We start from the raw sequence: 72,089 nt of genomic DNA on the forward strand, positions 1-72,089 counted from the left end.
CAGTGGGGAGAGAGTAGAATGAAAGAGTCGAAGAGAGAGAATGAGAGGGGAGAGAGGAGAGAGAGGTGGGAAAGAGTGGGGAGAGAGGGATGAGAGAGTGAGTGCTGACAAAGAGGAGAGAGAGAATAGGAAGAGGGAAGTGATAGTGTAGGGGAAATAGGGAGAGGAGAGAGGAGGGACAGAGAGAGTGGGGAGTAAGAGATGACAGAATGGGGAGAGAGAGGGAGGGTGGGAATGAGAGGAAAAAGTGAGAAGAGAGGGGGTTGGAGAGAAAGTTGGGGGAGGCCAGATACAATGGAGAGAAGGGAGAGTGTGGAGGAGAAAAGGAAGAGAAGTGGGGAGAGTGGAAGGGGAGAGCAAGAGAGGGAGACAGAGTGTAGAGAGAGAGAGAGAATAAGGAAAGTGAGAGTTGAGGAGGGAGAACGAGGGGAAAGAGGAAGACAGAGAGAATGGGGAGAGAGGGATTGGAGAGAATGGGGAAAGAGAGTCGAGAGAGGGAGAGTAAGGAGAAAGGGAATAGGAAGAGAGAGGTTGAGGAAAGAGTAAGGAAAGAGAGAGAGAAAGTGGGCAAGGAGAGCAAGAGTGGGGAGAAAGAGAGGAGAATACGGAGAGAGGTGGAAGAGTAGAAAGAGTGATGAGAGAGAGAGGAGGGAGAAAGAGAAAGTGGAGAAAGATATGAGGGAGGGAGTGAGTGCTGAGAGAGAAGGGAGAGAGTCAGGAAAGAGGTAGGGAGAGAGAGAGAAGAAAAGGAAGATGGAAAGGAGGGAGAGTGTGGAGAGGAGGGGAGGGAGAGAGTGGGGAAAAGGAGAGGTAGAGAGTAAAGAGAGAGTAAGGAGAGAAGAGAGAGTTGAAAGAAGAGAATGAGGAGCAAGGGACGGAAAGTTAGTGAGTGCTCGGAGAGTGGGGAGAGAGGGAATGCGGACAGAGAGAGAGGAGTGGAGGAGGGAGAACGAGAGAAAGTGAGATAATGTGGAGAGAATGGAGTGAATATGGAGGGTTAGGAGAGAGAGACGAGAGAGAGAGGGTGTGGAGAAAGAGAATAGGGAGAGGGATGAGAGAGAAAGTGGGGAAAGAGAGCTACAGTGGGGAGAGAGGGAGGAGCTAGAGAGGAGGGAGAAAGAGAGAAGAGAGTGGGAGAGGGAGGGGAAAGAGAGTAGGGAGAGAGTGCTGAGAGTGAGGAGGGAAAGAGTTGGAAAAGAGTGAAGAGAGAGAGAGAGAGCGGGGAGAGGAGAGTTTGAGAGAGAGAGAGAGAGAGAGAGAGAGAGAGAGAGAGAGAGAGAGAGAGAGAGAGAGAGAGAGAGAGAGAGAGAGAGAGAGAGAGGAGGCCGGGAGTGGAGGAGGGAATTAGTGGAAGAGGGAGAGCTAGAGAGTGGAGAGAGAGTGAGAGAGAGTGTAAAGAAAGAGGAGGGAGATAATAGTTAGAGGAGACGGAGAGAGAGAGTGGGGAGAGAGGGGGGAGAGAGGAGAAAGGGAGTAGAGATAGAGGGAATGTGGATAGAGTGTGGAGAAAGAGGAGAGAGTAGGAAGAGAATGGGGGAAAGGGATGGGAGAGAGAGTGTGGAGAGAGAGAGATGGAAGATAAAGCGGACATAAGGAGAATATGGTGAGTGTGGAGTGAGAAAAGTCAGATAGAGTGGAGGAGGGAGAACCAAAATGGGGAGATAGGAAGGAGAGAGAGGGAGGGGAGAGAGAATTGGGAGGGAGTGTGGGAAGAGTGGGAGGGAAGAGTGGAGATTGAGAGAATATGGAGAGCGTGTGGAGAAAGTAGACATAGAGACGGTGGGCAGAAAGGGGATAGGGAGATAGAGAGGGTTCGGGAGAAAGGGATGGGAGAGAAAGAGAGTGGGGAGAGAGGAAGGAGGGTGGGGAGAGGAGAGGGACGGAAAGGGAGAAGTGAAGGAAGGGGAGAAGGGTGGCCGACACCAGGGAAGGGAGAGAAGGAAGAACGAGGATGTGTGGGATAAGAATAGGGGAGTAAACGAAGTGTGGGATAAGAATAGGGGAGTAAACGAAGGGGAGAGGGATTTGGAAGGCTGGGAAGAGATTAAAGAGGAAGGAAAGGGGAGAGGGACGGGGAAGGGAAGAGGGATGTGTGAGAGAGGGGATGGGAAGAAAAGAGGGATGACTGGGAAAAGGGAACAGGGATAAGGATGGGCGAGTAGAGGGAAGGGGAGTGAAATGGGCGAGGGGAATGACAGGGAAGGGAAAAGGGATAGGCGAGGAGAGAAAGGTCAGGGATTGGCGAGTGTAGAAAAAAAAGCAGAATGGGTGAGGGCATGTAAGGAAAGGTTGAAGGTCGTGGAAGGGAAGAGGGATGAGCGAGGAGAGGGAGTGAAGTGTGTAGATTTTGGCGGGGGAGAGGAATTGGATAGAAGGGACGAGGAAGAGAGATTGGAGAGATGAAGGTTGGAGAAGGGAGAAAGATAGGTGAGGGTAGAGATGATATGATGTAAGATAAGGGGAGCGACTGGGTATAGGTGAGGGAAGGGCGGGGGAAGATAAGAAATGATTGGATGGTCGAAGGGAGGGATAGGAGACGAAAAGATTAGGAGAGATGATATGGGTGATAAGAAGTGTATTGGAGGGGATAGGGACAGAACGAGGAATGGATAGGCATGAAGAACATGATTAATACTCCTATTTTTAGTAACTTTAACATCCCATACCTACAAAATTTAGCTCCAATACATCGATTATTACAGAATAAAATGAATTTGCAAAATATCAAACAATATGTTTGTTTTAAAGTATAAGAAAAAATGCTATACAATAAATTAAACAGTGATAAGCAATAGTCCGCTTCAATTTTATATTTTGAAACTCTCATTCAGTAGGACCTTCCCTTATGATAAACTGAAAGAGGAAAACGCAAACAGCAGTATATATGAGTAATTATTCAAGCCTAAGATGATTTATTTTTTAGGTCACCTGAGTAAACTCACTCCTGGACATCAATCTTTGAAACTGTTGGCATGATTGTAATGACCAGTGAGCCCTCTACCAAATTGTGAAATTCATGGCCCTAGGATCAGGAGTTCTGGTGGGGCTTTATAGATCATAAAGTGAAAAAACATTATTTCTTTGAAAATCCTCTTTGCTCCTGGGTTTTAAACAAACTAAGTATATAGTTATGATGACTATGATTGCCTCTTCCAAAATTGTGAATTTCATGGCCCCTGGCATGGGTCAGGGGTTCTGGTGTGAGGGCGGGGCTATATAGATCATATAGTGAAAGTGCAATATTTCTGTGAAAATCTTATTCTCTGCTCCTGCGTATTAAACTAAGTACATTGTTATGGTGAACAAGAGTGTCTTTTCCAAAACTGTGATTTTTATGGCGCCTGGGTCAATGGTTCTGGTGTTACAGCGGAGCTATATAGATCACATAGTGAAAGTGCATTATTTTTGAAAATCTTCTCTGCTCCTGGGTATTAACGAAGTACATAGTTATGATGACCAAGAGTGCCTCTTCTACAATTGTGGAATTCATGGACCCAGGGTCAGGGATTCTGGTGTTAGGGCGAGACTCTACTGATTATATAGTGAAAATGCATTTCAAAATCTTTTTCTTTGCGCCAGGGTATTATGCCAGTGATCTAAGTATATCGCGTATTAACAACTTTATTATGTACGTAAATAGGGCAAAGTCACTGCATTCTCAGAATAATGGTCTTCCTTCACGCACGTCATCCTATAAACTGTCCCTTCTATACGAAATTCTTTGCTACCACTTCAATACTTACGAACAGCTTACTTTACTATGTTTTCTTGACTGTTTAAAGAATTTATTGGTCTCTGTTGGTGTTTTTCTGATGTCTACGTAGAATTTTATCGCTGCTGTCTGCTCCACCTTTTCCGAAAATAGATTTTTCGAACAATGATACTCTCGTCTTAATATACTCAACAAAAAAAAAAAAAAAAAAAAAAAGAAACGCATAATCAGATTAAACATGATAATCTAAGTTTTCAGTTTAAATCCTAATATTGAAAAGTAATTTTAGAGTGTGTTATGATAAAAATCAAACTTGTCCTAAATGTATGTTCCAAATTGACATGTTAAGTTGAAGTCATTGACGTCGCCTCCAAATCTAGAGGCATACGTCTTAATTAATCCAAATGTCCTTTGCGACCTCTCAGCGCTAGTGGATTTCCCATATTCGTGCAAGAATACCAGCTCCTCTCAGTCTCTTGCGAACAATTTGTGCACTTTATGCTGATTTTAACAGTTTGTACAGCAGTTCTGAGTCGATTGCGCAGGTGCTGAAGGAGAATCTGACCTACCTGTCATGGTATGGTAACCTGCGGACGGCCAGTTCTTGGTCTGTCATCCCTGTTCCAAGCTGGTGGAGACGTGCGTTTAACTGCTGTAAAGCCGATTGATGTACAATAAATGCAGTTGTAACTTCCAGTTCCGTAGCACCGGTTAGTATCATTGTTAGAGCCTTGTTGCGTTCATCTTTGTTTAGGCGTGGCATTGCAGCATCAACATTGCAATCAAAGCAAAAATATGGGTATAATAGGAGTGTTTATTGTTTCTCTAAATCTAAAATTTCATTGAAAATACGCCCCCGATTCACAAGAAATCCTGCAAAACACTATTTTCATACATGATTAGTCAAGGGAAATAATTCAACAATTGGAATTTAAAAGCCCATGATTTACTTTATATAGGTCACAGGTATCCAATGATAAAAAAGATGGTTGTTCCATAATTTCTTTGATGAGTTAAACAACATGCGTTTCTTTTTTTGTTGAATATATATTCTAACCTCGATTTCTCAGACATTTTGCAAAATTAACGTTCTTTTGCCAACCTTATAATGTAAAGTCATCCAAATCTCTGTTTTTTAAAAGATAAAAATGAAATGTAAAAAGTGATAAAGAAATTTTTAATTAAAACATTGCCATGCTCCGGTTCACAATCTTAAATCTAATAATGACGTCATAATTGTAATTGAATATTTAAAATCGAATAAAAATTTACATTTTGTAATTCACATTTAGTAAAGGATTGTAAATATGCTAATCATAAATACCAATGGCACAATTTTTATTTGAATTTAGTTAATTTACGCTTGACCACAAACTTTGCGTACAACGCTCGTACATTAAAAGGCGGATATCAGTCTGCAAACTTTTGATGATTTTATTTCTTTCAATTGAACAGGGATACTGAGTATTCAACACGTGTATTTACACAAAGTTAAAACAGGTGCCATGGAGGAGTGAGCATCACCTTGTGCACCCGCCGTAGGCTTCTTATCATGATCGGGAAATAATATACCAAATCCTTTTTAGGTCACCTAGTAAACTCAGGTGACCTATTGCTCTCTGTTTTCGTCCGTCGTCGTCCGTCGTCCGTCGTGCGTTAACATTTGAACATTTTCAGCTTCTTCTCTACAACCACTGAACCAGTTTCAACCAAATTTGGCACAAAACATCTATGGGTGAAGGGGAACAAAAATTGTGAATTTCATGATCCCTGCCCCCCTGGGGCCTGAGGGGTGGGGCCAAAACCACTAAAATTAATGCAATCTTTAAAAATCTTCTTCTTTACTCCTGGACATCAAGCAGTCAAACTGTTTGCATGATTGTAATCAGCAATGAGTCCTCTACCAAATTTGTGAAATTCATGGCCCTGGGGTCAGGGGTTCTAGTGCTAGGGCGGGGCCAAATAAGAGGTAGTGAAAATGCATTATTTCTTTGAAAATCTTCTTCTCTGCTCCTGGGTATTAAATAAACCAACTAAGTACATAGTTATGATGAGCAAGAGTGCCTCTACCAAAATTGTGAATTTTATGGCCCCAGGGTCAGGGGTTCTTGTTTTAGGGTGGGGCTCAAATAATTATATAGTGAAATGCATGAATTTTTTGAACATCTTATCCTTTCCCTCTGGTTAATATACTAATGATCTAATTACATATTTAAGGCCAGGATTTATTTTATTTTCAGTTTTACAAACCCTCCGCTCAAGGTTTTGAATTTTCAGAAAAAAATAAAACAATTTTTTTCTTTCCGATGTCAAATTTGAGTTGGGATCGAGATTTCAAATTTACGAACTCGCACTTCCGGTTTTAAGATGAAACGGTGGGTAAATAAAGCTAGATCTGAGAAGATAGCTTGGTTTAATGTAAAATTCATCGATATGAGTGCCATTCAAAACGTTTCAGCCATTCAAAGGACAAATAAAATGCTGACGACTTTGTTGCACAATGACATGCTGGTGAGATAATTATGTATTCTATTCGTTTCAAAAGTATCTGTCTGTAAATTATTTTCTCCCTCAGGTTTTAAATTGCCCGTGGTAGCTATAGATTGCATATTGCCAGCGACATTGTTTAGGTCTCTGTTATAGCTTACAGTCTAAGCATCATTCTTTAGAAAAGGGTTGCTTATGTATCAGATGTAATGAATAAAACTATGGGAGAAGTTAAGTCCATTTGAGGAAGAAATAAACAATAACCTGTAGAAATAAAAAAAAAAATCAACTATTAAAAGGCAAGAATATACAAATATATACAGGCATGTAGTATCATTTGTATCAGCCAGAAAAAATATTTTACACAGGTCCAGGAAAATACACTTACACTTAATTGAAAAAATGTTCACCCTACTCCCCAATACTCCCTGTCTGTTTTATGATAGGAATTATAATTTTAAGCACCAAGTAAATTTTAGAACAATGTCTACACATTCACCTAACACATATTTAAAAAATGAAGATATATTGAAAGACTTTTAAAGAATTGATTTTTTAAAATATATTTTGACCAACATCACAAAATTTATATAACTGGCCCAAACTGGCAGATGATGAAATAAGCAATTAAATGTTCTACTTTCCTATTTGTAAGCATTATGTGTCCAGTGGTAAGGAGCCTATTAGAATAGGATAAAAAAAAAAGAATGAACAAATGTTAATAATTGATTTATCAAAAAAGAATTTTTTATTTCCTTCTCCTTTGGGACTTTTTTATTCTCATGTTCATAACTAAACCTAAACCAAAAAAAAAAAAATGCTGGCCTTATAATGAAGAAAGGGGCCTCTTTCAAAATAGATAATTTCAGGGACGTTGGGTCAGGGGTACCAGGGGGGTACTTTGACTAAAAATAAATTAATGCTTTGAAATCAGCACTTTAATAAGCAATGGTGCCTTCTTCAAAATTTGTGAATTTCATGGCTTTTGGATTAAAACACGAACCAAATACAATCGCTGGAAAGTTGTTACATGATAATCAGGTGACCTATAAGGCCCGTGGGCCTCTTGTTTTTTCAAAATAGAACATTTTATGAGAATTAAAGTGACTGACATAAAGCTTATATAAACGACTAATTTTTGTTTAAAACGATAAAGAGAAAATGACCTATGTACAATGTTCTTATAACAAGTCTGGACGACTTCCAAATATGGAAGTCAAGAACGATAACTGAAAGTTGCCATGAATATACACATAAATATTTTTCTATCCAATCAGACAGCAGTATTTTTAGGTCACCTGAGTAACTCAGGTGACCTATTGCTATCCGTTTTCGTCCGTCGTCGTCCGTCGTGCGTCGTGTGTCGTGTGTTAACATTTGAACATTTTCAGCTTCTTCTCTGAAACCACTGAACCAATTTCAACCAAATTTGGTATACAGCATCTATGGGTGAAGGGGAACAAAAATTGTGAATTTCATGGTCCCCGCCCCCTGGGGCCTGAGGGGTGGGGCCAAAACCACTAAAATTAATGAAATCTTTAAAAATCTTCTTCTTTACTCCTGGACATCAAGCAGGCAAACTATTGGCATGAATATAATCAGCATTGAGTCCTCTACCAAAATTGTGAAATTCATGGCCCCAGGGTCAGGGGTTCTAGTGCTAGGGCGGGGCTCTATAGATTATATAGTGAAAATGCATTTCTTTTGAAAATCTTCTTCTCTGCTCCTGGGTATTTAATAAACAAATTAAGCACATAGTTATGATGAGCAAGAGTGCCTCTTCCAGATTTGTGAATTTCATAGCCCCAGGGTCAGGGGTTCTGGTGTTAGGGCGGGGCTCTATAGATTATATAGTGAAAATGCATTATTTCTTTGAAAATCTTCTTCTCTGCTCCTGGGTATTTAATAAACAAATTAAGCACATAGTTATGATGAGCAAGAGTGCCTCTTCCAGATTTGTGAATTTTATGGCCCCAGGGTCAGGCGTTCTGTTGTTAGGGCGGGGCTCTATAGATTATATAGTGAAAATGCATAATTTCTTTGAAAATCTTCTTCTCTGCTCCTGGGTATTAAATACACTAACTAAGCACATAGTTATGATAAGCAAGAGTGCCTCTTCCAAAATTTTGAATTTTATGGCCCCAGGGTCAGGGGTTCTGGTGTTAGGGCGGGGCTCTATAGATTATATAGTGAAAATGCATTATTTCTTTGAAAATCTTCTTCTCTGCTCCTGGGTATTAAATACACTAAATAAGCACATAGTTATGATAAGCAAGAGTGCCTCTACCAAAATTGTGAATTTTTTGGCCCCAGGGTCAGGGGTTCTGGTGTTAGGGCGGGGCTCTATAGATTATATAGTGAAAATGCATTATTTCTTTGAAAATCTTCTTCTCTGCTCCTGGTTATTAAATACACTAACTAAGCACATACTTATGATGAGCAAGAATACATCTTCCAAAATTTTGAATTTTATGGCCCCAGGGTCAGGGGTTCTGGTGTTAGGGCGGGGCTCTATAGATTATATAGTGAAAATGCATTATTTCTTTGAAAATCTTCTTCTCTGCTCCTGGGTATTAAATACACTAAATAAGCACATAGTTATGATAAGCAAGAGTGCTTCTACTAAAATTGTGAATTTTATGGCCCCAGGGTCAGGGGTTCTGATGTTAGGGCGGGGCTCTATAGATTATATAGTGAAAATGCATTATTTCTTTGAAAATCTTCTTCTCTGCTCCTGGTTATTAAATACACTAACTAAGCACATACTTATGATGAGCAAGAATACATCTTCCAAAATTTTGAATTTTATGGCCCCAGGGTCAGGGGTTCTGGTGTTAGGGCGGGGCTCTATAGATTATATAGTGAAAATGCATTATTTCTTTGAAAATCTTCTTCTCTGCTCCTGGGTATTAAATACACTAAATAAGCACATAGTTATGATAAGCAAGAGTGCTTCTACTAAAATTGTGAATTTTATGGCCCCAGGGTCAGGGGTTCTGATGTTAGGGCGGGGCTCTATAGATTATATAGTGAAAATGCATTATTTCTTTGAAAATCTTCTTCTCTGCTCCTGGTTATTAAATACACTAACTAAGCACATACTTATGATGAGCAAGAATACATCTTCCAAAATTTTGAATTTTATGGCCCCAGGGTCAGGGGTTCTGGTGTTAGGGCGGGGCTCTATAGATTATATAGTGAAAATAAATTATTTCTTTGAAAATCTTCTTCTCTGCTCCTGGGTATTAAATACACTAAATAAGCACATAGTTATGATAAGCAAGAGTGCCTCTACTAAAATTGTGAATTTTATGGCCCCAGGGTCAGGGGTTCTGGTGTTAGGGCGGGGCTCTATAGATTATATAGTGAAAATGCATTATTTCTTTGAAAATCTTCTTCTCTGCTCCTGGGTACTAAATACACTAAATAATCACATAGTTATGGTAAGCAAGAGTGCCTCTTCCAGATTTGTGAATTTTATGGCCCCAGGGTCAGGGGTTCTGATGTTAGGGCGGGGCTGTATAGATAATATAGTGAAAATGCATTATTTCTTTGAAAATTTTCTTCTCTGCTTCTGGGTATTAAATACACTAAATAAGCACATAGTTATGATGAGGAAGAGTGCCTCTACCAAAATTGTGAATTTTATGGCCCCAGGGTCAGGGGTTCTGGTGTTAGGGCGGGGCTGTATAGATTATATAGTGAAAATGCATTATTTCTTTGAAAATCTTCTTCTCTGCTCCTGGGTATTAAATACACTAAATAAGCACATAGTTATGATGAGCAAGAGTGCCTCTTCAAAAATTGTGAATTTTATGGCCCCAGGGTCAGGGGTTCTGGTGTTAGGGTGGGGCTCTATAGATTATATAGTGAAAATGCATTATTTCTTTGAAAATCTTCTTCTCTGCTCCTGGGTATTAGATTAACTAACTAAGCACATACTTATGATGAGCAAGAGTGCCTCTTCCAAAATTGTGAATTTTATGGCCCCAGGGTCAGGGGTTCTGGTGTTAAGTCGGGGCTCTATTGATTATATAGTAAAAATACATTTATTCTTTGTAAATATTTTTCTTTGCTTCTGGGTTTTAAGCCAATGATCCAAGTATATATATATATTTATGATGAAGAAAGGTGCATCTAGCAAAGTGGTTTTTAATGCCTCCAGGGTCAAAGGGGGGGGGGGTGGTTACATAGCCTGAAAATAAATTAATGCTTTGAAATCTGCTCTTTGGTATTAATCAACCATTTTATGATAAAAATTTGCAAAATTTTGAAATATATGGCCCTGGGTCAGTGGTTCCTTTGCGGTGAGGTGCACAACTGGTTATAAAGTGGAAGTGCATTTTCTCTTTGTTACTCTGATCTACCTCTGGGTATTAAGTAAATAGAGTAAGCATGCTAAGTTAATAATTATGATAAGCAATGGTGCCTCTTTCAAAATTGTAAATTGTGAATTTCATGGCCTCCGGTTTAAACACGAATCAAATTTAATTTAATTGAAAGTTGTTACACAATACTCAGGTGACCTATAAGGCCCGTGGTCCTCTTGTTACACACCCAAAAACATTTCAAAGGAACAAAAAGAGAACACGCGATTTTGTTTTTTCTTCAAAAAATATCTTTTTAACAAAATATCTTTAGAATTAAGATGAAAAGTTTGGAAGAATAAGGTATTCCACACATATTTACCGTGAACAAACTTGACATTTTCTTCTTGAAAATAAAAACATTAAATAAATGCATGCAACAATGCGATTGTTAGCTCTACTGGTCAGAGACCAGAAGAGCTTATGCGATAGTAATGCGTCCGTCGTCCGTCCGTCTGTCTGTCTGTCTGTCTGTAAACAATTTTTCAAAATGCTACTCCTCCTACAGTTTTGGTCCGATTTCAATATAACTTGGCACACAAGTAGACTACACTAAGATACATAATTTTGTGCATCAGTTTTTGATTTCGATGAACGGTGTTGCCGTGGTTACTAAAAATAGAAATTTCTTTGAAATTCTTTCAAAATGCTACTCCTCCTACAGATTTGGTCCGATTTCAGTATAACTTGACACACAAGTAGACTACACTAAGATACATAATTTTGTGCATCAGTTTTTGATTTCGATGAACGGTGTTGCCGTGGTTACTAAAAATAGAAATTTCTGTGAAATTCTTTCAAAATGCTACTCCTCCTACAGTTTTGGTCCGATTTCAGTATAACTTGGCACACAAGTAGACTACACTAAGATACATAATTCTGTGCATCGGTTTTTGATTTCGATGAACGGTGTTGCCGTGGTTACTAAAAATAGAAATTTCTGTGAAATTCTTTCAAAATGCTACTCCTCCTACAGTTTTGGTCCGATTTCAGTATAACTTGGCAAACAAGTAGACTACACTAAGATACATAATTCTGTGCATCGGTTTTTGATTTCGATAAACGGTGTTGCCATGGTTACTAAAAATAGAAATTTCTGTGAAATTCTTTCAAAATGCAACTCCTCCTACAGTTTTGGTCGGATTTTGATATAACTTGGCATACAAGTAGACTACACTAAGATACATAATTCTGTGCATCGGTTTTTGATTTCAATGAACAATGTTGCCATGGTTACAAAAAATAGAAATTTCTGTGAAATTCTTTCAAAATGCTACTTCAGTATAACTTGGCACACAAGTAGACTATACTAAGATACATAATTCTGTGCATTGGTTTTTATTTTGATGAGTGGCAAGGATCATTTTTAGCTCTACTGGTCAGAGACCAGAAGAGCTTATGCGATAGTAATGCGTCCGTCCTCCGTCCGTATGTCTGTCTGTCTGTCTGTCTGTCTGTCTGTCTGTCTGTCTGTCTGTCTCTCCGTCTGTAAACAATTTTTCAAAATGCTACTCCTCCTACAGTTTTGGTCTGATTTCAATATAACTTGGCACACAAGTAGACTACACAAAGATACATAATTCTGTTTATCGGTTTTTGATTTCGATGAACGGTGTTGCCGTGGTTACTAAAAATAGAAATTTCTTTGAAATTTTTTAAAATGCTACTCGTCCTACAGTTTTAGTCTGATTTCAATATAACTTGGCACACAAGTAGACTACACTAAGATACATAATTCTGTATATCGGTTTTTGATTTCGATGAACGGTGTTGCCGTGGTTACTAAAAATAGAAATTTCTGTGAAATTCTTTCAAAATGCTACTCGTCCTACAGTTTTAGTCTGATTTCAATATAACTTGGCACACAAGTAGACTACACTAAGATACATAATTCTGTATATCGGTTTTTGATTTCGATGAACGGTGTTGCCGTGGTTACTAAAAATAGAAATTTCTGTGAAATTCTTTCAAAATGCTACTCGTCCTACAGTTTTAGTCTGATTTCAATATAACTTGGCACACAAGTAGACTACACTAAGATACACAATTCTGTGTATCGGTTTTTGATTTCGATGAACGGTGTTGCCATGGTTACTAAAAATAGAAATTTCTGTGAAATTCTTTCAAAATGCTACTCCTTGTACAGTTTTAGTCTGATTTCAATATAACTTGGCACACAAGTAGACTACACTAAGATACAGAATTCTTTGTATCGGGTTTTTGATTTTGATGAACGGTGTTGCCGTGGTTACTAAAAATAGAAATTTCTGTGAAATTCTTTCAAAATGCTACTCCTCCTACAGTTTTAGTCTGATTTCAATATAACTTGGCACACAAGTAGACTACACTAAGATACACAATTCTATATATCGGTTTTTGATTTCGATGAACGGTGTTGCCGTGGTTACTAAAAATAGAAATTTCTGTGAAATTCTTTCAAAATGCTACTCCAAATACAATTTTAGTCTGATTATAATATAAATGTGGCATGCAAGTAGACTGCACTAAGAACATATAGAGACTTAATCAAGGATCATTATTCTATTTATTGCTGTTGAAAAGTTTCAATTTCCAACTGCTTAAGTACTTTTCTCTTTCTTTGCTATAAGTACAAACCAGTAGAGCTTCAGTCTCGACAGAGACTTCTGGTTCTATTTATTGCTGATTTAAAGTCTCAAGTCCCAACTGCTACTTTTCTCTTCCTTTGTTTTAAGTATAAACCAGTAGAGCTACAGTCTCGACAGAGACTTCTGGTAAAGGGAGGAATAGATCAGACTGTCAAGTTATTATCAATTTTAATCATAACATTTGCATAGCATACTCTTTATCGGTAACAATAATTTTGCCTAGTTGTCCGGTTTTCATCGATATCGCGTAGTTGGCATGGATATATGTCTATCGCATACACGTGTTCATCGTATTCCCCATTTTCAAAAGGTGAGTTATTTCCCCTGAAGGGAACTCTTTTACTGTGTTTAATACGCATGCGCTGTAAATAAAGTCACTTCCGCGGACGTTCTTGATGTAAACATGTTTATGGTGATATGCCTCAGTCATATGGAAAAATGTTATTATGTTTGTGAATAAAAAGATATCTTAACTGATTTGTATTTTTTTTAAATTGCCCACTCATAGTCTCTTTCTGGATTTGTATTAATCTGTGTAGTACTATAATAAGTAGCCTGGTTCCCGAGGCCTTCCGATTGTGCAAGCAGGCTTCTGTGCTTGCACAACCGGAATGCCTCGGGAACCAGGCTATATAATAAGGTGCTGTGTGACCCCCCCCCCCCCTTACAAAAAAAAAAACGAAACAAATTACTGATAAAATGCTGATACACATTCGAATAGGCCTATTTAAAAAAAAAAGAAAAAAAAAAGCTAATAAGCTAATTTTCGGTAGTGGATGTTCTGCAGACGGATCATCATTATTTATTTGACTATATGCCAATGTATGATGGTGTTGTCAATAAAATGAATTGAATTGATTTACAAAATGTGCGGAACAAATTTTTAGTTATAAATTTTTACGAATTAATCTAGCATGCTGCAGCCATATTTTCTTTGTATCTCTAAAAAATTTTTGGAGACTAATGACATGTCCATCTACAGTTTTACCTCTGAAATTGCGGCATATACAGCAGTAGTTCGTCTTCCGCGACCGATACCAAGAAACTGCGATTTTGCTCGATTGTATGTCATAACATAGAACTTTTACTTACAAGAACATATTTGGTGACAATTAAAGGCCTATTTCATTTGAATAAACAGTGTTTCTAGAATTTTTTATTTGTAAAATAATTGATTCACTATATAGTATTAAAACTTTGAATGGAATTCTAAATGAATAATTTAATCGCATGTCCTCATGTAACGAAGAAAGACTAATTAAAATAGCATTGACCTGAATTCGTGTTACATATGTCGTATAAAGTCTGAGCTGCATTTAATAAAAGTTTTAGTGTAGGATCTAAGCATATGTACATGTATATTCCCGAGTAAAATACACATTTTGTTTAAGATCAGAGAAATGAGAGCAGAAAGACGAAATTGATACAATAATTTCCTAGAGTATTTCTCGTTAATTAACGGAAAACATTCTTTTCTCAAGTGTTATTTATTTTTTTAAATCCTTTCAGTGTAAGTACATGTATTTATTTTTATAAGTTTTTTTTTTTTTTTTTTGCAAAGTTTGTAAAAAACAATATCACAGAGAGAGAGAGAGAGAGAGAGAAAGAAGAGAGAGAGAGACTCATGTAACCCCGTGTAACTGACATACATGCATGTGCATCTGTGAAAAAATACATGTACCGTAATTTCATTGAATTCACAATTAACAATTCTTATAATTTTTAATTTTCACAACTATGGTTCATATTCAACTGTTCAACCCATTTTCATATGTGTATATATCTCTGTACCTGTACGCACGGGGGGGGGGGGGGGGGGGGGGGGTCAAGGGGCTTAGCCTCACCCCCACTTTTTTCCCAATACTACTTTTTCTATTGAAAATGTTCATTGATAGATAGGTTGCCACCCCCCCCCCCCCCCCCACGCACACACAGTTAATACTACGGTAAAGTTATATAAGGTAAATGTAGTATTGTATGCCAAGAAACTGGTACTGAAATAAGTAGCTTTTTCAACTTTGGGCAAGGTTTTTCTTTGTTTCTTTGCTTCTCAACTTTTCCAGGTAAGAAATAAATATTTCTTTGGCTACCCCCCCCCCCCCCACATTTAAAGACGATGCTACGTGCCTGCCTAATTCGTATAGCTTTCTTGACAGGGGGGGGGGGGGCTAGGAGACCCTTTACAAAATAATTTATTATCTAAAAAAAATGCAAACCGTTTTCTTATTTTAAAATTTTTAAATACAGCGTGTAAGTTGATCACTATTTTGCGTAGTCCGCGGAAGTTAGGCTGGTGTAGAAGAGTTCCGATTTTGAGGGGAGATAACTCACTTTTGAAAATGGGGAATAGACTACTTGTAGTTAAAAAATATCGCGGGTTTCATGAGCGTTAAATACAATGTTATAAACACTTTAAAAGGACATCGTAAGGAAACGTGTAAAACGTCGAGAAAAGTGAATTTAGACGAATGCTTTTTCACCATAACTTACCACGCAAACCAGAAACTGGACGATTTTGTAATAAACACTCAGAAAATAATTATCATGTTAAAAATATTCTCATCCGAAAACATTTTCATACCAGCTCTAAAAATTGAAAATCTGCCGTATTTATATCAAATTTCTACATACAAGTTAGACTTTTGGAATAGCTATCTCGTATTGTCCGATTTTTAATCCCACTTAGAATTTATTCTAACCTTTCAAGTCGTGTTTGTTCGCGGTGGAATTATCATTTGTGCTGTTTCATTCCTAAATATGCATAAAGTTTACAAAAAAATTGTTATAAAAAATCTTTTGGGCAGAAAACTTTAAAACCAATTGTCTTATTTATTTTCTGATGAGTTTGTCTAAATGTCGTTATCTGATTGGTCAGGAGGATTAGCACCTTGTTTATTCTGTGTATTTATAGCAGTTCACGGTTATCGTTCTTGACTTCCATATTTGGAAATCGTCCAGACCTGTATAAAGATTTACAAGATAGCATCGAAGAATGCATGTACATAATAACAACGAATATCGATTTTTCAAATAAATGTCTGCTCTAACACATCAAAAATATGATTATTAAAGAATTAAAAATATAGAAATCATTGATAATAGGGGTAAAATTTCGGCCACTGTTTGACCAGCTGCACTGTGTCCGTCAACAACATTGGGACGTCCTACGCTGTTTGTGGTGGACATTGAAGCTGGTGGAGTTGTGGCTCTGCATCCACCAGGGGGACATTGCGGGCAGTCTGGGGGTCTGTCAGAGTTTTCTGGGGCACATTCAGGGCGATGTCCTCCGCCTCCGCCACCGGGGCCTGAGTTAACACAGTGACAAAGATAGTAGTCGTATCCATAGTTTTCCATGTTCCAGTCTTAATATAACAAAATTATGTTTCCAAGTAAAGCAAATTAAAAATAGAAATAAGAAATGAACATTTACATAAAAGCATGTTTTCCCTGCTTATAATAAGCAAACTGAATTGAATGGGAAAATTGAAAATTAATAATTTTGAAAAGAATGAGGCGATATTTAGTGGAATTTGGCAAGAAACTGGGCGCACTTGAAACGTTTTATGTATCCGTCACATTTGCTATTTCAGGTTCATATTGAATTATACAAAGGTGATTACTTTCCAAATATTGTTTTTATCTGCTAAAAGTTTAGTATAAATATTACTTAAATGAGTAATTTTGTACAAAATATTGAAATTAGTTTGCCTAAGCTGATTTTTAAAATGTTAAGTATACATGATTCCTGCAAATCAACGACAAATAACGCGCATTTCCCGGTACATGTAAACTCTAAAGATAAATTAAAAACACTTACGTGATGTATTTGTGGTACAATTGTAAGAAGTAATAGTTCCCTGATTAACAACACGTCCTTTGAAACAACCCAAATAATATGGAAACTTCTCAGTTACGTAATATCTATAGCTCCCATTGACAAATTTCCCATGACATTTGTCCAGTTCAGCTTCGGAAATGTTCTTTGACTGTCCAACCCTCGGTCCATAGATAGGAAAGCCATCAAGCGCCACTCCAATGAATTCGTCGATTTCCCCTCTGTACAGACAACTGTCGGGTATTTTATGGTAATGATAAGCACCATTAGGACTTGCGTGTCCATCACATTGATCGAACGTTTCGGGATTCGTTCCCTCCACAGCATTTGTTAACTCCCCTGCCAATGGATTGTAGATGGCGACACCAGTTCGTGTAATCCCAATCATTCCCAGCCCGACACATCCGGGCACATCTACAATCTCGGGATTTTTCAGAATTGAAATGTTGTAGTTCTGAGCTGTGGGAGTGTTTGGATTGACTCTCTGTGTTGCATGATCAGGAAGACCACTCGCCGAAATGAAAAATCTACAAGTTGTGTTTTACTTTGTTAATATGACAAACTTTTATTCTTCTCTATGTATTAAACACCATAATTTGGAAATGATTGACTCACTAAAAGTTAGATTTATTGTTTTCCGACATATCTTTTTACAGGGTTTAGAAAAAATGCAGTATCTTTGGATCAGAGTAGGATCTAACAGAAGAAGAGTTAGGAAACATTTTTTGAAAAGATTCCATTCATTCTGAGTTCAAGGTTTTAAATATGCGACAGGTAAAATGATACGATATATGCATGAGTAATTTTTAACATTTAAACGTGATATTGCTAAGTTTTTCGAATATCTTATTTATTTAGTATCCTTTTAAAAACAATTTTGTATTTTCTATGTAAATATAAAGTAAATATGACATTTGTTCATGAAGAAAAGGCTTGTTGTATGAGAAAAAGGGCTCATATAGAGACTTACACTTTCGAGTCATCGGTGTGAACTCTTACGGATGCCCCATACTTTGAACTTGCTGTGAATTTTGAGATTTCTTCTCTTGTCAGTCCATGCACTGTAAGAAATATAAGAAAACATCCTACAATTAAATCAGGAACCTGTCCAGGAGAATATACATATCATATAAAGAAACTAATTTTTCATCTCTTACAAAAGAAGCGTTACCACGGAATGGTTGATTGATAAACAAACTAATTTAGATAATCCGTTCCCCACTGAAGGTTTAAAGAAGAGAATGTAGTGACCCGGCCGCGGGAAGAGGGCACTTAAAGAAGGGCGGGAGGGGCATATAGAGAGTTATGGTCTAAAAATTTAATTGAAAAAAACTCGAAAGCTTCTTGAGACATTGCTTACTCCAAGCAAAGAATGTATAAATTACTTCTGACCTCAAATTCATTAAGGATCTTCCTTTTACCATAAGAAGTTGTGGTTTAAATTGTCATTCAAAAGATCAAGCACTTCTCGAGATATCGAGCGGAAACGAAAGTTAAAATAGGCAGAATTTAAAAAAAAAATTTTTACCTTGACCTTTAACCATTTGACCTCAAAATCAAGCGAGTCTTTCTTAGGCCATAGGAATTTGCGTTATAAAATGTCATTGCGCAAGTTTAAACGCTTCTCGAGGTTTAGCGCGTAAACGAAAGTGTTAAAACGGACAGAATTTTTGAATTTATGACCTTGACCATCGTTCTTTTGACCTCAAAATCAATAGGGGTCTTCCAAGGTCATAGGAAGTTTTTTTTTAAATTTCATTGCAAAAGCTCAAAGGCTTCTCAAGATCTCGCGTGGATACGAAAGCGTTATAGGCAGACAGAAATACAGACGGATGGCAAGACTGAAATCAACATCCCCCACTTTCAGCGGGTGACAAAAAGTTTCTGTATTTAAAAGTTATTTAAACTTTTTTATGAGGTCGGAAATATGAATAAATCTTCATCATATTTTCTCATAAACCAGCAATAATGATTTAATAATAGCTACCTCACAAGGCAATCCTTGCAAATTTTCTTGATTGTTTTTTTTATTTGTTGAAATTCTTGTCAACAAAAATACAGTTTGACATTGGGTCAAATGCTGACTGGCGTTTTTGATGCTACATATAATTGTTAGAGCATTATATGCACACTAAATTGTCGACGGATTTTTTCCCCGTTATTTCCCGATCATGACAAGAGCACACGGCGGGTATGACCACTCATCCACATCACCTGTTCCTACCTCTGATGTGTTAGCTCGAGGTCCATGTTTGCTTTGCTCCAAAGTTTGAATTGTTAAATGGGATTTTTAGCTTCAAAACTGGTCTTTATCTAAATATATTTCATTTACACATGTAGAATATATTAAGATATTCAAGTGAATAAATAGTTTTCATAAACCTGATGTGTGTAACTATATGTAACTTGTGTGTGAAACTTGAATTAAACAAAAAAGGAAAAAAAATGTACATGGTGTAGTTCCGTTTGAGTTAGAAGTGGTGACATTCTCCATTGGCGGATGGGTAGCAGTGTCCATTGTTGTTGACCTGCATCCCTCGGGAGGACACTGCGGGCAGTTTGGGGGTCTGTCAGGGTTTTCTGGGGCACATTCCGGGCGAGGTCCTCCGCCTCCTCCACCGGGGCCTGAGTTCACACAGTGGCATAGATAGTAATCGTATCCATAATCTTCCATGTTCCAGTCTACCAAGAAAATAAAACAATGATCTGTTTCTTACAAATAAAAGAAAAAAGCCTTGCGCAACCAGAAAATTTTGCCTGTTAAAATAATGAAATTTACCAGAGGGATGCAAAAATCTGGAAAAAATAATACTTATATATCCACAATTATGGTCGTTATAACAAACTTACGTGATGTGTTCGAGGTACAATTGTTAGAAGTTATTGTCCTTGGATTAACAACACGTCCTTTGAAACAACCCAAATAATATGGAAACTTCTCGGTTACATAATATCTATAGCTCCCGTTGACAAATTTCCCATGGCACTTGTCCAGTTCAGCTTCGGAGATGTTCTTTGACTGTCCAACCCTCGGTCCATAGATAGGAAAGCCATCAAGCGCCACTCCAATGAATTCGTCGATTTCCCCTCTATACAGACAACTGTCGGGTATTTTATGGTAATGATAAGCACCATTAGGACTCGCGTGTCCATCACACTGATCGAACGTTTCGGGATTCGTTCCCTCCACAGCATTTGTTAACTCCCCTGCCAATGGATTGTAGATGGCGACACCAGTTCGTGTAATCCCAATCATTCCCAGCCCGACACATCCGGGCACATCTACAATCTCGGGATTTTTCAGAATTGAAATGTTGTAGTTCTGAGCTGTGGGAGTGTTTGGATTGACTCTCTGTGTTTCATGATCAGGAAGGCCACTCGCCGAAATGAAAAATCTGCATTAGGAATTTCATGTATTTATATGAATTAAAATTTCCAAAAAGAGAAAATCTGTCTCCTTTTTAGCATCACAAATGCTGGCATAATAAGCTTTTTTTTACAGATCTTAAGAGCATTTAAAATTCAACATTTATTTGGTTATTACACTTTTGGGTCATCAGTGTGAACTCTGACCGATGCTCCGTACTCCGAACTCGCCGAAAATTTTGAAATCTCCTCTGATGTCAATCCACTGACTGAATAAAAATTAGAAAAAAAAAATCTTTATATAACACAACACTAACGTAAATTTATAACATACAGTCTGGAATGGTAAACAAATGTATACAAGTGAGGATAATGTAAATGTCGCTATATATATGTATGATTTATCATGTTTATTGTCATTCGTTACATCGTATCACCCATTCGATTACTTATCCTTGTCTTTCTACTCAAATATACCACAGCCATTATGTATGTTTTAATGTTATAGATTAAATGTAAAAAAAAAAGTAAATATGTACAAATTCAACACGCAATTAGATGGTAAAGAACCTACATTGTGTTTTTTCTGTTGAGGTAGATGTAACATCCTCTGTAAGAGTACGTGTAGCTATATCCATCGTAGAGGACCTGCATCCCTCTGGTGGACACACAGGGCAGTCAGGGGGTCGATTAGGATAATCAGGAGCACATTCAGGACGTGGTTGACATTGGACAGGTCGGTACCAGTATATTATTAGTGCAACAAGAGATAAGAAGCTTCTCATGGTTCCTTTACTTCCTTGCAGATCGTGGTAACCTAAATGATGGTAATTCAAAGTGGCAAATGATATATTCACTTAAATGGCGCTAAAAGTTAGGATATTTTTTTTTTATTATTTGCCATTTTTTTCTGTATCTTATAATTAAAGGATGTATTCGCTTTGACAAAAGAATTGACCTATAGGAGAGAACAATTTCCCGGAAAAAGTGACATTTAAATATTAAACTTCATTTGTTGTTTTCTACCGTATACATGTCTAAATTTATCAAATTTGTATTTTATACCTAAAAATTATTATTTACAACTTTGCAATAAATCTCCAAAGTTGGCTGAAACACCATTTTGTCCGATAAAGCATTGATTTTTGCATGAATTTTGGCCGAGAAGTCCTTCAGAGCAGGCCTGCCCCTAAATAAAATTGTGATATTTTGATAGGTTATGATGTAAGGAATGATTTAAGATAGGATTTTTTTAGGGGCACCCCTGCCCTAGGGTCGAAATTCACAAAAAACCTACAAAAAATAAGGAAACCTGATTTCGAAAATCTGCTTCAAATTTTTACAGCCTATATGTATAGACGGACTAGCTCAGTTGATATATGAGTTGGTTTTACACCGTGAAATGTTTCTTTTTAAAGTCGCGGGTTCGAATCCACCTGGCACCACATTTTTCACCTTTTCAAAGACTATTTTAATTTTTTGAAATAGACTTGTGTATTTTCCTTCAATGATTAATCCCTTACGTATGCCCATTCTTGATACAAGAAAAACTAAAAAGATGTCAAATCGTACTAAGTATTATTTAGAGAACGAGACGGGTTCTGTATCGTAGATACAAATTTTGGGGTGGAGACGAGTGCGCGAGCACGAGTCTCCACCCCCAAATTTGTATCTACGATACAGAACCTGTCGAGTTCTCTAAATCATTTGTGACACGATCAATCAAAAATAGCTCCGCCCACTTTCTAACTTTGCAGCATCCAAACTTCCGCCAGAGTTCTGTATATGAGGCCCCGACGGGGAGTGCGCATCCGCAGTATATATATTTCCACGGAAAACGTAAAATTCGGTCAGATTAGTTTTGACAATTTAACGGGGTAGACGTGATCGAGTGATAGTCAGTCTTAATGGATAAGATGGAGGATTTAACCGTCATTGTTGTGATCTATTAAATTGAAGATGGAGATTTATCATAAATTTATTTCAGTGAGGGGTCTTAAAATCCCGTTTATCTAGATTAACAAAAGCAGGATTTACAGAAAATTCTTCGATGGACTTTAATGTCACGGATTTTTATTTTCAAATTGAATTGCGACATTAAGAGACGTGTGGCTGTCGTCAGCGAGAAGGATTTTAAAAAATAAAAACGCGGAAGAAATGGACTTGAATGATTTTGCACGAGGAGAGTGGATGTTTTCCGTTATTGCGAATTTTCCGTTTCGTTTGGAGCGAAATTACGTACAGAGGATGTTTTCCGTTATTGCGAATTTTCCTTTTACTTTGGATCGAAATTACGTGTAGATTCTGTGTGGAATAAGTTTTTAAAAAGTGATTGAGAAATTTTGACATTTTACATTCTCAGGAAATTACCGGGTATTTCTCTAAAATTTATAATAGGAAAACATCAGCATTCACTATTTGTACGTGCTTTTGCTAAATTGAATCAGATTTATTTTTAGACCGTGCTGTATTTTAGATACAGAATAGTTGGCAAATACAATGCTGTATACCATGTATACAGGGCTAATACAGAACGGAAAGTAGCTCCGCCCACCACAGTCCCGTTCTGTATTGCTAATACAGAACAGTAAACTTCAAAGAAAAACACCGCTATCGTGTCACAATCAAATGTACAGTTGTCAGTCAGGCGGAACAAACCTCAGTATAAGCACACTTTCTCCGAGGACAAGAATAACTCACTCTGTGTTATTTGATACAGGTATTCTTTGCAGCATTGAGCTGCGACGAATTTCAATTGTATATATTCCTTAGAATTTAATCACATTGATTTTGGCTACATATATCAGTAACTGTACTCCCTTAGATTTCATTTAGGCCTATATCATTTGCACACATTAATGACATGTTTTATTATATCCACGGATAAATAGCCTAGACACAAAAAATAGAATTTCAGAGACAGTAGACATTACCATTATGCACAGTGAGAAGTAAAGACAAACATCAATTATTACGTTTGGAGATAACGAACTCAGAAAATCAATGAAAGGGTTTCCTCTACCTCTACTCACTGAAATAAAGATTTAGGAGAAAACAAATTGTTATATGTATTCGGCCTCATGTCATTAATCGGAACGGAAGTGGACAAGCTTTTTGTAGAGAATAAAACCAAGCCCGGTCCTATAGGTCAGATCCCTATTTATAATGAAGTGATCCTTTTGAATAAATGACAAGCAGTACAATTCATGAATGAAAAATTCAATTTGAGTTACTGGTAAATAATTTTCAAAAGATAAAAGGCGTTAATCAGTGAAATACAGGATTTTTCTGATTCAAGACTATGATATTTATTTATTCAAGTGTAAAGCACATTTTAAAGATGATCCCAACTCAAAAACAAGAACTGTTTATGAAACACTGATGCTCCTTTATGATGATTATGACAAAGTTTAAAGTTTTCTCAAATGCAAATGAAACAACAAGGTCAAAAATTCAAAAATGTTATTACTCTAACAAAGATTATAGTGTATAACTGTGAAAAAGTCCAAGCACCAAGAACCCATTCAAAAGTTATTACCAAGAATCAAGTTTCTTTTAAAGAGGGAAAAAAATCAAAGGTCAAGGTGTAGAATTAATTTTTAAAATATAGTCTTGTCCCACAGAAGAAACGACCACTGGGATTTTTTTTGTATTATTTAGGTAACACTAAATCAAAGTCAATTGGTCTAAAACATTTATACTCATGGAAAAGTAAAATAAGTACAAATATAAAATATCAAAGCCCTAGCACCAACTGTTCAAAAAATGGGCCAAACTCTAAGGTAAAAAGTTCAAAATGTTGGTATCCAAAGAAAGGTCTTGTCATAAGAAATACTCGTGTGAAATACAAAATACCGGTACCTATTTTTAACTTATCAAGTTATGGACAAGGTAAATGCTTTTGCGGACAAACAGACAGATAGAAAGACAGACGGACGAGCGGAGCAAAATTTATAAACAGCACTCCAGATTTTTCGATTACTGGGAGTTGCCCGTGTGGCACAGTCACTGCACGAAAAGTCACCTTTTATAATATTTAATAGTTTACAAAATGTTTACAAAAGATGAACCTTTATCTTTCATCACCTTTTTCACATCAAAAGGTTGACTTTCACCTTTAGGTGAACAAAATTTCATCTTTTTTCATCTTCTGTACTATTAAAAGTTGATCATTCACCTTTTTTCTGAAAAGTTGATTATATATCATCTTTCCATCTTTTACAATTGTTAAAGTTCATCTTTTTTAATCTTATGAAATAATAAAAGTTCACCATTCACCTTTTTTCACTGAAAAGTTAAATGTACATCTTTTCTTTTTTAACAAAAATAATTACTTTTCATATCAAAGTATCATTACTAACCTTTTTTAATTGAATAAAAAAAAAATCTGTTGTTACTTTTTTGTCAAATGACAAATTTATAGATAAAATCAAGGTATACTGCAAAATATTTACATCATGTAATCATTTAAACATAGAAAGCTTAATGGACACAAAAGCACCTTAAACTTTACAAATCACTTTTGCTTAAAGCAGTGTTAAATACATTTAACACATATTTCTCTTTTAGACATAATGAATCTTAGCATAAAAAATATGCAAACAAGACAAAAATTTCTGCTGGTACAATTTTGAAAGATTGTCACGACAAAAGCTCTTCATCTGCATACCAAGGTGTTATACCATTTTCTGTAAGACAAAAATTGAAATAAGAATTTAATTACTCATGACTTGAAACAAAATATTTTTATATAACCATGACAAATTAAGAATATTTCAGTCAATATATTTTAATTCTGAGTTAGGATTCTACTTCAAATTCATAAATGGATATGATATAATAAAGGTAAATTAAAGAAACTCTGACAGCATGTTCGGTTAAATACTGTTATTCACCTCTCCAAAACATCCTAGCTAGAGGATTATTTGAACTGAAAACACCTCTTCACAGTAAACTGGCGAGGATGTTGATTTACAAAGTAGTCATTAATGAGTTTTCACATAATAAAAAGTAATTTTTTAACAAATAATTTTTTGGGGGTCACCTCTCCATATCTGCCCAGCTAGAGGATCATTTCAACTGAAAACACCTCTCCATGGCAAACTGGCATGAGGATTCCATCACTGCATATAAATCCCTTTATTTAAGACATTTTTATTTATATATCATATTAGATAGTTTATAAGTAAATGTAGTTTAACAAAAAAATCTGTGTCTTGGTCACCTCTCCATATCTGCCCGGCTAGAGGATCATTTCAACTGAAAACACCTCTCCATGGCAAACTGGCATGAGGATTCCATCACTGCATGTAAATCCCTTTATTTAAGACATTATTGTTATACATCATAGATGAGTCTTTTTAATTTAAAAATATTGTTTATATATATACCATTCACTCTTTTTTTAGCACGGTGTATTCCTTGAAGCGGACATAGAGAGGATTGGATGTGAATGTTATTAAGTTTTTGTTTTTTTAATTACTCCTTGCAGTAGATGTGGTTTCTGATGGTGTTGGTGATCATGGTTCAGTTGATGAAGAATGTAATGTAGTGTTGTGAGACATGATAATGCAGTGCAAAGACATGTGATTTTTTGTACTTGCTTTTCTCAACTGTTTTTTTTTTCTCTGTTTTCATCACGTCTCCTATGGCAGTATTTCTTCCTTGCTTCAATTCCATGTTTGCCCAAATTACCTTATAAAAATAAATTTGTACATGTTTATCAATTATGTGTTTCACAAAAATATATACTTATGTTGATATAATATAATCTCTTCTAATTGCAATGTATGTCAATGTGTACAGCTGAAATTAACAAAGTCTATGACTCACTTCTGTCACTGAATACATTTTTTTAGCATTTATAGGTGTAGAAGAAAAACATATAAAATTTATTACTGGATCATCAATTTAGACCCCCTGTATAACTTGTCAAATGCTCCATTTACTGAGCTAGCCTACCAAGACCTACAGCCACTGCGAGTCCTGATATTCCAACAAATAGACATACAATAACAGAAATATGCAATGACCCTATAATAAATCATATACATCTGTTTGTTATTGCCTTGCTAAGGACTATTTCTGGCTTTTCTGCTGCCTTGAAACTTCAAAATGGATGCATACATACATGCGTGTATAAAAGTGATACAAAATCAATCAGATTATTTAATATTTATATTTTGATCCAGGTTTAGGTTAAATTTTTTTTAGAATTTAAATTTAACTCTAGAAAAATAACTTTTCTTAAAAATTACACTAAGCTTTCATGCTTAATCAAAATCTTAAATTACCTTTGTTCCCTGACCAAAATTTTCCACTTGCAAAGCACATGGGATGGGTGATGTGATACCCTGGGATGGGGTTTCAGGAGTTCCTGCAAGATGCATAGATGCCTAATTAAATTTCCGGTTTATTTTGCCGCGCGGGATTTCCAATCGTTTGAATGTTTTTGCATGGACAAGATATAATCAACATCAGTATGAGTCAATGTTTCGATTCCGATAGCATTGAATTTATACTTATAGTGATGATGGATCTAAAAGTGAAAACAAACAATCTGAAAAACCCTCTACCTCAAAACAGGGACAGGAGTACGTCTCCAAACCAAAAAGGCGCCGGTTTTCATATCCGCCACCCATCTTTGAATCTTCGGAGGAGGAAAATGGTGCATGAGAGTGTCAGGTAATTTGGACTGTTGAACGTCTTCACATTATAAATGTTTTTTTTTTCTAAAATATACAGCTGTAGAACATTTACTTCGCTCACAAATATATGATTCACTGGGCCTAGAAACGTCTGTATTTTGTTTTTACAATGAACCATGGCGCAGATGATGCATCGAAGTTGTGTAGACATACACAGTGATAGAGGTTTCTCGAGTTGAATGTTAGCTGAATAGTTTCGAAATCGTATATGTTCAAAACAAATGATCAGTGAGAATCATCTTTAACTTATTAGCTTATAATTAAAATGGTCTTCGAACTGTTTCACCTTTTTCTAACATAACTTCACCTTTTGTTTTCCAAAATGCGAAAACAACGTGGAATGCAAAACTTTCGGAACATGCAGTGCGATGAGTTCCGAATATTTCTGATTTAATCTACTTTCGTTTTTAGGACGCTGTAGCTACGGTAACACCATGAAGTGCATCAACGCCAGGTTTCTCAACACCATTAGGAGAAAAAAGAAAACACAGTCATCACTGAAAAAAGGACACACCTGTGAGTGGAGAGAGTAAATGCAAGTAGATCAAAGTGATCCGACATTCCTTTAACCCCCACTCATTTATTTATAACGTATGGAGTGCCCACATATTGACATAAGTTACAATCATTCAAGGGCCAGAAAAAATCCTGCATTAGCAGAAACTTTCAGAAAATATACAGAATTTATTTAAATTTTTTGTCAAAAGCTATTTTATCTGATATTTCTATATTTTTATGTCACTTTGATACCATCAGACTATAATAGGAATTCATATAACTGTATTTATGATATTAATTAAAAACAGGTAATACTTCCAGAAAAAAAATAAATATTGGTTTTATCTAGCAATGTATATTTATTTAGTAAATACAAATGAAAAGTTAAACTGTTACTTATATTTTAATTGTATCCTAATAAATAGACGTAGGTGCCTAGCTAAATGACAGTAACTTATTTTTCCTACATAAAAAAAAATCAACACCAGACCTGTATTAATATGTATATATGGGGTTATTTTTTTTACATAGGAAAAATAAGTAATGTCAGTGACTATGTAAAAAGTTGATGTTTTTTTCTATCACTATAAAGTACTGACATAAGGTTTTCTGACATTTTTTCACAATATATCACAGTACAACTCATTAAGTTAAATTCAGATTTTAATATGAAGTTAAAAGTGTAATATGTCATCATCCAAAATTGGTTGACAAAATGTTTTAAATTATTAATTTTAGCATTAAGAAGTGTTCTTGACACACTTCTCAAGCAACAAAATGAAATCTTCGAGAGGATCAAAGTCCTGGAGAATATAAAGAGCATGGAGGAGAGGTTTCCAGGAAGGAAAAAAATCATGTGCCCCCAAGTGAACGGGTAGAGGATAATTCAATGTAAGTTTAAATGGAAGAACAAGTTACACATGTGTTTTGCTAACATATATGTATGTAGCTGTGTTTTTAATTATATTTACATGATTTGATTTTTTTTACATGTATTAAGGAATAATTATTTTCTATTTATCAAGGTGGTCTACGAAGATATTTCCTGTCCAAAAAACAGAAGATGTTTTATCTAAGAAGAACAAGCTGCAAGATCAGAAGCAGAAGAGAGTCCTGTATGAGAGGAAGAAGGAGGTAATAATACCATTTAAACATGATTATTTAAAAATTTAAAAAAAAATGATTTATTCAGCACATACTGTATACAGGGAAATTTTCGCCCCTGTTTAATTTTCGCCCCTTTTGCCCTCGTCGGAAGTGTGCGAATTTAAAACGAGGCGAATTCAAAGTAAACAGTATAATATCTTAAACAAAAATCTTTCTGGGCGAATTTAAAACAGAGCAATCTTGCTTCTGAATATCAAAGGGCGAAAATAACACGGGGCGAAAAAAAAACCTGTATACAGTATTCTTTTTTCTTAAATGACAATACTCATTCAAAGTTACTTCTAACTTCAGATAAGTGTATTGTGTATACATGTGTATACATAATATGTATTGTCTCTGAATTAGTACTGCATGTGTATAACATAATTTAATTCATATATACATGGCAGTACTCAAGATTGCTGTTCTCTTGCTAGCTTTTAATTCATGTTTATTATCTTTCTCAGAAAGCAAAGCGCAGGACTCGGGCTCTAGAACATCTGAAAAACAAGGGTTGGCAAACCGAGCAGAGCAAATATTTTAAATATTGAAAGTAGAATACACGTCCAGTGACGAGGAGTGTGAGGAGGGGTTTGTTACTCAATCCCCCATCTTGGCAGGATGACACCTTTGCCAAGGTCAAGAGTACCTTGGACAATGTATATCTTGAGACCTGCTCCGTGAAGAGCAAATGTTGGAAGTAGTCACCTAAAGGAGCCCCCTACTATTCCAGAGGAATGTTTGTGGATGCTAAAAAAAGATTAAGTTAGAAAATAAGAAAAGCATATCATTCTGTTTATTTCTATTGGCATTTTTGAATGAAAAATCCATCCTAATACATGACTACATCTACTAGTCTTTTGCATTATTCTGCTGTTAAAGAAACCTAACATGTATGTATACACATCATTTATTTACTAAATGTACATTTTTAAACTGAAAATTAACTATAATGTAAAAAAAATTTCTTTCTTTTTTTTCTATTTTTTCCCAATTTAAATAATTTTTCACAAAATGTTGATCCATTTGTTAATTTGGTTAAATTAACAAGATCTTTTTTTATTTGTTTAATTACAGATGATTATATGTAAATAATTAACAGTAAAGCTTGGTTATAACAAAGTCAATAGGACAACAGTAGCTGTAAAATTATTTCGCTATATCCATAATTTGTTGTATCCGTATAAGGAATTCCTAAAATTTATACAGTTGGGGATTTAAGAAAACTTTGATATATCCATGAATTTGCAATTTCCGCTTTTGTTCTAAACAAGTGTTATTATATATATTTTAAAATACTATCATTATTATTGTAACACTGACAGTATGAAACAAACGTTAAAGTTTATGAAGACAATTAATACAACTGAATGGATTTTATAGGGAGAAATCACCATTTTATACATACAGTCTGGATTATTGAAATTTGCTTGATTTTTTAGGCAGTACATGTATATGTAACTCAATATTATGCCTTCTGTAACAGCATCATTAATTTATAAATCTGATAAGGACAAAGGCATCAACATACTAAATTTTAGTTACGGTATTCCTTCAAAGTCCCACACTTGGTAGTTCAATTGTTTATTTTATTTTATTTTTTTGATTATTATTTTGTTTCTCTGTTTTCTCTGTTTATTTGTATGAAAATTGAAAATGAGATTATTATTTGATACTTAAATTTATGTATATCCTTAATCAAGCTGATGGATCACAGTACTTTTTTTATACCATTAAACTGATGAAAAATGTTACCCGAATGTTTTTATTATTTTTACATGGGAAAAGATATTTAAGAGCATTGATTCCTTGCTTTGAACACCATGTTAAAGTTGAGATTTAGGGGTTAAACGGGTTTTGTTGACATAAAATAGCTGCATAAAAGTTGAAATTTTGTTAAATCAAAAGATCTGCAAAAGATGAGCTTTTAGTTTGAAAAAGTTTATAAAAGTAGATCTATCAAAATCTGAAAGGTATAAAAAGGTAGATATTTTTAATAAAAAAGTTACAGAAAAGATCAAATTTTGTAATATGAAAAGGTGAAAAAAGACAGCATTTTTCTCAAAAAGATGGATAAAATATTGTATTTTAATGCAAAAAAGGTGTATAAAAGTGGGCCATTTGGATATCTTTTTTGTATCCAAAAGCTGATCAAAATTTGATCTTTTGTACCTTTCATAGAAAAATTAAAGGAGCATGAAAGGTGTCAAAAGGTGAATGAAATGTGGCCTTTTGTTTACCTTTTGGATATACAAAAGGTGGTTTTTCGTGCAGTGAGTGTTCTAGAGTCGCGGAGTAAGGAGTTGATCCTTACGTCGCAGGTTCGAATCCCACTGTGAGACCGGTTCTTCGGAGACCATATAACCTGAGGTCCTATGTCGAAGTAGGTGATGGCACGATAAAGATCCCTCCCTGCCCAGTGGCCCTGAGTGTCGAGTTTAGGACAAAATTTGCAGCTCTCCACCGGAAGTGGTGACGTCTCCATATGAGATTACTGGGTGGTTAATCAATTACTTTATCTACACTTATTGCTATGTATCGTCATAGATTTTGATCAATCTGTAGTTGAGTAAATTAAAACTTCACATATATGTACTTAAATGACTTAATGATTATTTAAAACTCTTATCTAGGTCTCTCCTTCAATTTTTTTGTCAATCGAGATTTGTCATATCTTTATTATTATTTTTAGCTCGCTCAAATTGTTAAAATGATGAAATGAAGGACCAAGTCCCCTTGCAAGGGAAGATAATCAAGGAAATGCAAATAATAGGGCGGTGTCATAGAAAAAAAAATCTCAAGAAGCATTGAAGCAGATATATATTGACTTCCATGTGTATTTGCTTTACAATGTCTTTTGTTGACTTAATATTGTGTAGTAGAGGTACTTTTATTTAAAATAATAAAAGTTGGAGTGATTTTTAAATGAAATAAAATAAATATAAATAATATAAACTAAATAAACTGTTAAATATGTTATAAATGATAAGTTTTCCGTTAAAGCTTTATTCTTTTCACTCTTTACTAACTTGGGTATTTAGTGCTATAGCTATACACCCCTTTGGATCCACACCTGTACATATACTTTTACATGACCACACACACATCTATTGGTCAGTTTTCGAAATACTCGGTTTTTTATTGGTTAGTGTTTTGGTCTTTGTGGGGTAGTGAGTTTTATTCAGTTTAGACTCTAGAATTCTGATTTTGAATAGAGAAGACATAGTTTTGTTGTTTGCTGACTTTAAATCTATTTCCAAAGACTTGAGACCTTGGACCATTCCTGAAATGTAAGTTTTTACTTGTTTTATGCTACAAGATGTTTTCTATAATATTATGTTAAAAATGTGGAAAACAAAATATATTACTTTTAATTGTTAACATATTGAGTTATCTGTCTATCTATTCAGATATTGATAAATCTGATGAAGGTTTCCTTAAGATCAATTTGTATATAAACCTGGAAATATTTTGATGTGAAGATTTGGTCATCAAGATAATCTAAATAATTATTTATTTTGAGAAAGGTATTTGTAAAGGACAAATCCTGATTTTATCATTTATTGTACATATGTATCTCCATTAGTAAAGAAAGTATTTTACTTGCATTGGAGAAAAGTTCAATTCCATAAATTGGTATGTCTATCTGTATATATATATTTTATGATTTGTAAAGAAACATCAAAGAAAGATAACTCTTCACAAGTTTGTCAAGTGTAATAGTGTTATTAGAGTTATTTCCCTTACATCATGTGTAAAGTATATTTCTCAGGTATTATAGTAAATGATGATAATTTATTGTAAAAGGGAAGACAGATAATTTGTTATATTTTATAATTGGAATATTTAATTGAAATACTATTTTGTACATATTTTTATGACGCAATTTGTATATTGCAGGACTTCCATATACATTTCCATTAAATCCATTATAAATTCCATATCATCGATTTTCAACTTAGGGATGTCATAATTAAAAGTGTAAACTACAACAGTATTGTGTTTTCCATCATACTGCCGGGAATACCCGCTACATTGAAAAAAACCATCCTGGACTAAAATTAAAACAAATAATGCAAGATAATATAAGATATCAATAAAAAGTCATTTCTTTTACGTGACGGAAAGAAGAAACTATCTCAAGTGTACTTTTATACTTGTATAAGTTTGTAGGGGATATTAAACCCATCGTACTTTCAGCATATTTATATTTCAGCAAGGTACGTGTATTTTAAGATGTATTGATGGGAAAAAATCCTGAAACTTCATATTCAAACTTTTTTTTAATATTGCTACTTTGGGATTCTAATAAAATAGTATAGACAATACGATAGTTTAAAATGCCAGGGAAAGTTTCATGTTCAATCCACTCGTAACGTTTTGCAGCAACGCAAATGGGGTCACCTTTAAGTTACATATGCCTCAAGAACTTTGTTGAAGTTTAAATGTTCAAATGCAGTAAAGAAATCTTGTATTTTTACAGTAATTGGATAAAGGTCTTGAGTACTGTTAAAAAATGAGTTGAATAGATAAATTGTACATAGAGTGACATTTCCCTAAAAGCATGGGTTGAACTTATCTGTGAAAGTATTAAGTGGTGCAGTTATAATTTTGGAGATTTAATAAAACGATTATTAGAAGATACTACATGCATCTTCCGCCAAACATAACAAAAGTCTTAAAAATCTAACAAGGCGACTAGATACGATAAAACCGTCTTGGGACAATTCTCATTCAAATAATGACGCCTATCATGGGAAAACGAATGCCCCTCCTAACATCTAGAGAGAGCTGGGACTACATGTTTTTATTTATTATCTAGAGAAGGGGTATATATCTTTTTTATTGTTCTAAGTGTATAAATGTCCTTTAAATTTAAATATTACGTTTATCTTACCTTATACCAGGAAAAAGATAAGCCAGTTGTTCAGTCAGTTGCTTCACATTATTATTTTACAAATAAAATTTCAGCTATAAGAATGTCATCTTGCACACATTTCTATTTTTATTCGAGGTAGATCACGATTTAGTTGACCTTGTCCATTTAACAGCAGTCCCAGCGAAGCACGGGTTTCATTTTGTAAAAAAAAAAAAAAATACTCTTAGTATAATTATTTATAGCCGAGCGTGATTTTTAAAAAAATGAAATAGGGTATTGGGTAGATTTTCACAATGTGATAAAAATTCCAGAGAACGACGTCTTTATGAAAAATTCTCTATCAATCAGGTCTATACAGTGTTTATATTGCACAGAAATGCTGAATATGAACGACAAATTTTAAAATGTGCAATTAAAAAAAAATCTTAACAAATATAAAAATTAAAATGAAGACTCTCGTCGTGGTATACACAGCTTGCAGAATAACATTGAAACAGCTATTCTTAAACTTTATTTCATTATCTCTTTTATAAACATCCATGTTTCGAATGATAACATTATATTTCCATTTCCAATTGTTTTCCCTATGATAAACACTACAAAAGTGAATCTTGTTCATTTCACCGTGATTCCTGTGGCATGTAAATTTTTCTATTGAATTACTACTGAAAGGTCAAACGTAAAACTTGCATGTATGAGTGGCGTATAAATACACTGAAGAAAAAAAGATGTTTTGTTTAATTGTTTACTAAGTAACTAGATAAGATATATCTTTTTACAAACAAAATAAACAATGAATCATCGGATTAAAAGCAAGTCACTAGCGCAACACTGTCCACTATCACAGAGCAGGAGACCGAGAACTTCACTTCCGTAAACATGGTAAACAGCCCATCTGAACCACGTGGAGAAATCGGCTTTGCCACATACCCTAGATCTGCACTCCATCATCCGATACAGACATCGTCTCACAGTCATTACCATCAAACTTCTTAAGCAATTCAACGTCCTCTGTTATTTTAACACACACAGTTCTTTCTCATGACCATGCTGTCCAACTCCCGTTTCATCAACTGCAACATTGCATTCAATATGGCGGCGGAGAAAAGACCTAGGGCCTATACACGTGTTCGTGCTTCCGACAGCCTAAATTGTTGTTTATTATATAAATGTTGATATTTGACCGCAGTATAACTGAAGAATCATTAAATTTGTTTCGCGTTTATATGGGACTATTTTTTTATAGCAAAATTTGACGTCATGGGGCGGGGCAATGGAAAATAAAATGGAATGCCTTGTGCATAACAAATCTACTAAATTAGACGGTGTTTCCCTTTATTTTAAGATTGTTATTTCAAGTAAAAATGGAAATATAAGGAATCACTGTCTAGTTAGGAGAGTATGCCATATTGTTGATGCCCTGGCATACCCTCCTAGCTATACAGTGATTTCTTAAATAACACACAGTTACTTTGATAATAATTTCAAGTGTCAATGTTAATTGTGAAACACTGATGTTTAATGCTATGCACACAACTCCATGGCAAGGCGAAAACAACCTTAAAGAAAAATTGGCGTCGGAAGCAAATTGAAAGTGGGGTAGGTGAAAGAGAGAAAAATTTCGAACGGGAAAAAACTTGACAACCAAAAAAAAAAAAAGAAAAATGTGTCTATTGTGTCTATTGTCCTAACACGGAAATCCTATTGCGGGGGGGGGGGGGGGGTCGAAATTCTTTCAGTACCATTTTTTTTTTCAAACACTACCACTTACCCTTCTTCGACTACACTTTAACGTGCCTCTTGAAAGGGGGGTGGTTAAACTTATGCCCTAATGTTTGATACCTATACGATGTCTATATTTGCAAAAAAGGTAGAGGCGTATTATTAATAATGTGTACGAAATATGTCAGTTTAATTTTGCGACAGCCTGTATTTGCATCTTAAATATATCGTTTTCGACTGGTATATAAAAAGAGAGCACTCTTTTATGTAATCGAAAACGATGCATTTTAAAAACGGCTTATAGAGACTAAAGCGTTACATTATCGATATCAAGTTATGCTTATTAGACTGTCAAACCAGGAAAAAGGTGTGTCGATCCCAGATTTAAAAAGAAAATAAATTGAAAGGGGGAGGGGGTCCAGCCCCCAACTGCGTGTAATAATGACAAGAGGCTTACTTCTCCTCGGTATCTTATCTCACTTCTGTTTAAAGACGTTTAAAGAATATTTACAGTGTATACATTTAAGGGACGTCTGCATATGATAAACTTGTTTATGAACTTCACATTCACTTTATGCAAATCTGAGCAGATTTCACCATATGCATTTATTATACTCCCATTTGAAAAGTGAGTGTATATAGTGATCGTGATGTCTGTTACGCGTTGGAGTACCGATCTGTTCACCCCTACTAATGTATTCGGAACCTTTTATTTTTCGGTGTTCTGCAAATTATAAAACCCGATGAGTTACGAGTAGCTCTGAAAGTGACTAGCACGTGGAGACATGGTAAACAGAAAAGTTATGTTGCGTTTTAGTTTTCACCACCCTATAATATTATTCCGTAGAAATGTTCTTCAATCGATCTTTCTTGAATTCATTCAAGTTTAAATTATAAGTATTCTCTATGATACAATTTTCTGCTGTCATGAATTAAAATTTGTTTTTGGACAAATATTTTGTATGGGAACCGGGACTTTATTTTTAGGCGTCAAATTAGCAAATGAGTCACCAATGTGACTTAAAGCTGACATGAACTCTTAAAAAGGCATCATTTTTTCATCTTTGTACGACTTACTACATTCCTGTACGCCTTTGTCCGCCATATTTCTTCGATTCCGCCATATTTACTTGAAAATTTTTGGCCACCTGTACCTGTTATATAAAGCCTGGTGCATTTGTTTCACTTGAGTGATTTTCTAGCCTGGCTGTCGACATGTACACATCTCCGATAGCATAGTTGTCATAAATCCATAAACTGACAAATACATGATTTAAAAGTTAACAAAAACTAGAACTATACTGAGAAGTAAATTACTTTTGAATGCATTTGCTGCAATTTAGAAAAAATAACACGGAAAACAGCAAAAGCCGTTTGGATATGCACGCATGCAGGTCGAGAATACGCATCGAATGCAATGATAAGGATATTTACCTGAATACTGCTATCGTTACAGGGATGTGCACATGTCGAAAGAAATATCCTATTTTACTTTTATTGAAATATGCATCTCAGAATTCATGTAATCCATTGCTAACTGAACAGTAAAAATTGTCACCACATAGCACTTGGACACACGTGGTCCACGACGATAGTCTATTTGGTCAGGGGAAATTTCAAAGGTGGAAAGCTTACTGGTATTTTGGTTGACTGAAAAAGTGCAATTTTTTTTTCAAAAATGAATATTACTCTTGTCTGTATATGTAAATGTAAACAAAATTTTTAGACATGGCTTAATTACATTAAATTTATTTTATAGCATGCAACATTACGAATCATTCATCCTTTGACGAGATTCTCCCGTGAAAGGGGGGGGGGGGTAAAAAAAAATGCATAACGCTCTCTGAAAAAGATCGGATTTTTTTAACGATCAAATATTTTCATTATAAATAATGTGTATTGGCTTTATTTATTTATTTATTTATTTTAAATAAAGACCTTATATAACTTGATTTAAACTTATTTTCATAATTTTATATACAATAAACGAGTTTGATTCTATGGTACATGAATAATCAAAATAGAATTCATTGGCGGATCCAGAGGTGGAGTGGGGTTCCACGGATTGGAACCCCCGGCCTTTATTTTTGTACACACATACAGAGACAGAGAGAGAGAGAGAGAGAATGTTTTTTTCTGTAATATAGAGTACAGATATTTATACGTCTAATAATATCAATATGAATAATTTGAAGAAATAAAAAAAATCTCTGTCCTTTCAGTTCTCTAGATCTGTAGATTTTCGCAGATTTGCTTTCCTCCGCGTACCTTCAATCATTTTTCAATCAACTATTTGAATCTCTTCTCCATTTTACAAAAATCACAAAATATTTAGGTGATTTTATACATAACAGTAGATCTATAAAGCATGCGTGAATAAGAAACTAAACCAAAAAATTGTACGTTGCTATAAATGTGAAGTATGGGAATATAGGCGGGGGGCATATTTTATTTTTTTTTCTTTATAAACGAGCAATATTTTCTCAGGAAACAGTGTTTATTGTTATTCATAATGTGTTTAAAATTAATCACATTCTGAAATTTTATGCTTTTTTTCTGTTAAGCATAGCATTCTTTCTGAAAGTAGCGAGCTGCACTTTAGTATGTAATGAAATTCACCTCTGAGTTCTTTTAAATTACAATGGGGACAAATTCTATCTTGTCTTGGTAACCCTGTCTAAGGGCTTCGACCACCCACAAGTAACATGCAAGGAAGATTCCAGCGAACTTTTTTTTTACCATTTTTGAACCATTTTCAGAAGTAACTAACTTTAAGAAGTATGCATGAAATATTTCGATTCGGTAAAGATAAAGGCTTAAAATGTTCCCGTAGTATGCAGATGGGCAGATGGGAGGGGGGGGGGGGCTCACTTTTTCTGAGAATAATCTTTGCTGCAGTTTTAAAATAAATCAAAATTTTGATTTGGAAGCTCCCTCCACATTTTTTGTTTGCAGGAAAATACGCAGATTCAAGCATTCAAAAGTAATGTACTGAACAGAAAAGTTACAGGAAGCCTCCTTTATCCCCTACCAAAAAGGATTGTATAGAGTGTGGTGCTTAGGTTTTTTTTTGTTTTGTTTTTTGTGTTTGTTTTGTTTTTTTTTTTTTTTTTTGCTTGTCAACTGATGTTGGAGGTCCCCCATCAATATAAATTGAAGTGGCTGTGTTGTGATTCTATGCACGAGTGCCATGCGCGGATCTAGAGGGGATTAGGACCCCCCCTACCCTGGGATTTGCAAGGTTATTAAATTTATTTACTAAAGCAAGAAAAAAAGTTACGTAGGAACCCCCTCGGAAAACGCAGACTCCCTGGTAAACGCGAATTTGTGTTAAATTGGTATGAAAAGGCTAAGGTTTGAAGCATTCGAAGTCGTCGGCTACCCCCCCCCCCCCCCACCCACTCACCGAAATAGGTTTTGAAGTTTGGGCGAGTTTACGGGGGTCTTTTTTTGCATGTCAAGAAATATCTGGGTTGGATATAAATTATTAATAGTCGAAGCATATAGGAAGGGAAAGCAAACTGCCGATGAGAGTTCCACATTCTACCAAAAATTAGCTTTTTTATACCTCTTGTCTAAATAATTTTTGTCCAGATTCCTTACCTGAGAAGGTACTTGCATTTGAGAAAGTTCCCAATGTTCCCATTCCTATGATGTAGACTTCACGTTTACATGTATTTTCCTTTCAATTTCGGCGTTTAGGTTTATTTTCTTGTCAAAAGTAAAATTATTATTTCAATTTTTGAACAAGTTTCGACATCCCCGCCTGACAAAAAAAAATCTTTGATCTGTCCCAAGATCTAATAAATGGTACAGCACAAAATAGATATGATTTTATATCTATTATTGCGCTTACAGATGGTTACAGGAGGAGAGAAAGCGAGAGAGTTCAATGAATAAAAGAGTAATTAAAAATTATCTGTATTCCACCAGGTTTCAAGTTTCCCTACCAAGGTTTTTAAAAGTATCTCCCAAATATTGCAACAGAAATTATTTTTATTTTTTAAAAAACTAGACTGTCAGACAGGGATACTGAATTCTCGAAAGACTTCCTTTAATAATTATAAAACAGCCATGCACATTCCGCAAAAATGTTCATACTTTGTGGTCGGAGTGAGACAATAAAAAATCTTCAAAAATGGAATTGGCAGAAATGTCTGTCTTCCAAGAATATTTAGGTAACGGCCATGTCAATTATTTCTGCCCCCCCCCCCCTTAAAATACAAATGCCTCAATATCAGTCTAAAAGGGGGATGTTTTTTCCGCGTGTGTGTTAAAGAACGTACAGATACACACATAAACTTTTGTATTCTGGTTAAATGTTTTCAAGTCTTGAACTAAATATTTACCGTATATCAAATCACTTGGTTTAGATTTGAGATTAGTACTAAAATAAGCAGTTGTAATTGACAAATGAATTTTGCGATGCAAAACAACTGCAGACTATATAAAGAATGTTTATTAGAACTAGATAGACAATTTTCAGTTATACCTTATGAAGCCGTTATAATTATACTTTAGATCCCCCCCCCCCATTTCAGCCGCGCAAATACCACTCTTTTCCACTTGTGATATTTTCCCTGACCAAAATCTGATCAGCACGGACTAAGTGTATCGACGCGCTAGACTGTACGGAGTAGATACAGTGTGTTTATTGAGTTTTTATGGAGTTTATTTCTTTTTTATGATGCATATTTCAATAAATGGAATTCAGGGTGTATATCACTTGACTTGTGCACATCTTCGAACCGATGCAGTGATCTTATTACCAGGTATGGGTGCGTTTACAGCGTTCGACGCGTTTTCTCGACATGCATCAAAGTCTGTATAAGACCTGCAAATCAAAGACGCTGATGGTTTTGTTCCATTCAAATGATAATAATTTCAAAGTGTGTTTACGGGTTTTAGTGATTTTTATTTCATGTTTATTCTGCATAAATTGGCGCAGTGTAAAAATGCGTACTCGTGCAACTAAATCTTTCTTTCAAACTTGCATTTTCTTTCTTTTTTTATTACATTTGATTCAAATCTATAATTATTCAGAAATATGATTATTATGTTGTGTGGTTTTGAAATGTCTTGATCAATCCATGTGTTTTCAAATGTTTTACTATCGGAGATGTGCACAAGTCGATAGCCAAGCCAAAAAATCATTCAAGTGTAACGAGGGCATTCGGGTATATATCGTTACAATAAGACAAGGTATCTGAGAGAAATATGGCGGAATACGGCCATAGTTGGTATGAAACAAGTCGTACATAAATGAAAAAGTTGCGTTTTTAAGAATTCATGTCAGCTTTAAACTGACAAATCAGATGAATGAGAATTGCATTATGGGTTACTATAGGAATACTACAGGAATTTTACGCCTGATAAATTCCTTTATTGTACTATCGGTGAATGCAATTGTCAGGTGGATTATCTCGACAACATACGTGATCACGAGTATAGTTTTGTCCATTTAAATGCACACGAGAAGCTGCTCGTTTGAAGTGCTGGTGTTCTGAACTTGACACTACGTAAAGATTGTATTAAACATACAAATTGAAAACTCCCGTGATATTTTTCATAGTTTCTAATGTTTGCATTTTGTTCATAAGAACATTTCTTTGATTTTGCACTCCATTGACATGATCATAGATTGACCTGAACCACGTGTTCGAAGTAACATGTAAAGATGTATTTGGCCTAAACGTATTCAATCAACAATTGGTCAGTTGCTCGTGGTAAGATCCTCTGTGCGCATTAATAGCAATAGCCGTATAAGGCAAACAAAGGTTTGTCAGTGTAGATGATGTATACATTTTTTTTACCAGCGTATCGGTCGTTAGTGAGCTGTAATTTTTGCAGTAAACTAAGATAAGATGTATTAATTGTTATTTACCCCCCCCTCCCCTTTTTAAGCCACCCATTAATTTCTGTTGAAAATCATGAAAGTCTTTCAGAAAGGTACGGAAACACATTTTTCACAGGACATGTTTTCAGAAGAAACAGACTATAGCAATTTCCTGTTTATTATTGTTTTACAAACAGCGTGACAGTTTGCTTTATAGGGCGTGCTAAAATTTCGTTTGCTGATTATCATATTACTCATCGATTGGATTTTTGATTTCAATGGAATCAATAAGACTGCATATGAAACATAGAACCCAACAATACCACTGGTCACAATACTGACCAATCGTATTGAATGACATGTTTACTAGCATGCAGTAAACAACAGTTACACCTGGACGGAAAAAGCAAGTTTTACAACCTATAATGATGATATTGATAGCTACATAGTACAACAGTTGCAGAGTAGCCTTACTAATTCTGTTCTTTGAATTTCATATACGTATATAAAACCATCCGGTCAAATCATAACAAATACATGTATAATACATGCTTTTTTTGAGGACAGAAAACGACTGACCACGTGTTGCTGGTGAGTACAAATGCGCACTGGTGAACAATCATTCAATGTGATTGGCCAGTATACTCAGGACATTGTTGTATTCTGAGTTTCATATGCAAATTAGTATTGATTCCATTGAAAAAAAAAAGCATCCAATCGATGAATAAAATGAAAATCAGCACACAAAATTTTAGCACGCCCCATAAAGCAAACTGTCACGCTGTTTGTAAAACAATAATACTGCCAATTTTATTTATAAACCGGTTCTACCGTATAACCTTTGAATAGGTAAACCTAAACCACGTGTCTTGAATTCAAATCACAATAACATTAGTAGGGGTGTGTTATTCGCAACTCCTCGTATACCACTAAATAAATACTTAATGATACTTTCAGAGATTCATAGACACACTTATTTCAAGTGTCCCAGATCAAAACATCGGCTTTGCCATCATAATCATTTAGAAGGCGGGGGTATCATTTAGTGAGCTTAGTGCCTACAGTACCTTTACTTATACCCCCTCCCCCGCTTGACAAGTGTAAGAGTATATAATAATCGGGGTGTCCGTCCGTCTGTCTGTATGTCCATCTGTTACGCTTTGGGGAACCCATCTCTTATTCGCAATTTCTTTTATACCACTGAACGGGAAGAGGGATTGTGAGGGAAGCAGAGAAGGGCGGCCGACAAAAGGGGAGGGAGGAAGGGGAGATGGATATGTTGAAACAGAAATGGGGTAGTGAATGAAGGGGAGAGAGAGATGGACGGGAGAGATTGGGAAGGAAAGGAGGGAGGGATCGTGGAGATATTAGGGAGGAAGGGAAGGGAAGAGGGATGAGCAAGGGAAGAGGGGTGGGGAGAGGGATAGGTAAAGAAAGGGATAGCGAAGGGAAAAGAGATTACTGGGAATACGGAACAGGGATAGGGATGGGCGAAGGGGGATGGGCAGAAATGGGTGTGGGGAGAAAGGGCAGGGAGGGGAGACATAAGGAAAGGGGGATGGGTGAGGGCATGGAGGGAGAGATGTAAGGGGAGGGATGGGCAAGGGGAATGAGGAAAGGGTCAGAAATTGGCGGGGGAGGGGAGAGGAATTTGCTAGGCTAGGCATAGGCATCGGAAGCAAATCGAAAGTGTGGTAGGAGGGCTAATTGAAGGTTGGGGAGGGGGGCTAAACCAACAAAAAAAGGTAAACTTTAATTTTCAATGCCTATATAATGGCGGTTCCTACGCCTATGGTAGGGACGAGGAATAGAGAGGGATTGGCGAGATGAAGGATGGAGAAGGGAGAGGGATGGATAAGGAGAGGGATGGGTTAGGGGAGGGATGGAAAAAATAGAAGGTTGGATGAAAGGAGGGATGGAAAGAGGGCAATATGATTAAAATCAGATCCTCGATCCACTACTTTTTTTCATGGTGTAGCGACCATAAAAATAAAGAAGCGGATCGAGGATCTGATTTTAATCAGATTGGGGAAATGGGATGTCTGGGAAGACGTATAGGCGAGGGGAGGGGAGGGTGAGAAATGGGCGAGGGGAGAGAAGGTGAGAGGGATGGGTGAGGAAAGGGATGGGAAGAGGGATGTTGGAAGAGGGAACGGTGATAGGGATGGGCGAGGGGAGAGAAGGGGGAGAAATGGTCGAAGGAAGGGACATGCAGAGAAAGGAAGAAGCATCAGTATGGGGAAACAGGAGGAAAGGGGATGGGTAAAGGGATGGATGTGGAAGGGAAGAGGGATGGTCGATGGGAGGGAGGAAAGGGGATAGAGATTGGCACGGAGGGAATATGAATTGACTAGGGGAGGGACACGGAAGAGAGAGGGATTGGCAAGATGAAGGGAGAGGAATGGATGAGGAGAGGCATGGGTGAGGGGATGGATGTGATGAGGAGTATGTGAGAGGAGCGACTGGATATGGGAGAAGAGATGGGGTGGTCGAGGGAAGGGACAGGAGATGAGAGGGTTGGGAGAGAGATGGGTGATTAAAGAGAAGTGTATTGAAGGGGATAAGGAGAGGATAGGGAAAGGAGAGAGGGTTGAGGAACATGATTAATACTCCTATACTCTGTTACTTTACCATCCCCTACCTCCTTTTATGAAATAGAATTAAATATAGGAATACAAAATTTAATACCAATACATCTATAACTACAGAAAAAACATATCAAACATTAATATGTTTTGTTTTAGTTTAATAATAAGAGAAAATGCTTTACAATAAATTTATTTAACAGTGATAAGCAAAAGTCTGCTTCAGTTATATATTTTGAATCTCTCTCATTGAGTTGGACCCTCCCTTATTATTAATTAAAACAGGAAAACGCAAACAACGATATATATGAATAATTATGTAAGTCTTAGATATTTTTTTTTAACAAGAAGTGTCTGTCTTATTGATAAAAAGAAAATTTATATAATATAAACACTGTTATTCCAATTGTGAAAAGGAAATATTGCAAACTGTACAATTAAGGGACTCCGACCCTCAGCCAGGAGAACAACTCTTTGATTTATAATTTAATTTAAAAAGTCTCAAAATATTTATGAAGCTTGAAAATTAAATCTTTTCATGCAACAATGTTCATTATATGCCTCTCAATGTGCTTCAATGTTCTTTGCAAAGCTCAGTAAATCACATTTAATTTCATATCATGTTAATAAACATTGGTATCTAAAAATACTTTTACGGGATAAAAATTTCTACTTTTAATTAGACCTTTCTGAGAAGTTCAAAGAACCTTAAAGCTCAGTGAGGGGCATATAATGAAAATTGTTGCATGAAAAGATTTAATTTTCAAGCTTTGTTTAAAGACTTTTGAATTAAATTATAAATGAAAGAGTTGTCCTTCCTGGCTGAGGGTCGGAGTCCCTTAAGGTGGGTATCAGTCTGCAAAGGAATAAATAAAAACTTATTTGATGATTGATTTTATTTTTTTTTAATTGGAACAGGGATTTTAAGCATTATTTTTTTTTAAACCTAATTTACACATAGTTAATAGTAAATGCTATTTGTTATGAATTATTTTACAGATATCAGTTATAAATTTTAAGTTAAAAAGAATGAACTGTCTAGGAACTGTAATTTCTTCAAAATATAAGACTATTCCTTACTTTTAAAGAATAATAACACATTTTCACAGCACTACAAGCTCCCCGAGAGCAAGAACAGCAGGGACAGTTCTATCAGTAAATGTCAATTGTATAAGTTTTTCAACAGAAGAGGTAAACGAGTCAGTAATTTTCTACGATAAGTTTATCAGCGTTGACTAAGATTGTCAACACTTTTCTACGTTTATCAGTACCGACAATAAAAGGGTCAGTAATTGACTAAGATTTGCAGAAAAGGCAGTGCATTCTCCGTAATTGCATAAGTTTGTCATTAAAAAATGGGATTGTCATTATGTGTCTGACTTAGCGACAGGGTTATTTCATCGAGTATGCCTACGAATGGTTATAAAATAGAGAAGGTAATTCACTTCCATTTGTTTACATCGGATACCCCTCTCGAAAATCGGGCCTAAGATATCATATACCTACTACATGTCACCAAAATGTGTCATGATATCTTGTTTCGTTAGATATTTCTGTCTTTAATCGTGCTATTTAATTGCCCAGGCATTCCACAATAATTCGAGTATGCAGCGTAAACATGAAAAATGCTCCAAGATTTGGAAATATCAAAGCAGAAATTACGGAAGTGATGCAAAAACGACACTTAACGGGTAACTCTCGACTTCCGAGTGTTATAGAATAAAGGGAAAAGCCAGATGACTACGTTAAAGTGCGGTAGGTGAAAGACGAAATCACCCTTGGGTAAATGTATCAGACGATGGATGTGTGTTAACTGCAAAGGTCGCTGTGTCCTACTTATAAATTTTTCTGGCTTCCATTAAATATTTCAAATGCTCACAAAAATGTCTGACTTGTCAGAGTAACACACGGTAATTTTTCCAATTCCATCTTTAAAGTTAATCATTTTATAAGGGAAAATTAGTAAATTTCAAAATAAATATTCAGGAAATGCGAATTAAAACATCTACTATGCATTTTCCATATCAAGTTTGATCAACAACCACATTTTAGAAATAAAAATCATAGGTACCCAGGCTTTTGAAGAAACTGCACAATTTTTATACACTTAAGGTACATTAATTTCTTCTATTTACTTCGATCATTTTACAATGCTAAGTGTATACAGATTTTTCTATAATTGCAGAACACCATAAATTACTTCTAATTTCATATCATATTGATAAACATTGATATCTTTGGTCAGAATAAAATGAACCTCAATTACTTTAAATGTGTCATTTTAAAATACTTTTATGGGGTAAAAATTTCGACCTTTAATAAAACCTTTCTGAGAACTTCAAAGAACAGTGAAGCACATCGAAAGGTATAAAATGAAAATTGTTGCATGAAAAGAAATACTTTTCAAGCTTCGTTTTGAGACCTTTTGAATTAATTTACAGATTAAAGAGTTATCGTTCCTGGTAGTTTTCAAAATAGAACATTTTACTGGAATAAAAGTGACTGACGTAAAGTTTATAAAAACGACTGAAAATGATAAAAAGAAAAATGAAATATGTACTATGTTTTTAAATATTAACAAGATATCATAGAAGAATCTATGTACAAAATAAGAACGAATTTAGATACGTCTTTATAATATCCGCTCTTGCAAATCGAAAATATAATTAAAGAAATAAAAGGATAGAAAACAGGGATATAAGGGGTAAAATTTCGGCCACTGTTCGACCAGCTGAACTGTGCCCATCAACAACAATGGGACGCCCTGTGTTGTTTGTGGTGGGTATTGGAGCTGGAGTAGTTGTTTGGCGAGTTGTGGTTCTGCTGGTGGATATTGGAGCTGGAGTAGTTGTTACGCAGTCTTGGGGTCTGTTAGGATAATCTGGGGCACATTCCCGGCGAGTAGTTGTTAATGGAGTAGTGGTACTGCTGGTGGATATTGGAGCTGGAGTAGTTGTTACGCAGTCTTGGGGTCTATTAGGATTATCTGGGGCACATTCCGGGCGAGTAGTTGTCAGTGGAGTTGTAGTTCTGCTGGTTGATATTGGAGCTGGAGTAGTTGTTACGCAGTCTTCGGGTCTGTTAGGATTATCTGGGGCACATTCCGGGCGAGTAGTTGTTAGTGGAGTTGTAGTTCTGCTGGTTGATATTGGAGCTGGAGTAGTTGTTACGCAGTCTTGGGGTCTGTTAAGATTATCTGGGGCACATTCCCAGCGAGTTCCTCCATCTCCTCCTCCATTATCTGGGTCATCAGTTTGAACTGTGAATTTTTAAAAAAAATCTTGATATAATACCACAACAACGTAATTTAATAATGTATGTATAGGTTACATCATAGATTCCGAGTAGTATTGATTATATCGTTTTCATGGGGCGTGGAAATGAGGGCAGAGTTCTGAGATTTCCTATGCACCCATGAAAACGATATAATCAATAGTACGAGGCAATCTATGATGTAAGCAACTTGTCGCATGTCTGATGACGTAAATTTCATTGAGAGTGTCAAAACTCAATATTAAAAAAATTTGACCTGATTTATGCCTTCCGCAGTGATATATGACGGGGCGTGGAAAGTATTATTGCATATGTGATATGGGATATATCACCACAAAAAGATCAAAGAAAATCACCGCAGATATGCGACAAAGTCTAGATCTGGAATTGTTAAGAAATATATAAACAAGGATAATGTATATGTCACAATTAAAATGTACGATTTATCATGTTTATTGTCATTCGTTACATCGTACATGTATCTCCCTTCTCGTTTACGTATTCATGTCTTTCTATTCAAATATACCATAAACAGTTTTTTCAATGTTATAAATAAAATGTAAATAATAATAATAATAATAATAATATATTCACACCCAACACGCTATTAGATGATAATGAACCTACATTGTGTTTTTTCTGTTGAGGTAGATGTAACATTCTCAATAGGAGTACGTGTAGCTATATCCATCGTAGAGGACCTGCATCCCTCTGGTGGACACACTGGGCAGTCAGGGGGTCGATTAGGATAATCAGGAGCACATTCAGGACGTGGTTGACATTGGACTGGTTGGTACCAGTACATTATCAGTGTAACAAAAGATAGGAAGCTTTTCATGGTTCCTTTACTCTCTTTGTGATCTTGGTAACCTAAATGATGGTAATCCAAAGTGGCAAATAATATATTCACTTAAATGGCGCTAACATGTTAAGAGATTTTTTTTTTTTTGCTGTTTGCAAATTTTCTTTATCTTAAGGTAGGATTCTTCTCTGGTTTCTGACTAGATGAAACACTCAAAGTATATTTGCTTATATGTCTTATATATTGAGGGTTAAGGAATTCAAAAGATCATATTTTTCTTTCCTCATCACAATTGTACAACTTTAAATAGAAATGGTAAACTGCGTTTGAAAACTAAGAGGGACTATATTTTTGGTGGAATGGTGGCGTATGAAAATATCTTCTTTTCTGCCTCTCAAAATTATAATAGAACAATGAATTTAGTTATAATTTTTACACAATCGAAGTCTTGGAGAAATTTTCAAATGTAAGTTAGATTAATAATGAGGGACTAAACTTTCAAAATATATCAAATAAATATGATTTTTCAAACAAACTAGAACTTTATTAGCTTTTAAACGCTTCCTATCAAAGTGCAGATTTTAACCAAAAATCCATAAAAAGTATTTTTTCTCTCTTAGTAAACGATCAAAACTTTCTGTTTTTGTATCATTTTGTACATTTATAAGACTACTTTATTATATGTGAAAATAAGAAAAAGTTAAATATAGGAAGCATATGAAAATAACTAATATATCCTAAAAAATTAAGAAAAACAGAGAAAATTCGGATCAGCCAATATCCAGTTAAGTTAAATTATTTATCTAAATTTGGTATTATAATGCTATAGACCCGATAAAGTAATATGTTTTTATGCAAAAAGAACAATCATTAAACTTTTGAAATAGAAGTAGGTATCACATGATTGGCAAAAGTTATTTTTTATTCTTAATGTCAAGGAAAAAGATAATGACCTTGACCTGACCTTGCCTCTAATATAAAACGGTCAAATTTAATTTCAGTGATGCTATCACTTACTGGTATTGTCTTTTTGATTTTGTAAAAATTTCATTAATTTTTAAATATTAGAAATATGAGAAGAATCCTACCTTAAATGTTGAATAAATGACAAGCAGTATATTCATGAATGAAAAATTCGATTTTAGTTACTTTTAAAGAATTTTTTTCTATAGACATTGGGGATTAAGCTTCAAAACACAAAAAACACTTTAATCAGTCAAATACGGGATTTGTCTGGCTCAAGACTTTGATGTTTATTTATTCAAGTGTAAAGCACATTTTAAAGATGATCCCAACTCAAAAACCTTTATGAAACACTGATGCCCCTGCAATTTTTAGTCTTAAGTTTCTCAAATGCAAATGGAACACCAAGGTCAAAAAATCAAAAATGTTATTACCCTAAGAAAGAATATAACTGTTAAAAATGAAAGTCCAAGCCGAAACCATTCATAATTTATGACCTAGGATGAAGATTCTTTTAAAGATGGAAAAAATCAAAATTTTTAAGCTATAGTCTTACCGCACGGAAGTAATGTCCAAAGGAATGTTAATTTTAGGAAACACTAAATCAAGGTCATTTGGTCAAACACCTTTATACTCATAGAAAAATTAAATGAATATAGTACATATAAAACATAAAGATTGTAGCACCAACTGTTAAGAAATTGGACCAAACTCCAAGTTCAAAGGCTCAAAATGTTGCTTTCTAACATGCCTAAAGAAAGGTCTTCTCACAAAAAATACGTTTGGTGTGAAATACGAAATATCTAGTTTAACTAAGCAAAAGTTAGGGGCAAAGTTGATATTTTTGTGCGGAAAGACAGGAAGACAGACGGAAGGGCGGAGCAAAAACTATAAGGAGTACCCCTAGATTCTTCGATTACGGTGAGTCGCCTTCGTGGCGCAGTTGTTAGAGCGTCTGCTCAAGAGTCGCGGAGTAAGGAGTTGATCCATAGGGGCTTGTGTACAGAAAATAACTCAGTTAGAAAATTAGTACCTCGGAGAAAAAGGGAGGACGCCATTTTGTGTACCACCTCGCTTCATCAGCTATTTTCTCGCTTAAATTGTTAAACTAGGCATACGAGCCAGTGACATTACAGGGTTTAGAATCTTTCCTATTATCTTAAATATTGAAAACCCAACCTGGACGAAAAGGATGAGGTGACTTGCGGCCCCTCGTATACTGACAAAAAATTGAATGTCTAAATTTTACTCAAATTTTTGTATGTAACTAATCACTGATATATGTACCTTTATAGAATACTATTTTTAACAAAAATAGACACGCGATTTGAAAGATATAGATCTTTTATTGTGGTAGGGGTATCATGTTTACATTCAATTCCCATTGCATTTTAACCCCACCCCACTCTTTGAAGCCCTTCAAATATACGAGCGCAGGTAGGTACAATTTTCCACTTTGGCTGGTCACTGTATTTTATTCAAATCTACCTATATGTGAAAGGAGAAAATTGTACCTAACTGCGCTCACATGCTATTTTTTAAAAAATTGTAAAATCTAGTTTGCCTTTCCCATTAGAAACAGATCGACGGAACTAGATTTTCTGACGTAAGAATGAATTCATATGCTAATCGAGGCACAGGCGATACTTTCTAACTGACCAATCAGCTTTAAAGAAATTCGTTACGAGTGAGTACCACAAACATATTATGGAAACATGCTTGGAATTTTACTGCTTTCTGATATTTTTTATGCATTTGAGTCACAGATCAGACAGGGATCTACATATCTACCATTTCCGAGACCACAGTAAAATTTATATGCAATTACAAACAATTGATAGAATATACATGAAATACATTAGTTTAAAGTTTTTTAACGTGTTTGGTGAGCAATTCGCTAGGTCTACGCGTATTCCCTAGTATAGGTAAATACAAGTTTCATGTGCATTTCTTGTCCTAAAAACCATAAATGCTGAAAATCCATGCGTATTATTAAGTATAAACAGCACTGCCTGACCATTATAAAAGTTTGAAATATAGAAAAGGACAATAGGTAAATTGACCAAAACCATGTGTCTGCGATAAAATGTAAACGTATAGTAAACTAGCATGTTTTGTTGTTCTGTCATCGGATTGGACAATGACTAAGTGCGAAATAATAACAATAGCCATATAAGGTCTTCTCGGGCACGCGTATCCCTCTATTGTACTAAGACCCGCCCATTCTCTTGCCATAAAAGAAAATATTGGCACAAACCTGGCCGAATGTAGCTGTGATAGGGTCTAAAAAATCAAAGATAATGCAGTATTCCTTAGAATTAAAAGTGTCTGAACTATTGAAAATATTCAAAAGGCGTCGTATTTATTCACTCATGTTTGAAAACTACCAACATCGTTGTAGGTTAAATATAATTTGTCGTGGAAAAAGGGGCCCCAGATAGCAGTTATGTCACAACATCCTTTAAACAGATGATATAAGATATTAACCAAAAACATTTCTTTTACATGACTGTAAGAAAAAAAAAAACTATCTCAAGTGACATTACACAACTTTGAAGGGGGTGTTTCTCTTCCTTGTATATTTCAGCAAGGTACATCAGTGTACATATATGTTTAAAAATATACTGAAAGAAAAAAGAAACTGAAACCTTCTATGCACATGTTTATTTATCGACACTTTGGGATTCTTATAAAAATTGTATACCGGTATAATATAATAGATTGAGTTTAAAATGCCGGGGAACGTTTCTTGTAACCTTTAACGTTGAGAAGCAATGCAAATAGGGTAACCTTTAAGTTACATGTTACTTTTTGTACATATGCTTCAAGCACTTTTTTGAATTTTTTTTAATTTAAGTTTCAAATGCTGTAAATAAATCTTGTCATTCTTAACTCACCTCGACGAAGTCGAGATGAGCTTATGCTATACTCCATACGTTGACGTTAGCGTTGGCGTCCCGGTTATATTTTTAGGAGTAAGTCCATTCCCAAGTAACTATTAGACATAACTGGACCAAACTTGCATGGATGATGCATCTAGGGATGGACACTACTAGACTTGCTTCGGATGCTGGATCTGACCTTCATTTTCCAGATGAGAGACCAGGTTAAAGTTTTTGGAGCACGTCCATTCCCAAGTAACTTTAAGTCCTACCTTGAAAACTTGCATGGATGATGCATCTTGGGATGGACAATACCAGACTTACTTTGAATGCTTGATCTGGCCTACATTTTCGAAATGAGTGACCTTGGCAATGCTTTAGGAGTAGCTGTATGATTATATGGCCTGTTATGATTTCAACTGCATGAATGATTCCTCTAAGGATGGATTATTCCAGACTTGCCTTGAATATAGGAAATGAAAGACATTGTTTTTGGAACAGGTCAATTCCGAATGAACTATAAGACCTTAACTTAAACAGAACTTGCATGAATGTTGTTGTTAGGATGCACACATACTGAAAAAAAAATATGATGTGAGATTTGCATTACTTATACTGACTAAATTCGTCGAGGTGATCTTCGTAATCTTTGATTACCTATGTTTATAGTAATGGGATAAAGGCCTTGGGCACTGTTAAAACGAGTTGAATGGGCAAAGTGTACATGTACACAGAGTGCTAATTCCCTAAAAGCATGGGTAGAATTTATCTACATATGTGAAGAATAAAGCTATGCAATAATAATTTTGGGAGATGTGATAAAACGATGTACGATACTACATGCTTCTTCCGCCAGAAAAAAAGCAATGGTCTTAAAGTGTTACAAGGCGTTTACTCACAATAAATTTTCCAGATAACTCATTCTTCAATACTGGTGAATTTTTGAAATATATTTCTTTTCTCCTTTATTTTCCGATAAATAATGTGTTAGCAGATAGATTGATATTGATATGATTTGATACTTGTGTAAGGATATAGTATAAATAGTTTTATGAATGTGAGTTGAGGAATAAAAAAAATATTGGTCATTGTTGTATTGCATTTAGGGGATTTCAATCACAGAAAATGTGACATAATTTTCGAATATGCTTAAAGAGATTGTTTCATTAAAAAATAAAATCATCTGGGATGATATATGTGTACATTGTCTTAGCTAATAAATGAAATAATATATTTCTTCTGTCAAACATGCTAAAATTATCCTAATTATTTTTTTCTGAACTTAAAAATATATGGTTTATGTTCATAACGCATTGTGTCCATACGTATTGAAGTTTTTGACACCTCTCTACAAACACTAAATAATTTGTCAAGTTCAATTTCTTTGTTTAATTAATGAGTATGTTTGATATATTATATTTAACAATATGCTTCATGAACATAACTCAGTTCGTTTTGTAATTTTAAAATGATCTCTGATTGTAAAATGTTTGGTGTCCTGACCGTTACGAACATAATAGCTTTCAGTATGATTGCTAAAATAACAGCCAATAAATCATAAATTTGGCTCAGGAAGTCCGTAGCAGTGGAATAATTATAAATTGAAAACAAAAGTAGAAAGGTGGCGCAGCTGTCTGCTAGAAAACATGACGATGCTCATTGTGTCCATGTGGAAAAAAGAAGTTACGTACATAATAGATTCGTTAAGTATACTCATATTGTATCAATTTGAGTGAATGTTTAACACATAAATACAGTCATTGTATCTTTATACCATGTAGCTATTAATCAGAAACTAAAATATGTCGATTGTATGGAATCCGGATAGGGCCACGCAGTTCACTATCGCATCATCGCACCATCAAGGTTTAGGTCGATAGTGCGATGAAGAGATAATGCGATGACGATGAGGCGATGGTGCGATAGCGATGAAGTGATGGTGCGATAGCGCGATGACGATGATGCTATGGCGCGATAATGCGATGACGCGATGGTACGATGACGCGATGGTGCGATAGTGATGACACGATGATGCGATGACGATGGTGCGATAGTACGATGACGATGAAGCAATATTCACTATCGCTCAATCGTGCTATCTCGCCATCGCATTATCGCGCCATAGCATCATCGTCATCGCGCTATCGCACCACCGTTTCATCGTTATCGCGCCATCGCATTATCGCGCCATCGACCTTTAAGTTGATGCTCGATGGTGCGATAGTGAAGTGCGTGGCCCTATCCGGATTCCATACGATTGTGACCATACAAAATTATGGAATCCGGATAGGGCCACGCAGTTCACTATCGCATCATCGCACCATCGAGGTTTAGGTCGATAGTGCGATGAAGAGATAATGCGATGACGATGAGGCGATGGTGCGATAGCGATGAAGTGATGGTGCGATAGCGCGATGACGATGATGCTATGGCGCGACAATGCGATGACGATGGTGCGATAATGCGATGACGCGATGGTGCGATAGTGATGACACGATGATGCGATGACGATGGTGCGATAGTACGATGACGATGAAGCGATATTCACTATCGCTCAATCGTGCTATCGCACCACCGCCATCGCATTATCGCACCATAGCATCATCGTCATCGCGCTATCGCATCATCGCTTCATCGTTATCGCACCACCGTTTCATCGTTATCGCGCTATCGCATTATCGCACCATCGACCTTTAAGTTGATGCTCGGTGGTGCGATAATGAAGTGCGTGGCCCTATCCGGATTCCATACAAAATGCATAAATCTGTCCGAGTCGAGTACTTTCGGTTTAACATTTGACTTGATTCGCGTCTCTTGTTACAAACATAAGTGTTTTTACATTATTTGTGTAATCTGTTGATGATAAAGTTACATTTTGCTATATTTTATTCTATATTTGTAAGCTTTGTTCTGTTATTATCAAAGGATGAATACTTATTGAATATTTTGTTTGATATTGCCATATCGTTTACGCAATTACGTTCGTAAAGGACACACGAAAACTTGAAGTAGTGACATAATTTGAGCTTTAATTGCCTTGTTTCTCTTTTTTTCAAGGAGATATAATAAATATAATTAAACAGCATATGTATTGATTACATCATGCTGTATTTTGTTTTATATCTTTTTTTTCTTTCAGATTTACAAGAAATGACTGAATTATGTTCGTAACAATGAAACAAATATCCACAAGACTCAAAATAGAAGACCTAGGATATTTAGCAATCCATTTGACAATTTACTTGTCTGCATTAATTCTCTTTGAAAGCTAGTCTATTATTAAGCTTTGAAATGAAATATTAAAAGTATTAAAGACAAGTGTTCGATTGTCTTGATATTTTTTTGTTCCTTTTTAAAGCCTGATTCGGATTAGGTGTCCATGTTACGTACATAATTTCTCCTTTTTTGAAACTAGAAATAAAATTTGTGACTTTTTGAATAAATTCCATTTAATATAACATTAAACATGATTTCATCATATCTTATTGATTACATTATTTTCATATTTTAACAACTTGTTAATCTCTAGTAATATGTTACTTGTTTAGTGCTTATGTACGTAACGGTGTCCATTGGTAACCTTGGATATATTTTCTGATTATAATGGAATAAGGCAGAAATAAGTCATGCAATAAAACATGCAAACTAGTGTTTATATACTTCAAAAAGGATTCACCAGAAAAGAATAGCTTTTTGATTTAAAAAACAGTCACTGTGGACACCAAGTTACGTACATAAAATTTCAGACATGCTTGTACATTTGGACACATATCTCTTCTTTAAGACTTCAGATTATCTTCCCATCAATTTTTTTCAGAAACAGGAAGGGTACTGACTCAGTTAATATACCTAAATTATGAAATTGATTATTTTTAAAAAATAGCCCTTTGGTCACACTTCTGAATTCAGTTCTGAAGAATGAGTTAGTTAGCATTCTCATTCAAATAATGACTCCCGTCATGGGAAACAAATGCCCATCCTAATATCTCGAGAAACCTGGGACTACATTATATATAAATCTTCTATATGATCTAGGGAAAGGGTATATATTTTTTGCTGCTTTAAGTGTATAACTTCTTTTGAATTTAAATATTACGTTTATCTTACCTTATACCAGGAGAAAGATAAGCCAGTCGTTCATTTACTTTCTTCGCATTATTATTTTACAAATAAAATTTCAGCTTTAAGAATGTCATCTTGCACACATTTTTATTCGTGGTAGATCACGATTTAGTTTACCTAGTCCATTTAACAGCAGTCCCAACGAAGCTTGAATTTCTTGTACTTATTTATAACCGAGGATGATTTAAAAAAATAAAATAAAATGTTAGCACAAATTGCTAAAATTCCAGAGAATCATGTCTTTATGAAAAATTCTATATAAATCAACTCTATACAAAGTTGTTTGCACAGAAATACAATGTACTGAATATTATTAGTGATATCACGTATTTAAAGCATGTGTAACTTCTTTTAAAATTTAAACAAAATAAAAAAGAAAGTTTAAATGGAGAGAACTATCGTCATGATATACACAGCTTGCTGAATAACATTAAAAAAGCTCTTTTTAAATCTATTTGATATCTTTTTTCATAAACATCCATGTCCCGAATGATAATATTATAATGCATAGTTACTTTGATAATAATTTCAGATCCATGTCTCGAATGATAACATTATAACGCATAGTTACTTTGATAATAATTTCAGATATCAATGATCATTGAGTAACACTTAACATTTATTTCTATGCACACAACTCTGTGCAACGAGAAACACCCTTACGGAAAGAAAGCAATGGTGCGGACCTTTCAGAGCAGATTTCACCATGCTTACACTTCTTTGTATTTGTATGGAAAAAAATATTCAAAAACTTGTACTTGAATATAAGATTTAAAATAATCAGAGTTTGACACACTTGAAACATAGCAGCAGCCTTAATAAAGAGATACTGATGGCAAACTCATCAACCTTTATTATAAACTTGATTACTTTATCTTGATTTTAGACAACTTCCCTTAACAGTTAGGTAGCAATAAATGAAAATAAATCTTTTGTATATTGAGTTAACGTCTCCCATACGTGAGCAAAGCATGTTTCACTTATTATAGTACGTTTATTTTAAAATGAGACAGACTTTTGACAAATAAGTTGATGATACGGGGATATTAACAAACTTTTAATGTCAGCATCTCGCTTATTCTTTGGTTATAAAAGATCTAAGATGCAATGCAGTCTGTCGCCAAATCGATTAATGACTGACATAATTTTACAAATTGTTAATTATAAGCCATTATTTTCACATAGATTAGGCTACATATTTTTCGTTTATTTTATCCTTACAAGAGGCTTACTCCTCCACGGCATCTGATATCACTTCTGTTTTATGAGGTCGCTGTATGCAATATTTACTCCGTGTACATTTAAGGGATGTCTGCGTATTATCAAATATTTTGTTATTTTTACATTTCATTTTAAACACAGGATGCCTTCTGAGCAGAATTCACCAGATGCATTTATTTTTCCTCCGCTAGAAAAATGAGAGGGTATATAGTGATCGAGATGTCTGTCCTTTCATCTGTTATGCTTTGGGGTACCCATCTATTATTCGCAACTCATCCTATACCACTGCATAAAATTTAATGATACTTTCACACATTCTTTATTGCATAATGCCATAATTGTACACCTTTTATTTTACTTTTTGATCTGACATTTGTTTTGAATTCAAAACATGGACTTTGCCATTATAATCATATGGAAGGCGGGAGTATCATTTAGTTAGTTCAATGTTCACAGAACCTCTAGTTATATCCCCCGTTTGAAAAGTGGGAGGTATATAGTGATCGGGATGTCCGTCTATCTTTGCGCCCGGCTGTTACTCTTTGGGGTACCCATCTCTTATCCGCAACTTCTTTTATACCACTTAATGAAATTGAATGAGACTTTTACAGAATCTTTTCTACATAGTGCCATTGTGCACCTTCTTCTTTCAATACTATTGAAGGGTACCTATCTTTTATCCGCAACTCCTCCTTTACCACTGAATAAAATTTAATTATACAGAGAATGAGATTCTTTATAATATAATGCCGTTGCGCAGCTTTTGACCTACATTTTCAAAAATAAATGACCAGGTGCAAATCATAATGCCTACTCAACCAAACGTGAATGGGTGTTACATGTATCTAACAGAGTTTCTTCTGTCAGATGTTGCATGAATTGACACATTTTTTGAAGCAGGTGAATAATATACTATAAGAAGCAATAGGCCTATCTGAACCAAAGGTAAATGCCCGCGTGAAAGTGGGGCAGTGTTTAGAGCGTGTGCTCTAGAGTCTCGGAGTAAGGAGTTGATCCGTATGTCGCGGGTTCAAATCCCACTGTGGGACGTGGAGACCGGTGTTCTGGGTGAGAACGTATAAACCGAGGACCTGTTTCGCAGTAGGCGCTGGCACGAAAAAGATCCCTCACTGCTCAATAGCCGTAAGTGCCTAGTATAGTACAGAATTTTCAGCTCTCCAGGGGTACGTGGTGACGTCTGCATATGAGTTTAATTTTCTGAAGAGACACGTTAAACAACATACAAACAAACCAAACGTACGTGGATGATACATCAAGGGATGCACAATACATGAAGCTTCCAGAGTTGCTTCAGATACTCGATTTGGCTTTCATTTTCCAGATGAGTAGAGTTTTGGGGAGGCTCTTTTCCAGTGTAACTTCAATCCTTACGTAGACAAAACTTTCGTGGATGATGCATCAAAGGTGAACAATCTCAAACTTGCTTTAGATACTGGATATGTAATATTCTTCAAACGAATGACCAATGTATGCTAAAAAATGATTCCTTTTGTTTTCTACTATGCCAACTAGGAACAAAACGACTACTTTCCCTTGTATCCAACCTTCTTATTTATACAACTAAACTATGTTCTTCTCCACCCTATAACAATTACTATAGTCCTGCTTGACACGTTATTACAGGTGCCATAAATATAGTTAATAATGAGGACGTTAGATCTCATGACTGATTTTAAAAGGTCCTAAATATAGGGAATCCCGATCTTTCAACTGGCTTCGGAATTTCATAAATATCAGACATGGGGTAATTGAAAAAAGTAATTGTAATTGAGTGTGATTAAGTACATTTTTCAAAGGAATTGGAAGTAATTTGTAATTGAGCCTGCTTTCAATTACAAGTAATTGAATGTATTTAAATACATTTGAAAAAATGGCACGTATTTTGAATAACTTTTCAATTACATTTCAATTACTTTTTTCAAGTTAAAAGTTTAGTAACAATGTGTCTTTTTATGATGCATAGTTTGCATGCATGTTAGGGCTACGCATGTTTGGCATGAGCTTGTGTTTATGCAATATTTAAATGTTTCATAATGTTTTATTTGTTTGGGTACCCATTTGTTTATACAGCATGACATGCTGCCCAGGGCAGTAGGTAAAGGACTTAGGTCTAAATTTGTTCATGTGGTAACCAGCCCTCTCATACCCAGGAACAAAAATACTCAATAAAAGTTCACTAAAAACATCTTGTTTAGAAATAAAAAATGAATTCAAAGGAACTAGATGAATTTAAAAATCTTAAGACCTGAAAGATGTTGTTTGAATGATACTGTGTTTGAAAATCTAATGATGATTATAATATTGAACTCAACATCATTTCATAAGTTCTATGGCCGATACAATGACTTTGTCAGCAAATACAATTTATCATTGAGTCAAAATGCTGACTGGCGTTTTTCATATCAATTGTCAGTCCATTATTTATACACTGAATTGACGACGGATTTTTCCGTTATTTCCCGATCGTGACAGGGAGCACACAGCGGGTTTAATTTGACCGGTCGGGGGGGGGGTGCTCACTCCTCCATGGCACCTGATCCCACCTATGAAGTTTTGGACGTCCGTGTTTTCTCTGCTCCTATTTAGTATTGTTTTATGGATTTTTTTTTATCGTGAATACTGTTCGTTATATTTTTTAAAACAATCCTTTTGGTGTTGCAAAAACTCTTCAATTACAACCTATACCATTTCTCTCTCTCTCTCTCTCTCTCTCTCCCTCTCTCTCTCTCGGTCAGCAAACACATGGTCTATTTAGACGAAGGTATTCTTATACTTATATATACGCAACTCTAGTCAAATGATCACACCTGTCCTCATTCATTGCCTTTTAATGTTACATAAGCTCAAAGTTAACCATGCTAACAGTGCTAATTCCATTATTACATGTACAAGTATCAATTTGTGCACTTATTTTTCAAACTGGTATGAATATTGGCATTTATATACCTGTTTTGAATAAAATTTCGAAGTTATTTCATCTTTAAAATTAAAAATTCATATAAACACATTGCATAAATCACATTTGTTGTCAAGGTATTGTCAGTTAAAAAATGTAAATATAAGCAATGAATTGAATCATAACTGCAACGGTGTGTACAAACAAATTTTCATAACGCTCTTACGCGCGTGTCTCATTTCTTTGCGCACTCCATAGCATTTATGAGACATCTTTCAAAAAATAATGATTCATTGCATAATTAAATAAAGTTTAAGACAGAATCGCAGAAAAGATGGTCTGAAATCTTTATGAAGAATTTTTGATTAAACAATAAGTACAATGTTTAAGAAATATTTCTAATGATTTTAGATTCATGATTCATTTTATCCTTGTGATTTGGGGAATAATAATTCATTTGATTTTAACATTCTGTATTCGACTATCATGGTATCCTAATCGATAGAGTCGTTGGTTCGAAGCTCGGCCACCGACTGACCTACTGTATGTCGATAAAAAAAAATGGTATCAGCTGTTTCTTCGGCAAGCGTTCGGCACTTTAAAGTGATAGAAGCGGTTCCTTCGGATGTAAGACCTAACAGACCGACGTCCCGTGTCACGAAATTGACACGATGAAGATTCCCGAAGACTCTATAAGTACCAAGTAATGGTCTGAATTTGAAGCCCGTCACCGGTATGTGGTGACTTCTTTTTGCCAATACAAAATATCGAATGGAACCTATATGCTAGGCACTTGAACAATCGGCTCAACTAATCACCATTTAATTTTTTATTTAAACATAACTTGTCTTTCGTATTGAACATCGCAACAGACATTCCTTGCCCAACGCAACTTCTTTAATTTTTCTTATAACCATTCTTCTGTTATCACCTTTATCACACATTCACAAATCTTCGGTGATTTTCAAGAGCACGTATGCTGAATTGTATCTTTTCAGATCTCAGTTATTGTCAAAAGCACGGTACACAATGATCCAAGGACTGCAGAAAGTGTAAATACTTTCGTCAGACTCGGAAACACATATACATGTAACTTGGGAAATGGGACTTGTCGCTGAGGCGTAATACGAGCTTCAGCTGATTGCTATCCCCACATTACAGTGTCACAGAGCAATAGCCCGATTTTGTTAATTAATTGTAAATGAGTGAGTGATAGGTTGCAGGTGCGCGGCGCAGGCGTTGTAGCCCTGTTTCCCAAGAGTGTAATTTTAGTAAGTTAGAAAGAAAGCGAGTGGACAAGCACGGATTTATAATTTGTTTATTTGTCATTTCTGTTATCGTTGTTTATTGTGCGTGATAGAGTTCTGAGAGATGAAAGTGAGCACTAGATTGATTTGTGTGAGAAAGTGGGCCCTGGGAACCTGAGTGAGAGAGAGAGGAGAACAAGTCTGAAAGTCAATGAGTGTGGACGTGTCTTTTTATTGTGAACATTGTGCTTTCTTATAAAAATGTATTGTGTTGTAAATATGTAAATAAACGATGTAAATAAAAACAATCGTCACTATTAACCAGTGCCAGTGAAAGGGAGGACCCCCGTCACATATTATGGTGGCAGCGGTGGGATTAGATTAACTTAACTATGTCAACATATACTTTGGAAAATTAACTCTTGATCAAATACTGTGAAGATGCCACGGAAGAAGAGACAGGAGCTAATTGAGGATGTTATTCCCGAAGCCGTGCCTGAAGTTAGACAGTCGTCCAACCTGATAAAGCCTACCCCATTTTACGGGAATCTCGACGAGGACTTTGATTCGTAGATTAAGAACTTCGATCGAATATCCAGAGCTAATTTCTGGACCGAACCAAGAAAATGCATAACGATACCTGCATTCCTCCGAGATCAAGCTGCAGATTATTATGAATCTTTAGACGACGATGTGAAAGATGACTATCGTTCTGTTTGTGACGCTCTGCGGGAAAGATTTATTCCTAAAGAACTCCAATCACTGTATTATTCCAACTTGTTCGGATACAAACAGGCAGAGATGCAAACCGTAGAAGATTATGCGGCGAACATAACAAAGCTTCCTACATGGACATGCCTGGGAGGCAAAAAGAAACCCTCACTAAAGAGCATTTCGTGAAGGATTGAGGCCTGAAATCAAGAGGTATGTGTTACTTTCTAACCCTAAGACGTTTGAGGAAGCTTTCAGGCATGCGAAGAGGGAAGAGTGTAACAACTACCTGGCAGATGCCCCGATGGCCAGAGGAACTGTGGCATCTATGTCGTACGCTCCTACGAGAACGGAAGAGCTGGAAAAGTCACTCGCAGACCTGACCGCCAGTGTCAGTGATGACGACTGAAATCGGTAGATTCGCTTCTAAGCAGCAATTTGTTCCGCCGTCTCGGGGACAAAGCCGTGGAGGAAGCCGAGGAGGAAGAGGCCGAGGATTCGGATTCCGCCCCAGACCGGACCGAAATCTCAGGACTACCGACGGGAGACCGATCTGCAACAAATGTCGTAGAGTAGGACACATAGCGGTCCGATGCAATGAGCAAAGAAACGCCAATTCGGAAAACTAAAGTCCGCCCTTTTGTGTGGAGGTAAAGGGCTAGAGGATCTAAAACACCCTCCTAGAGATAGCCGGTTGCGTAAAAGAGAAGAGGATAATTCTTCCGGAAGTGGTGAAAAAAGTGTTGAAAATGTGAAAAATGTATGTGAAAATATTGTTTCTTGTCAGTTAAATCCTAAATTTTGTACTGCCAAAATTATAGGATATGTGAATGAAAAATGTGCTGCGATGTTGGTCGACACCGGATCTAGTGTCACGATTATAAATGAAGCATTCGCAAACCAGAGTGGAATGGTGCCGGCTGGAGGAGTTAGTGTCACATCGGCAACGGGCAACCGTGTCGATATTGTTGGGAAGTGTGACTTTAGGTTAAGAATTGGTAAACAAACCGATGTTGTGTATAACGCATTTGTTGCTAGGGATTTCCCGTATGATTGTATTTTAGGCTTGGACATTTTGAAGGACTGTGCATGCTACATTGATGTTGCAAATGATTCTGTATATATAAATGATGAATGTATCTCATTTATTTCTGATGAAAGTTCGACTGGCGAGAGTGTGCAAGATGCATGTAATTACAAGAACTTGAATGGGATTGAGATAAGTGAGAGTGTTGAGTCTGGTGAGAAAGATATAGATGATTTCTATGTATCAGGTGATTTAGGTGAAACGGAACGCAAGTCTATTACTAAGGTATTAGATAAGTATAGAAAAGTGTTTGCTTTCAGTGATAATGAATTAGGGAAGACAGATTTAGTTGAACATTCTATAGATACAGGGGATAGTAAGCCTATTCACTTGAGGCCTTAGGGGATTCCTCACAGCCAGCGGATGTTACTGGAATCCCAGATAGAAACAATGTGCGCTAATGGAATTGTGCGACCGTCTAAGAGTCCGTACTCCGCCCCAATTGATTTAGTGCCGAATAAAGATGGCAAGGTTTGCATGTGCATTGATTTTCGTAAAATAAATGAAGTCACCAAAAAGGACGTTTACCCTCTCCCTAGGATCGACGAAATGCTGGATGCACTTAATAAGTCCAAGTACTTCAGTGTCTTAGATTTGTGTCAAGGATACCACCAAGTTCCCATTAAGGAAAGTGACAGAGAAAAGACTGCGTTTTCCTTCTTTGGAGGGCATTATGAATATAATTATATGCCATTCGGACTGTGTAACAGTGCGCCAACATTCCAGAGACTTATGGACTCTGTGCTTTCAGGATTACTGTGGAACACGTGTCTTGTGTATATAGATGACGTAATTGTCTTCTCGGAAACTATTTCCGACCACGTCAAAAGACTTGAGGAAGTGCTAAAACGATTCGAAAATTCGGGGTTAAAGCTAAAAGCGAAGAAGTGTTACTTCGGAAAAACGGAGATCACGTTCCTTGGACACAAAGTCTCAGCTGACGGAATATCGCCTGACACGGAGAAAGTAAAGTCAATTCACAACTTTCCGAGGCCAACCAATGTGAGCGAACTTAGAAGCTTTCTGGGACTCATCTCTTACTACCGTAAGTTTGTAAAAGATTTTGCAAGTAAGGCTGCTCCCTTACACAAGCTCTTAAGGAAAGGTGTCGAATTCATTTGGGACAATAACTGCGAAAGTTCTTTTGAATTTGACCAGCTTTCCTATTCTTAGATATCCAGATTTCTCACTTCCGTTTATCCTGTACACGGATGCATGTGACACTGGTGTAGGTGCAGTATTAGCCCAGGAAGGTCCAGATGGCGAGCGGACAATAGCGTACGCGAGTAGGAGTCTAAAAGCAAATGAACAGAACTATGCAGTTATCGAAAAAGAGGCATTAGCCATTGTGTGGAGTGTGAAATACTTTAGACACTATCTATTCGGCCGGAAATTTACTGTGATAACTGACCACAACCCATCACGGTGGCTTATGGACATTAAGAATCCAGCAGGACGCCTTGCGTGATGGTCATTAACTCTTCAAGAGTATGACATAACCATAAAACATCGACCTGGAAAGGTTCATCAAAACGCAGACGCCTTATCTCGAATTCCTGCCGAATCCCCTATAGCAGCCACCTGTGCTAAGGCAGACGCAGATGTGATACCAAAAAGGTCATATCAGGACATCCGCGACCGTCAGAAAAATGACCCTCTACTAGCCGCTATCATTAATTACTTAGAGAAGGGAGAGTTGCCTGAATTATCTTCAAAGGCTCGTGAAACGGTAATATTATCTGGTGATTATGAACTCGGACACGATGGTCTACTATATCATCTTTGGCAGCCTGGATCTCATAGACGACGTCAAGCTATTAGACGCCATATAGCTGTTCCAAGGAGCCTGATAGACGAAGTCATGTATGCCTGTCACGACTACCCGACAGCAGGACATCTCTCCTTCCAGAAAACGTATGACAAAGTCCAAGAGAGATTTCATTGGAAGGGTATGTATTCAGATGTAGAGTTTTGGTGTAGATCATGCGTAGACTGTGCTACCAAGAAATCACCGAAAAACAGACCAAAGTGCCCATTGAACCCGCTACCGGCAGTTAACGGACCATTCGACAGCGTAGCTGTAGATGTCCTTGGGCCATTCCCGCCAACCTACCAGTCCAATCAGTATATTATTGTGTTCAGTGACTACCTAACTCGATGGCCTGAAGTATTTGCTGTAAATAATGCAGATGCAGAAACGACTGCGCGACTTTTTGTAGAGGAAATAGTGTGTCGTCATGGAGCACCTAGAGAGCTACTATCAGATAATGGCAAGAACTTTAGATCAAACCTGATAAAGGAAATATGCAAATTAACAAATACCAGGAAAACTTTTACTACTGCCTACCACCCGGAGACCAACGGCCTAGTGGAACGCTTCAATGGAACACTCACAACGATGTTGTCGATGTATGTGTCTGGACATCAGCGCGACTGGGATACATTTATACCATACATACTGTTTGTATATAGGACCGCCATTCACGAGTCTACAAAAGAGTCACCGTTCTACCTAATGCACTTGCGAGATCCTGTTCTACCAGTGGAAGCTGCGCTCTGTCCGCCAACATTTTCCTACGCTGTAGCAGACGACTATAAGGAAGAGGCAAAAGTCCGTCTTCAAGAGGCCTACACGCTTGTCAAAGAAAACTTACAAAAATGTCAACAAAACCAGAAGGAACATCATGACCGTGCAGCGAGAGAGACTCATTATACTAAAGGTGACGGAATATGGTTATTCACGCCAACAACTAAACCTGGACTCTCTCCTAAATTACTCACAATTGGCACGGACCGTACGAGATCATCGAGCGATTATCTAATGTTACCTACAGACTACAGGACCCTGATCACAAGTCAAAAACTTTGACAGCGCATGCCAACAGGATGAAGCCGTATCTTGATCCTAATGACCGCCCTGATCACGACTACATCCCAGACGATGACGTCGAATACGAAGACGAGACGGTCAATGACCACGGTCCCATTGTCAAAGTAATAGATATGATGCGGTCAAGAAACGACTCCAAGCGATTGGAGAAACGTTATTTTGTGCAGTTTCAGAACGGACATACCCAGTGGCTAGGTGAAAATGAAATCGAGGACTTTAGGATTGTACAAGATTTTATTCAGTCAAAGAAATAAATAATTGAAGTGTATATACGTAGGTTGTGTATATAATGTATATCTAAAATGAACATTTGTTTTGGAAAAAAATTTAAAGATAAAACGCAAAAATCTAAGAAAAAAAGGTAAAACATGAAATATGTATGCATGATAAACTATTTTGTTATTTCTGTGTGTAGTAAACTGTAATGTCTCTTTATCTATGAATGTGTGATTCTTGTATATACAGCTAATTATGTAAACGATATCAAATTGTCATTATCAGTCTACTACATGTAATTTTATTAGTGTGTCGGGACGCCACACTTAAGAGGGGAGGTATGTCACAGAGCAATAGCCCGATTTTGTTAATTAATTGTAAATGAGTGAGTGATAGGTTGCAGGTGCGCGGCGCAGGCGTTGTAGCCCTGTTTCCCAAGAGTGTAATTTTAGTTAGTTAGAGAGAAAGCGAGTGGACAAGCACGGATTTATAATTTGTTTATTTGTCATTTCTGTTATCGTTGTTTATTGTGCGTGATAGAGTTCTGAGAGATGAAAGTGAGCACTAGATTGATTTGTGTGAGAAAGTGGGCCCTGGGAACCTGAGTGAGAGAGTGAGGAGAACAAGTCTGAAAGTCAATGAGTGTGGACGTGTCTTTTTATTGTGAACATTGTGCTTTCTTATAAATATATATTGTGTTGTAAATATGTAAATAAACGATGTAAATAAAAACAATCGTCGTTATTAACCAGTGCCAGTGAAAGGGAGGACCCCCGTCACAACAGCTATATTTAGCACACTAATCAGAGTAAACAAAACATAATGAATTACTGGAAAGTTTAAAAACAAAATCATTGTCACAATAATAATGAAAAAAAAGATAAATGTATCATTGAAAATAAAATCTTTGTCTGTTATGATTTAAAATATGGAATAACATCCAACCGCTGCAGTTAGCTTTTCATAGTTGTACCATTTTTTAACAAAAGGATGTTTCTAGAGAACACTTTTAAAAGTTTATTTCTATCTGTATTAAGAACACACCTATATATATAAGAGAGTTTGTTTCTGCATTTGATTTTTAAAACAATAATGAAGAAACTGAAAATCACCAGCATGCCTTAAATATTAATGTATATCTACACACAAATTTGAAATGGTTAATCGTTTATGTTGATAAAACAAAAGCCTAGAAATATTGATGGGCTTTATTTTCTAAGTTTTCAGAAAATGAGAGATTTTCTTGCAAATCTTTGCGTCAAGGACACTTTCAGAAAACAGCATTACATCATATACACAACTGCGGCTGATTAATACGCCACACTCTACTGCAATCATCTAACATGCAGATAGATACATACATACAGCAAAAATTGTGATGATAATGGAAGGGGTACTGGTTTTAACGGTTTTGCTTACTTGTCTTGGAATATTTTCTGCAAATGCAGGTATGATTTTATTTAAATGAAATTAACAAGTCTTTTCATGATCGTAATTACTTACGGCATCATAATTGAGTTTCCCGATATATATATATATATATTACATTGTTTTTTTCCTGTCTGTCTATTTGTCTGTTTATCTCTTTGTTTTAAGCTCACCTAGCCGAAGGCTCAAGTGAGCTTTTCTGATCAAAATCTGTCCGTTGTCTGTCGTCGTCGTAGTCGTTGTTCTCGTCGTCGTAAACTTTTCACATTTTCATCTTCTTCTCAAGAACCACTGGGCCAGTTTCAACCAAACCTGCTACAAAGTATCCTTTGGTGAAGGGGATTCAAGTTTGTTCAAATGAAGGGCCAAGCCCTCTTCCAAGGGGAGATAATTATGAATTAATAAAAAATTAATGTCATCTTTTAAAAATCATCTTCTCCTGAACCATTGGGCAAGGAAAGATGAAACTCATGTGGAAGCATCCTCAGGTAGTGTAGATTCAATTTTGTTCCAATCATGACCCCCCGGGGTAGGGCGGGGCCACAATGGCCGATCACAGGTTTACATAGGAATATAAAGAAAAAATCTTTAAAAATCTTCTCAAGAACCACTGGCCCATGAAAGATAAAACTCATGTGAAACCATCCTCAGGTAGTGTAGATTCAGTTTTGTTCAAATCATGACCCTCGGGGGTAGGGTGGGGCCAAAATGGCCGATCAAAGTTTTACATAGGAGTATATAGGAAAAATCTGTAAAAATCTTCTTCTCAAGAACCACTGGGCCTGGAAAGATGAAACTCATGTGGAATCATCCTCAGGTAGTATAGATTCAAGTTTGTTCAAATCATGACCCCCGGGGGTAGGGTGGGGCCAAAATGGCCGATCAAAGTTTTACATAGGAATATATAGGACAAATCTTTAAAAATCTTCTTCTCAAGAACCACTGGGCCAGGAAAGATGAAACTCATGTGGAATCATCCTCAGGTAGTGAAGATTCAAATTTGTTCAAATCATGACCCCCGGGGGTAGGGTGGGGCCAAAATGGCCGATCAAAGTTTTACATAGGAGTATATAGGAAAAATCTGTAAAAATCTTCTTCTCAAGAACCACTGGGCCTGGAAAGATGAAACTCATGTGGAATCATCCTCAGGTAGTATAGATTCAAGTTTGTTCAAATCATGACCCCCGGGGGTAGGGTGGGGCCAAAATGGCCGATCAAAGTTTTACATAGGAATATATAGGAAAAATCTTTAAAAATCTTCTCAAGAACCACTGGGCCAGGAAAGATGAAACTCATTTGAAATCATCCTCAGGTAGTGTAGATTCAAATTTGTTCAAATCATGACCCCCGGGGTTAGGATGGGGCCAAAATGGCCGATCAAAGTTTTACATAGGAATATATAGAAAAAATCTTCTTTTCAAGAACCACAGGGCCTGGAAAAATGAAACTCCTTTGGAATCATCCCCAGGTAGTGTAGATTCAAATTTGTTCAAATCATGACCCCCCGGGGGTAGGGTGGGGCCAAATGGCCGATAAAAGTTTTACATAGGAATATAGAGGGAAACCTTTTAAAATCTTCTTTTCAAGTACTTCAAAGCCATGCTTAGGGATATTTATAGGGAATCATCCTCAGGTGGTGTAGATTCTAGTTTGTTCAAATCATGACCTCCTAGGGGATTAAAATTCAAGCCCCCCCCCCCCCCCCCCAAGTAAACTTTCAGTTCTGATCTGATATGTGCTTTTTCCTAGCCAATTGCTCAGGTGAGCGATGTGGCCCCTGGGCCTCTTGTTCGAATCTTGACCCCTCCGGGTGGGGTGGGGCCACAATGGCTGATCAAATTTTAACATAGGAATATATAGGATTTTTTTTAAAAAAATCTTCTTCTCCAGAACCACCTGGGCCAGTAAAAATGAAACTTATATTGAAGCATCCTCAAGTAGTGTAGATTCAATTTTGAAAAACCACAAAGCCATGGTTGGTCACATCTTTATGTAAGCATCCTCATGTAGTGTAGATTAAAGTTTGTTCAAGTCATGAATGAGAAGTAGGGGTTGGGTACGGTGGTACACAATTGGGCATCAAAGTTTTGCCTAGAAATATCAAGGAAAAGTTTTTTCCCAAGAACAGTAAAGCCATGTTTAATCATATTGATATGGAGGCTTTTTCAGGTAGTACAAAGTCATACTGGTTCAAATGAGGGCTGGTAGTTTAAAATTCCAGAAACCCCCCCCCCCCCCCCTCAAACACACACACCTATGTAAATTTCTCAATACTGAAGTGATTTCTGATTTATTTCCTAGCCAATGTGCTCAGGTGAGCGATGTTGCCCATGGACATCTTGTTCTGTTTGTCTGTCTGTCTGTTGTCAACTCTAACTCTCGCCATAACTTTTAAACCGTGAGAAACGGAGACTTCGTATTTTGTATGCATACTCCATTAATTTAGTTCTTTCAAATGACATCAAGGTCAATGACCTTGTGACCTTGACTGTGACATATATGCTAAAAATATCTTTTTAGAACTTTGTTGCCGCCGGGTGCATAGTGTTTCACAAACACATCTTGTTTCTGTTTGTTTCTTGATTAACAATATTTTCTCATTTGCATTGATTTGATGTATGTGTAGTTTTATAAGAAGGAAAACATTTACTTTAAAGAAAGATTTCTTCAGTTTTCGCTCACTCTGTAATGTTTCCAGTATCAGAATTTAAATTAAAACAAGATGTGTTTGTGAAACACTATGTGCCCAGTGGCAACAAATTTGAAACAAGATGTGTTTGTGAAACATATGCGCCCGGCGGCAACAAAATTCTAAAAGAGCTACATGTATTTTTAGCAAATATGTCACAGTCAAAGTCATTGACCTTGGTGTCATTTGAAAGAAATTGATCAGTAAAGTATGGATACGAAATATGAAGTCTCTATCTGTTGTGGTTCAAAAGTTATGGAAAAGGTGCGAAAAAACTATTTTTAGCTAAAGGTCACAGTCAAGGTCACAAGGTCATTGACCTTGGTGTATGAAAGAGCTTAATAATAGAGCTTAGTGGAGTACGCATACCAAATATGAAGTCTCTATCTTTCATATTTCAAAAGTTATGGCGAAGATTAAAGTTTGCAGATAATAAGCTATTTTTAGCATATAGGTCACAGTCAAGGTCACAAGGCCATTGACTTTGGTGTCATTTGAAAGAGCTTAATTAGTGGAGTATGCATACCAAATATATTTCATGGTTTAAAAGTTATGGCGAAGGTTAAAGTTTGCAGACAAACAAACAGACAAACAGACAGGACAAAAACAATATACGCCCCGAATCTATCAATCCGGGCGCATAAAAACCCCCTATTTTTAGCATATAGGTCGCAGTCAATGTCACAAGGCCAACGAACGTGGTGTCAATTTAAAGAACTTAATTAGTGGTGTATGCTTACCATATATGAAGTCTCTATCTCCTATGGTTCAAAAGTTATGGCGAAGGCTAAAGTTGAAAACTGACACAAAGACAGACAGACAGGACAAAAACAATATACGCATGGGATCTATCGATCCGCGTGCATAAAACTAGAATTGAATATAGATTGAGGAAGAAGAGTGAAATCAATGAAACGTTGTCGTTTTTTCAAAGCTATTTCCAGAAAAGTTGTTTGGTACTCTACCTACCTCGTTTTTGAAACTATTGGTACGAAGAACGTGTTCTCGCATATCGAATCAAATGAGAGGTTGAACCCATATGCAGGTTATAAGGTTGTATTGCTACATTTCTAAGGGAAGTCAACGATTAAAAAGTTGAAATCAACAGTTTATCATTAAGCTTTGTTGTTTGGTTACCATTGATTTTTTTCTAGCTTAATCTCAAATTATGAAATACTTTTTAGACTCTGTGGAATCATTTATTTCAAGCTCTGTGGGATATATCTTGTTGAAATATAAATGAAAAATTGATAATACATCGTTGATAACGGATTCAATTACAGTGTAATTGTCGAAATGTCGAGTTGAAAAACCACAGTATTTTCTTCATCTCGTATATACATACGCACATATAAAATTTTTAATAAAATAAGTTTACAAGTTCCATTTTAATTGATAAAGCAGCTGTCAAAGAAAATCAAACAGACTGGAATTTTTATTAATCAATGGGAATGGTTGTATATAAATATAGTTCTGTTGAAATACATATAAAATATTGCTGCACGGTACTCCTTAAGTTTCTCCTTCTCTGCTGTTAATACATTAATGAGGATAAAAGAATTTAAGAATGCAGGGTAAAATATTTAAAAGTTGTAAGTTTTGATGCTATGACTTATGGTAAATAAGACAAAGAAGTTCCGTTTTATGAAATAATACATTCATTAAAATCAGGTGCAAATAACTTTTACAAAAAAAGACAAAGATAAATTGATCCTGCGTTCGTTTGCTGTAATAAAACATCGTACATCAAAAGAGACTTAGAAATAGTCTTTTTGATACATTCATGAACAGTTAATGGGCGATACTTTCCTCCTCTATGTACTTGATTGGTCTGGTTTTATTTTTCACTGTTCACAGATTTGTATTGATGTAGA

The 72,089-nt window shown here is 35.9% G+C and overlaps 4 protein-coding genes and 1 pseudogene across 5 annotated transcripts in view; 3 read left to right on the forward strand and 2 right to left on the reverse strand.

The window, feature by feature from the left end:
* Positions 1 to 15,556: 15,556 nt before the first annotated feature.
* Positions 15,557 to 21,204, reverse strand: LOC134249382 (uncharacterized). Its single transcript, XM_062731745.1, has 7 exons — positions 20,969 to 21,204; positions 20,573 to 20,663; positions 19,879 to 20,423; positions 19,480 to 19,710; positions 17,999 to 18,089; positions 17,011 to 17,555; positions 15,557 to 16,555 (listed from the first exon to the last, which is right to left on the reverse strand). Exons 1-7 carry the CDS (start codon positions 21,177 to 21,179, stop codon positions 16,260 to 16,262), a joined length of 2,010 nt encoding a protein of 669 aa, XP_062587729.1. The 5' UTR covers positions 21,180 to 21,204; the 3' UTR covers positions 15,557 to 16,259.
* A 7,081-nt stretch (positions 21,205 to 28,285) lies between these two features.
* LOC134249380 (uncharacterized) lies at positions 28,286 to 29,510 on the forward strand (annotated as a pseudogene).
* A 13,065-nt stretch (positions 29,511 to 42,575) lies between these two features.
* Positions 42,576 to 43,504, forward strand: LOC134249381 (rRNA/tRNA 2'-O-methyltransferase fibrillarin-like protein 1). Its single transcript, XM_062731744.1, has 2 exons — positions 42,576 to 42,766; positions 43,246 to 43,504. Exons 1-2 carry the CDS (start codon positions 42,576 to 42,578, stop codon positions 43,502 to 43,504), a joined length of 450 nt encoding a protein of 149 aa, XP_062587728.1.
* A 1,653-nt stretch (positions 43,505 to 45,157) lies between these two features.
* Positions 45,158 to 55,948, reverse strand: LOC134249383 (mucin-2-like). The gene is made up of 3 exons (XM_062731746.1): positions 55,795 to 55,948; positions 47,668 to 47,910; positions 45,158 to 47,026 (listed from the first exon to the last, which is right to left on the reverse strand). The coding sequence occupies exons 2-3, from the start codon at positions 47,876 to 47,878 to the stop codon at positions 46,434 to 46,436; spliced, it is 804 nt and encodes a 267-aa protein (XP_062587730.1). The 5' UTR covers positions 47,879 to 47,910; positions 55,795 to 55,948; the 3' UTR covers positions 45,158 to 46,433.
* Positions 55,949 to 67,436: 11,488 nt separating this feature from the next.
* The window catches only part of LOC134249379 (ladderlectin-like), a 7,952-nt gene continuing 3,299 nt past the window's right edge, over positions 67,437 to 72,089 (forward strand). For both annotated transcript variants that reach the window (XM_062731742.1, XM_062731743.1), the window contains exon 1: positions 67,437 to 67,546. In XM_062731742.1, the coding sequence (XP_062587726.1) occupies positions 67,477 to 67,546 (70 nt within the window). In that variant the 5' untranslated portion in view covers positions 67,437 to 67,476. The remainder of the gene's footprint in view (positions 67,547 to 72,089) is intronic.

The sequence above is a fragment of the Saccostrea cucullata genome, unplaced genomic scaffold (assembly GCF_032062105.1).
Source record: "Saccostrea cucullata isolate Sc308-1 unplaced genomic scaffold, CSIRO_AGI_Scuc_v1 ctg1452, whole genome shotgun sequence".
NCBI classification, from domain to species: Eukaryota; Metazoa; Mollusca; class Bivalvia; order Ostreida; family Ostreidae; genus Saccostrea; species Saccostrea cuccullata.

Excerpts from the sequence above, each read along its gene's own strand:
- LOC134249383 (XM_062731746.1), bottom strand. The coding sequence starts at position 47,878 with ATGAAAAGCTTCCTATCTTTTGTTACACTGATAATGTACTGGTACCAA. Across the intron at positions 47,027-47,667 it reads CTCAACAGAAAAAACACAAT|TTCAAACTGATGACCCAGAT; the intron begins GTAGGTTCATTA and ends AAAAATTCACAG.
- LOC134249382 (XM_062731745.1), bottom strand. The coding sequence starts at position 21,179 with ATGAGAAGCTTCTTATCTCTTGTTGCACTAATAATATACTGGTACCGA. Across the intron at positions 20,664-20,968 it reads CTCAACAGAAAAAACACAAT|TCAGTGGATTGACATCAGAG; the intron begins GTAGGTTCTTTA and ends ATTTTTATTCAG. Across the intron at positions 20,424-20,572 it reads CACACTGATGACCCAAAAGT|ATTTTTCATTTCGGCGAGTG; the intron begins GTAATAACCAAA and ends TTCCTAATGCAG.
- LOC134249381 (XM_062731744.1), top strand. The coding sequence starts at position 42,576 with ATGAGCAAGGGAAGAGGGGTGGGGAGAGGGATAGGTAAAGAAAGGGAT. Across the intron at positions 42,767-43,245 it reads GAGGGCATGGAGGGAGAGAT|GGGAGGGGAGGGTGAGAAAT; the intron begins GTAAGGGGAGGG and ends CGTATAGGCGAG.